General features: G+C 40.2%; 2 protein-coding genes across 2 annotated transcripts in view; both read right to left on the bottom strand.

The window, feature by feature from the left end:
• Nucleotides 1–629: 629 nt before the first annotated feature.
• alp3 (alkaline phosphatase 3) lies at nt 630–25263 on the bottom strand. The gene is made up of 11 exons (XM_088078582.1): nt 25132–25263; nt 21945–22061; nt 21531–21646; nt 20341–20515; nt 16049–16221; nt 15807–15947; nt 9369–9438; nt 8171–8305; nt 4721–4912; nt 2792–2908; nt 630–1791 (listed from the first exon to the last, which is right to left on the bottom strand). The coding sequence occupies exons 1-11, from the start codon at nt 25199–25201 to the stop codon at nt 1475–1477; spliced, it is 1623 nt and encodes a 540-aa protein (XP_087934708.1). The 5' UTR covers nt 25202–25263; the 3' UTR covers nt 630–1474.
• A 10676-nt stretch (nt 25264–35939) lies between these two features.
• The window catches only part of eif4g1b (eukaryotic translation initiation factor 4 gamma, 1b), a 48197-nt gene continuing 12047 nt past the window's right edge, over nt 35940–72089 (bottom strand). Inside the window, 28 exon segments of the mRNA XM_088078581.1 lie at nt 35940–37566; nt 38173–38313; nt 39000–39081; nt 40161–40295; nt 41180–41278; nt 41515–41596; nt 41723–41848; nt 43083–43255; nt 43593–43720; nt 43931–44193; nt 44320–44434; nt 44538–44649; nt 44828–45115; nt 46972–47076; nt 47242–47478; nt 47638–47784; nt 49313–49720; nt 49818–49943; nt 50736–50869; nt 51447–51642; nt 51806–51894; nt 51983–52984; nt 54279–54369; nt 55654–55746; nt 61305–61444; nt 69449–69551; nt 70619–70813; nt 71362–71382. Of these exon segments, the coding sequence (XP_087934707.1) occupies nt 37385–37566; nt 38173–38313; nt 39000–39081; nt 40161–40295; nt 41180–41278; nt 41515–41596; nt 41723–41848; nt 43083–43255; nt 43593–43720; nt 43931–44193; nt 44320–44434; nt 44538–44649; nt 44828–45115; nt 46972–47076; nt 47242–47478; nt 47638–47784; nt 49313–49720; nt 49818–49943; nt 50736–50869; nt 51447–51642; nt 51806–51894; nt 51983–52984; nt 54279–54369; nt 55654–55746; nt 61305–61444; nt 69449–69551; nt 70619–70813; nt 71362–71382 (5013 nt within the window). The 3' untranslated portion in view covers nt 35940–37384.

The raw sequence follows: 72089 nt of genomic DNA on the forward strand, positions 1-72089 counted from the left end.
TGCTTTCTTATGTGGTCTTCAGCTGTGTTTTGGACGTGTCATATTTTGCCATTTTTCGCCATTCTATATTATGGCATTTTCCATCGTTTTTACGACATGCTATATTACAGTGATTTTGGCCGTTTTTGCAACATTCTATGCTATGGCGTGTCAAGGCATGCTATTTTAGGAGGTTTTCAGCTGTTTTTTTTCGGACGGGTCATATTTTGACTTTTTTTGTTATTCTTAAGTCTGGCATTTTCGGTCATTTTTTCGACCTTGTATATGATGGTGTTTTTGACTGGTTTTGCAACATTCTATGCAATGGCATGTCTTGGCACACTTTTTTAGGCAGTGTTCAGCTGTTTTTGGGACATGTCATATTTTGACAGTTTTCATCGTTTTTACGACATGCTATATTATAGTGATTTTGGCCGTTTTTGCAACAGTCTATGCTATGGCGTGTCAAGGCATGCTAATTTAGGAGCTGTTTTTGGGACATGTCATATTTTGACAGTTTTTGCCATACTATAGTATGACATTTTTTCATTGTTTTGGATTACATACTATACTATATAATTTTTTTCATGGCTTTGGACAACATACTATACTATGATGTATTGCACTGATTTGGACGACATACTATACGATGACTTTATACTATGATTTTATTATGACAATTTTCATGACTTGCTATACTTTGGCTTTTTTATTATATCTTCAGTGGCACAGTTTTTATTTTTTTCCCTCCATACTATACTATACATTTTCATGAGGTAATGTACAATGTATTTTTTCCCTTTTTTATGGGCTACAATAAATTGACTTTTTATTACATTTTTAATGGCATACTACAGCATGATTTTTTTCATAACATCTTTTAGGCCAAACTATACTGCGTTTTTTATTTTAAATTTTTACTGTCGTACTACACGATGACTTTTGTTTTTTTACAATTTACATGACATAATATATCATAAATGATTGTGATTGATCTGACATACAAACACGCATGCATGCACACACACATATACATATATAAGCTGCAACACATCATACATGCATTGCTAGTATGTATTAATCAGTTGACATTGATTGATCCACAGCCCATTACATGTACATTCTCTATTCAAGGACTGATTTATTGCTCCAACAGAAGAATTCAATAAACACTAATTTACTGAAGTAAAAAGGTGAATTTACATTTAGTACTCTCCTATTAGTACAGTGCAGTGTTGAAGTCAGCTGTCCTTTATCAATAGATTTTGTATCTAGACGCAGCCCATTGCTTTTTCTTTGTCTTTGTAAGACCAGAAAAACTATATGTTTTTTGACTTCTAATAATCTAATTCTCTGTTATAACCTGGGTTCAAGGGTTCATATCCATTCTGCTGAAGCCTTGAGAAAATCCCTGCTCACTTCTCTATGACCCTGACCTTTGATCTCCCTGGTTTGTGCAAGTGGAGTAAGATCAGTAGGTTTAGGAAAAGTAACCTCACATCAGCACTGTAAGTGCCAGCAGCACACTGAGAAGGCTACTGAGCAGAGCTGCTGAGCTACGAGCTACCCCGGCTCCGTTCTTATCATCAGTAATAGTGGTCTGAACTGCAGGTGCTTCAGTTTGCCCCTGACAGTGCCTCAGATCGGTGCCCACACAGGCAGCGTAGGCCATGGCGTGGGCAATGTAGTTCTGCTCATGGACGCCCTGGAAGAGGTGGGCCATGGGTCCGCGGGCGAGCACTGCCACATCCTCTCCACTGTGGGTGGCCGACTCTGTGGGGACAGCAGCCAGCTGGACGTAATCTTTAGTTTCTGTAACAGAGATGGAAATTTTGTTTTTCCACAGCCCAGCTGCCAAAGGAAAAGTTGGTATTGTACATTTCTGCAAACCATGGAGAGGTTACATCTGTACATTTCATGATAATCATGTCAATGTTTCTAAAGTAACACAGTGGATGTCGTGGCATCTCGGTAAGACGTCTGTCAAGCTGCATACCAACAAACAACAGAAGTGGTTGTTTCTTAGTTGTCATTGCATCTGTCGATAGCTTTATAGCCACCAAATGTGATTATTGTTTAAGAACCCAACACTGTTTCAAACAACTGAGATTTTCCCAATTTTAAATTATTTACTGAGACACTGCTACATTTCCAGTTGGGCTGATTGTGTTTACAGACCACTGTTTGAGACCAACAAACAACAAAACCGGTTGTGTGTCAGCAGCCTGTTCTCATTCCAAACTCATAATATGCTCCTGCTTTGAAAGTGTTTTTAGCGTAGGATCACAATACCAAAAGCCAAGTGGCCAGAAAAATCAGTTCATGCAGCTACAGAAGAGAATATTACTTCCTGAAAAGATGAGGTGAAATTCTAATCATCTGTGTAAAAAGAGGGATACTTTCATACATGCTGCTTTCAGTATTCATTCCTTACTGGAGCAGGAACACCATTCATTTTTGTTGTCATATTACCTTAACTGAACTGTCATTTTCTCTCTTGGTTTCTAAAGAAAATGATGCAAATTAAATTCGAATAAATGTCAGAGAAGGAGAAAGTACAGCTGATTATATTATAAGGAAAGGTCATGTTGTATTATAGGACATGTGAAATGTAAAGGTCATTCTTCTCTAGAAAGTTTTCTCATTGCCGCTGTGTGTTTATAGCTTTTTTGTCCTTGAATACTCTTAAGATTTAGAGAAGTAACTATGAATTAGTGACTTTTTAACAAATGCTTTAACCAGTCAGGTATGTGATCATCCTAAGTCTGTGATATTCATGGGGGGAGGCAAAGAAACAATGAGCGTGTCTTACTTGTGTTGACATCGCGGATGTCTGGACGCTTGCCGTTGATGATTTTGTGTCCAGGTCCGTTGCCATACATCAGTGTGGTGTAAGGCAGCACGTCTGAAGCCCACAGCGGTGATTTACCTGGAAAATCCAGAAAAAGAACATCAGCATTACGTTTGACTTATCTTCTCTCTGCTTCAAAGTGCTAAGCACACACACACACTCACACACACACACAAACACAACTAAGTGATTGGGTCTCTGGATCTCCAGGGTGCTGCAGGAGGTCTAGAGCTTGTTGAGTGTTTCTCTCCAGATGAGCCATTAGCCTGGCAAGTCTCCCTGCTGATGAAGAGCTCAGAGTTTCACAAGCACATTAATCACTGCTGCACTGCTGGGAGGAGGAGGAGGACGAGGAGGAGGACGAGGAGGAGGAGGAGGAGGAGGACGAGGAGGAGGAGGAGGAGGGTAAAATAAGGACATGATTGGAAAAGAGGTGGGCACAGCATTTCATAACACAAGTTCTCAATCAATACATCCATCCATCCATTTTCTGCCGATTATCAGGGGTCAGGTCGCAGGGGCAGCAGCCTAAGCAGGAAAGCCTAGACTTCCCTCTCCCAGGCTACTTCGTCCAGCTCTTCCCGGGGGATCCCAAGGCATTCCCAGGCCAGCTGAGAGATATGGTCTCTCCAGCATGTCCTGGGTCTTCCCCGGGGCCTCCTTCCGGTGGGACGTGCCCTGAACACCTCACCAGGGAGGTGTCCGGGAGGCATCCTAATTAGATGCCCGAGCCACCTCATCTGGCTCTTCTCAATGCGGAGGAGCAGCGGCTCTACTCTGAGCCCCTCCCGGATGACCGAGCTTCTCACCCTTTCTCTAGGGGAGAGCCCAGCCACCCTATGGAGGAAGCTTATTTCGACCACTTGTGCCTGCGATCTCGTTCTTTCGGTCACTACCCAAAGCTCGTGACCATAGGTGAGGGTAGGAACGAAGATCGACCAGTAGCTCAGCTCAGCTCCCTCTTCACCACGACAGAGTCCGCATTACTGCAGACGCTGCACCGATCCGCCTGTCGATTTCCCGCTTTATCCTTCCCTCACTCGTGAACAAGACCCCGAGGTACTTAAACTCCTCCATTTGGGGCAGGATCATCTTGGCTACTTCACACTCGGCTGCGAACCGATCCAGTGAGAGCTGAAGGTCACGGCCTGAAGAGGCCAACAGGACCACATCATCTGCAAAAAGCAGCGACCCAATCCTGAGGTCACCAAACCGGACCCCCTCAATGCCCTGGCTGCGCCTTGAAATTCTGACCATAAAAGTTAGAAATTCTGTCCATATATATATATATATATATATATATATATAATATATATAAACAGAATAGTACCCCTGAATAGGAGTAAGTAAGGACGATAAAGAGACACTCTAAAGTAAGATTAACAAGTGAGAAAGACTGATGGAGTGAGGAGAATTTAGAGAGAATAATTTAAGTGACAGAGAGAGCTGTCATTGTGTATGGTCAGAGACAGTTAGGAGAAACAGAGACGCCGAGAAAGCGAGGGACTGAAATAGAAAGGCTGCCAGCTATATGTGTTCACGCGGGCTGTAATTGCAGAGGAGAGAAAGCAGAGGAAATGTCAAGCTGCTGGTGGCAGAGGCACACTGAAGCTGAGAGGAAGCAGGCATCACATACACACATAGACTCAAACACAATAAGCACAAAATGCCACTTTCAGTGTCTATTGTCATGGGGTGTAAACACACCTGGAGGGGGGAATGGATGGATGGAGCTAAAGATGGAGGGAAGAAAGGAGGAATAGGGCAGAGTTTTTTCTGCATCACAACTCTCTTGTCATGGGTAAAAATTTAATTTCTTATGCCTGCAGCACCAAAGCAATGTGGTACAAATTTTAGAGAAGAAATTGAGAACAGGATGTTTATAATTACCCAGAATGCTCTGTCCACGAAATGGGTATCCATTGAAGGAAACAGGGTGGGAATGGTCAGCCATCACTATAGTGAGAGTTTCATGCTCTTTGGTGAGTTCAAGGCCCTTGGCGATTGCATAGTCAAAAGCAACGGTCTCATGGAGTGCCATGTATGCCCGGCCGGCGTGGTGAGCTTGGTCGATTCGCCCACCTGACCACAGAGAGGGGGAGGGGTTAATGAGGGGGTATTGTGGAGTAATGGCTCCTGGTAATGCTTAGAGCTTTAACTGACAGAGAGCAATTGAACATTTCCCTCAAACTTCAGAAAAAGGACTTGGTTTTGGAAAATGTAACAGTTACAGTTTTTATTTAATTAGGCTGAGTCAGTAAGACCAAACCGTAGACCTGAGACTTGGACTTGAGCCAGATTTAAATCATAAAGATTAGAATTTGAGACTTGACGTAGACTTTATTACTTTGAAATTGTTCGAGATTTAACCACCAACAGACTTGAGATTTGAAAGAAAAACATTCAAGTCCAATATTTGGCCGTTCATAGCCACACACTGAAATACATCAAAAATGCTCCACTGTGTGCACCAGCTGGCTTGTCTTGTATAACTGAGGTCAATACTTGGTTTGGACAACTGCTTGTAAAATGCACCTGTCCTGGGTAAGGTTTTAACGAATGACCTCATAGTTTGCAAGCGAGCTAAACCTTTAGACATTTCAACTGTGTTTTCAGTTGCACTTTGGACTCTTCTCTGGGAAGCGGCCTGCAAAACTTGCCTGCCCTGGATAAGGTTCAAACTCAACATCTAGTGGCCGCTTTAAGTACTACAAAATGTGAAAGATCTTACTCCAGGGTTCAAACTCTCTGCACGCATTATTCAGTTTTCACAGTAATGAACAACAGCTTCAGCTAGAGTTCACCAGTACCCCGACATACATGGGGGTGCGAGGGCACTTTCATCGCTGCAATGGAACGTCGAAAACATACAAAGTGTCAGGTGTTTCGGCACAGTGGGAAAATCAGGTGCTTAGTGTGCCTGAGGTTGCTGATCAAGTCTTGTCTCAGACAGGTGACATTTTAGTTTTATGGCACAAAGAAAATAAAATTTCGCCTGATATTTCTGTCTGCTCTGCTGATATAAGTAAGGAACACTTCAAACTGTTAAAAAACACACATCTATCTTCTTGTCTCCTGAATTTTCATAAACTGAATGCTGAATTTTCCCTGCCATATATCCTGACTTATACTGTATATCAGTCCAGTTTTCAGATGTCACCGCCGGTACTGAAGTAAAGGGAACATCCAAGTCTGTAAATGTATTGTGAATTGTGGCATTGGGCTAAGTGGGTAGCCAAAATGACTAAGGACGCTTGTTTGGAACAAGTAAAGTTAATTTTTATGGCAACAATAAAATAAAATATCGCCTGATATTTCTGTCTGCTCTGCTGATATAAGTACTCCACGACGTACCTTGCAACAAACATTCAAATAGTTAAAAAACACGCAACTGTCTCCTTGTCTCCTGCATTTTCATAAATACTGAATTTTTCCCTGCCAGAAAAAGTCAATTAAGACTGTTCAGACATCCTGAGGCTACGTAATGAACGTGGTTACGTCATCAATTTCTGCGCATTGATTCGCCAAGGAAACCCTCTGAGCCAATCAGCAAGGTCAGTGAAGGCTTTGTCCCACCTCCTGTGCCCCGATTGGAGGAAAATCTCAACGTCCATTTGTTGTTCCCGGAAATTTGAACACATGGAGGGAAAACGACACGGAGTGCTTGTGTTTGTTTACATGAAGACATACCCAAAAATAACAGAGTAACAAGACAGAGTTCAACAAGTAGCAAGACCAAGATGGCAAAATGACAATTTTTTTTTGTACGAGCGGCCTCGCGACGCTGCAGCTGATCCTCGTCACAAACAGCTGATGCAGCAGGAGGACAGGCAGGACAGGCAGGACAGCGGCCAGTTTGGACATATTAGGTGAGTAACTTATTATTTTTACAGTGTACTTTAAGTGACTCTCTTTGCACGACTCTCTGAGTGAATCAAATGTTAAAAATTCCCGAACATAAATGTGTAATGTGCCACATTGACCATGCCATGTTGGTTTTTTGTGTGTTTTATAGGAAACTGTGCTGCGTTGCAGGCGCTATGACCCGATGCAAGGGTAAGATTTATGAAAAAAGCTGAATGCACTGGGCCGAATGAGATCAAAATGTGTATGGGTCACAATATCTATGTTGTGTTAACACCACAGAGCAGAACTAATTTTACTACTTGTGTTTTCAGCCGCTGGAAGCGAGGAGAGCTGTCTTGGCCGCAGAAGAAATGGATGTTTGGAAAGGGATCACTATAGACATGATATCAGATGAGGGAGACGGCACAGCTGACGGGGAAGCTGCGGATTGTGAGGCCATCGTGCCTTAGAAGTTAGATACTGGAAGGGAGCCCAAAATATGTAGCAACACACCACAAATGGCCACCCTCACACTCTGCTATGTTGCTTATTTTTGTTCTTTTGTTTTTTAAAATAAAGCTTTACTATTTCAATATGTTGGACCCTGGAATTTATTGATGCGACAAAAGTCTAATATTACTTGTTCCAGGCAAGACTCGAACCCGCAATCTCCGATATATGGGCCAAAATTTATACCACTTGAGCTAAACTCCATATAGTGACATATTTGTCAATATATCTAATTATCTTCATACATCTAACTTTTATGACATCAATAAAATAAAATACTGCTCCCTCATCTGATATCATGTCTATAGTGATCCCTTTCCAAACATCCATTTCTTCTGCGGCCAAGACAGCTCTCCTCGCTTCCAGCAGCTGAAAACACAAGTAGTAATATTAGACTTTTGTCGCATGGTGTACCTGATCACTGAGCTGTCAGTGATCAGGTACACCATATGCCTGCTTCTATTTATACATTTGCCTGTTATTTTAAAGTCATTGTGAAGACACTCCATAGCACCACGGAGTCCCCAGGCGGCTGCCTTAGATTAAAGGAGAGATGGATGAGGAGGCTGGTGAGGCAGCCGTGCGTAACAGAAGCACATCAGCCAACCATACTTTGCTATAGTACACAATGCAGCAAACTCACTGAGCTGTATGCAAAATTAATTTTGAGTCACCAGATCCAAGCAACCATGCACAATGCATTCTGGAGGTTGTCTCTCAACCAAACTCAATATCAGGGCTGAAGTTGCTATAATATAAATGTAAATATATATTGATTACTTAGAAAACCACAGCAATTAGCAGTGTGGTCCTTTACTTGGCACTTGGGGCCCCTTTGTGATTATAACAGGATTCAATTTATCCATGTAGACTTCCCATTTGTTTTGCCTATTTTTAGCAACTCTCTGGGGATTTCATTATCCAACATTTGACAGACAAAGTGATAGGGTGTGTGTGGAAACTGTGTGAAGCTGCTGTCCTCACCCTCCACTAGTAGGAAGAAGCCCTTAGGGTTTTTCTGGAGGATACGGATGGCCTTTTCTGTCGTCTCTACGATGGACGGGTCCATTTTTGGGTCCCTTTCCGCCTCAAAGCGCAGATCACCAGGTTCAAAAAGAGCTGGAGGAGAAAAGGACAGAGCACTTTTAGAAAAAAAATCAGCTATGTCCATTTTATCAGCCTACAGTGGAGGTGCAGCAGAAAGGAAAGTCCCATCTTCCTCCCACTACTATTATTTTCAGCACACAGGAAGCGCTAAACCACAGTGTGAGGCTGAAATCCAAAGTCTGCACAGCAGCAAGAGCACTTAGTCCAGAAAAAGCATGATGACTAAAGCTCTACAGTTCCTCCACACCATCACAAAGAACTCCACAGAACAACTTTAAAATCCATACTGGAGGAGGTGGAGGCACAGCAGAGAACGAAATTTGAAGGACACTTAAGACACACGTGGGTAATGGTTATGCTGGTTGGTTGGAGATACTACAAAAAGATAAAGTTAAAGGAATAAACATTCATGTTTCCTACCAAGAGTCAGATAATAAGACCAAAATACTCATATGATAAGCCTGCACTATAAATAAAAAGCTGAAACCAACATGCAGTTAGCTTAACAAAAAGTGTACAAAAAGTTTTTTGTTTAGCTTTATACCTCTTGCAATTGCATTTCGGCTTCAAAATTATAAAAGCAGTGCTTATTTGTGAGGATTGTCAAAATATGCAAGTATCATAAACTTTGCCACATTTTCTGCAATAATTTAAAATCCAATGGAAAAATCCCATTAGCTTTTTGACTAGGCAACCAGGGCCATGCTAACTTTCATGCTGGCCTTCAAAAAACATCATCCCTGCAGTGGTCTATAAACTGAAACAGCAATCGTTAAATATGAAAATAACAGCTAAATGATGTCTTTAAGTGTGTTATAAAAATCTGTTAAGTGGCTCATGCTGTGAATGTTTTTGCACCTTGAAAACATTATGTGGGTCAAAAGTAGTTCAAAGCAAAACATTGAAGACTGACATCACTAATACAAGATGAAATGAGTAAGCTGGTGAGTGGGCCAAGGACACTACAGGCCTATTGATGTTATGTTCTTTGAAGGCATGATAGGAAGGCTTTGTCCTCAAACACCGCAGAAATACACACAAGAGGGCAAATGGAGGTTAAAGAAAAAGGACTCACCCATGAGGTAGTCTGTGGATTCAGGGTCAACAGCAGTGAAATCTGTGTTATTCCATACATAATGGGCTACCTGTGTTAAGACACAAACATTTACACACACTGAGTTGGTGGAGGACAATAATAGCCTCTGTGTTTGTGTTCTACACTGTCCTCAAGTATAAAAATATAATGTTTTTGTTTATGTTCAATCCTTGAGTTTATGTGTAGCTTTAAAAAAAAAAAGTAATGAGGTGTATTATGCTCTGTTTGTATGGGTCTTATCTTGAGCTCAGAGGTCTAGGGATGATTACGTCTTGGAGTCAGATGAGTAGAATATTGATACTAGGCTTACATGACATGGACTGTGGCCCTTGGGGGTTATTTTTGTGATTAAATACAATAGGTGAGGAATGTTCACTGATGAATGTGTAGATGCTTGTACCTATATAAGAGACATGCATGAATTGTAAGAGAGAGATTCACATTGGTCCCGAATCTTCTCCCAGGCAGACCATGGTGCCTGGTGGATGCTGAACTTTGTTGTAATAAATTAATTCTTATGCAACCAAGTCGGTGTCAGCGGCGGTTCCTTCATCAACTACACATCATTGCTACTTAAGAAACAACGACAGTAAAAAGTAAAAAAAAAAGGGGATGTCAGGTCATCTGCAACAAACTAAGAGGAACTGTATCCTATATATCTTATATACAATAGGCAATCCTGTGTGTGTGTGTGTGTGTGTGTGTGTGTGTGTGTGTGTGTGTTACAGATATACTTACATCTTGATATCTATAAAATCTAGTAATTATTTTAGGATGCCAAAGTTGAAAGTTATAGTGATTATTTAAATAGCTCAAACCTCATTTTATTAAGTTTCTTGTGTGTAAACAAGTGTGTTCAACTATTTATGTGCATTTAAAGATGTAATTTATAAGTTTAGGGAACTGTAAATTATATTCATTGTAGACCAAAAGAGACATCTTTGCATGTAAAGCGCTTGCCACATACACACTAGCTCTGTCTCTAGAGGATTTAGAGGGTCAGTTCACGTAAAAAGAAAAACACTTAATTTCTCACGTCCCCTGGTGGAAACCAGCTACACTATACAGATATTCTTAGCATAACGCGCAAATGTATGGGGACATCAATCTGCTTCTATACTAATATAATGAAGGTAAATGGAATTTCGTGCAATTTGGTACTCAATCAGTAGTGTAGTGGTAGGGATGAGAATCAGCACCTCCAAATCTGAGGCCGTGGTTCTCAGTCGGAAAAGGGTGGCGTGCCCCCTCCGGATCGGGGATGAAGTCCTGCCCCAAGTGGAGGAGTTTAAGTACCTCGGGGTCTTGTTCACGAGTGAGGGAAGGGTGGAGCGGGAGATCGACAGGCGGATCAGTGCAGCGTCTGCAGTAATGTGGACGCTGCACCGATCTATCGTGGTGAAGAGGAAGCTGAGCAGAAAGGCAAAGCTCTCGATTTACCGGTCGATCTTCGTTCCTACCCTCACCTCTGGTCACGAGCTTTGGGGAGTGACCGAAAGAACAAGATTGCAGGCACAAGTGGCTGAAATGAGTTTCCTCCGTAGGGTGGCTGGGCTCTCCCTTAGAGATAGGGTGAGAAGCTCGGTCATCCGGGAGGAGCTCGGAGTTGAGCCGCTGCTCCTCCGCGTTGAGAAGAGCCAGATGAGGTGGCTCGGGCATCTAATTAGGATGCCTCCAGGATGCCTCCCTGGTGAGGTGTTCAGGGCACGTCCCACCAGTAGGAGGCCCCGGGGAAAACCCAGGACACGCTGGAGAGACTATGTCCAAGCTGGATGAAGTGGCCGGGGAGAGGGAAGTCTGGGCTTCCCTGCTTAGGCTGCTGCCCCCGCGACCCGACCCTGGATAAGCGGAAGAAAATGGATGGATGGATGGATAGGTGAGTATACTGTAAACGGCCAGAAAAAGAGGTGGGCATACCCTGTATACTTGTGTATACCCCCCTCTACACCACGGTACTTAATTAATGTGCAGTTTCACCCACGGCTGTTTTATGAATATGAAAAGCCAAGCACTCTGAGATAAACAACAGTTGGTAGTAATTCCTCAATCAGGTGCCAGTAAGACATCACAGAAAAGAGCACAACAACATGATATAATTAAAAGAGCTCCAGTCAAATTAATCAAAAACAAAGTGGAGTGCATGATGGAAAATGAAACCTTTTATATACTGTTTCACATATTAGTTTGGTGAACCTTACAGTCCTTTCATCGTTTTACAGATCTGTTTTGTCTGCCACTTAAATGGATGTTTAAGTCAAATGATTCATGTATGTCAAGATTTAATCTCTAAGCTTGTTTCCATCGCACTCTGTGTCATTTTGCTTTTATCAGCTGTATACCAACTTTTCTATCTGTGCCAAGTGCAAAAACATTTTTGCAATATTTTGACTTTTTTCTAGTTTCCAGAATTTCCAAACAGGGTTTTTTTTGCACATAAAAAACATGGTTGGAAACAGAATGTGTCTACACATGTGGTTTATATGATGCATGTATAAAGGGACATGGACACAGAATTCGAGGTTGGGCCCCATTAATTATTGTGAAAGTTACTCAGTGGTGCATGAACATGGATGTATTAAGATAACTTGATATAGCATTGAACATGGGGCCCTGCTTACTCCTATTAAAGTTGCTCAGTGGTGCATGAAGTCAAAATGGTTCCCCCAGCCAGCACCCTATCGGGACCATAATAGGGTTTGACGCCTACCACATTCACAGTATGTACCTTTACCTGATGAGTTAGCCACCGGACACGGTAATTGACAGGACATAATCTCTTCTCTACCTTGACAGGCCCAGACCATGAGGTGCAAACTTGGCAGAGAACCTAACTGAGGCCTTAGACAAAGGGTGTGACCTAACCCAGACCAGGTCCCAAACCGCAAAGTGTGCATCTCTGTGGCGTGCGTTATAATACCTGGCTTGTCTGGCCTTGGCCACTCCCACATGTCTTTCAACCTCCTTCAACAAACGTGTATGAGAGTGCAGGGTATGATATGAAGATGTACTGGGTGCAGGGGCTTTGTGGATGAGATGCTCTAGTGGACCCTTCAGGTTGCATCCTAAGGCTAACACAGCAGGGGTCACACCAGTGGTCTCATGCACTGCTGTGTTGACAGCCAACCGGAAAAGTTCTGATGATGGTCCCCAACAACAGAGGCAATCATCATCTTCAGGGTTTTGTTGACTCGCTCTGTCAGATTGGTCTGAGGATGGTATGCTGATGTGAGCTTGTGGGTCATGCCATAAGTGTCACACAACTTGGCCAGCAGTTGGCTGGTGAACTAGAGGCCCCTGTCAGACACCAAGTAGTTGGGGACCCCCCAGTGGGTGAAGATGTAATTTTTTAGAATCTGGAAGACTCTTAGTGTTTTGGCGTCCCTGAGAGCGAAGAGCTCCACCCATTTGATGTAATAGCCCAATACAACCATCAGAACCAAATTCCTGGCTTTGCTGAAGGGGAAAGGCCCCATGAAATCAACTCCTACCATTTCTCCTGAGGCACTGACCTCTGGTGTCTGGAGGAGTCAGTAGAACCCTTGTACTGCTGACAAGTGTGGCAAGACCGGACATGACCCCAGGTGTCCTTGTGGACACTCATTCTCATCATTCAAAGGACACTCACTCATTACTCAGAGGACTTCTTGAACCTAAATTCCTTTCCCCCGGGCATAGCATACTTTCCATGATGCGGTTTTAGGATTATTTAGCTGGCACACAAAAAGTCAAGGCCGAGTAGTAAAGACAAACACAAGTCACAAGTGGTTGTCGTCCAATACATGTACGCTGACAGTAATATGGACGCCATTGAGCGTAAGCTGAAGAGCGGTCTTCCCGATGGCTTTACTTCCTTGTCCAAAATAAACATCGGAATCTCACTGGGACCCAGGACCTCTCCTTTGTTCTTGATACCATTCCGTATTGACTTGCTCATTTGGGAATACATGCTCCCAAATCAAGGACAGCAACAGCAGGATGGGGTTAAAAAGTTCTCACACTGCTCAGTGAAGTCAGTGACATCCTTAGAGCTCCTTGACTCCTGAAACCGGGGAAACTCCATTCCAACGGACGGTTTCGCCGCAGCAGCCTGCACAGTTTGAAGTGTGGCCTCACAATTGGATGCAAGAGTGGATAAACTAGGAGGCTTCCAAAAACTCCAATTATTGCCTTGACCTTTTTTTAATTCGTCACCCCAACATTTGTCCCTCCACTGCAGATACGCCACCTCAGTCTGGCCCAAGTCCTGCAACCAAGCATTGATGTACTCTTTTGCCTCGGTGGCAACCGATTGGATCACAGCCCTGAGGCCCTCTTCCCGGTTTAACACGCTGTCAACAGCCTCCTTATTTTGCTGTTCAAAGGACTCCAATCTCAACTGTAAGTCCTGTATCTGTTCAGCCAACATGCCTACAACATCACCTTTGTCGTCATCTGACTGTTGTTTATCCTCCTCCTGCGGTTCCAAATACATGGACTCCAGCAGGCTGGTTATTTCCCTGACACTGCTTCGGTTATGTCTGGTGGTGGGGTTAAGCGACATGGATGGGGTCCTCCTCAAACTGAAGCTCACTGTCTTCTCCGATCCCAATGGCGGACCCCTGCTGGCTGTTAGTTGCGATGTGTTGTGTGTGTATGCCCTAGAACCTACACCCCTACATTCACTCACAACTCCCAATAACTGTAGAAGCAAACAAAAAACTAACAAAAAGAAAAACCCTGAGATATGCCTTACAAAAAAAAAGTCAGCCCACAAACAGCAATAACAGAAAACGAAAAGAAACAGGCCACACTCATGTATCCCAAACGCACGATGTATGAGCTTGATGATTAATCCATTGCTTGATAATCCACAGTTAATAAAAATACTTAATTAATTCAGCCCCAGTACGGGCCACCAATTGTAACCATCCACCTTGTCACAATATAACTCACAAGGTAAAAGATACATACACTACAAAACACGTTGCGGGCGGATCAGTTCTGCAGTGAATGGCGGCTGAAATTAAATCATTTATCTGGCTAGCTCTAAATGTAAGGAAAATACTCCACCATTTTAGGTACCTAAACGTGCTATGTGATTTAACATCAACGAAAGAAAATACATATCTCGTATTGCAAAAAAAACACCATTGAATTATCATCTGCATCAGGTGGAGACAACAACCGCCTAAACTTGCTTAACTCACTGTCCCCCAAATGTCCATTAAAAGTCCCTCGAAAAAGTCCAAGTCGCTTGTATACTTGGGCAGGCCAGAAACAAATGAAAACAAAAAAAAAACCAATCCTCCAAAAGTCCTCTTGATGAGGCTGGTCCACGCATGAGGAGCCGCCGCAGCCCAACAAAGCACAGAAGCCAAACAAACTCCACACAGGTCCCACTGGTAGCTCAGGTTCAGACGTGAAGCAATCCTCCAGTGGCTCATAGGATAAATCCACAGTCTGCAGATGACACTTAAAATCTTTTTGCAGAAACGAAAAAACACTTGGAGGTCCGATTCCCGACCTCCCAAACGTTGACTCTGACCCCTCGCCTAATTCTCCAACTCATTTCCTCTTATATCACCTCCGGTGAGTATATGTTAACCAAAAAAAACCCAAAAATAAACACACCCATGATATTAATAAGCAAAAATACATTACAGCATAAAATGTCATCCGTACATGTCAAGCTGTGTCCTAATCAAGAAAAAGAAATGCACAGGCAACTGAAAACACGCAAAGGTCAGGCATCTACACAACTGACAGCAGAAAAATGAATCTGAGACATTGTGATTCTTACAAACTGCTGCATCTAAAATTATTCTGGATGATCTAGGGATGACCTGCACTGTGCAGCCCATTGAGCAAAAGCACTAGAGACTTGCGGTAGCAAATGCCAAACATCCAGTTTAGCATTCTGCAAAACTGAATGAGAATAAAGTGATTTAACTGTGAGACTCTTCTAGACTTTCTAAATCCTGTTGGACATTATGGAACAAATCTTGGTAGTCAAACAAGTCATTTCGTGGAGATTGTTATGCCCAAAATAATGCATCCACTGATTTACACACATCTCTATCGCCACATAAGTCAATGGGGAAAAGTCTTTTTGGGCCGCGGTGCATCATGTAACTGTGTAATTACACTGTTTGGCCACTATGAAAACTGGCAAAGTTATTACATTAGTTGTGTTTGCGGTTTTTTAGCACTGTAGTTAGATTGCTTTGTTTGCTGTAATGTTTCTGTTTTGCCAAGATATTAGGTTCCCTAAAAGTGTCTGTACTTAAAGAGAGAAAGTGTGTTTATTGTAATTTGGCTAAACTGATCCTTTGAAAATAGAAAAGGTTTTATGATGCTTATATTGCAATATTATAGATATAGAATTAATATCAGTATCAGTAATATTGTAATTCACTGGTGCTATTATACAAGTGTTACCTTTCCAGCTTTCAATTTTTGCCACTCATCGATGAGGTTGCGTCCGTCTTTCCTTTTGCCCCTAGAGGAGTAATCCCTGGGGTATTCTGGGTCCTTGGCGCCCTTAGGGGTCATGTACTTCCTACCACCACCGATGATCACCTGAAAACACACACATAAACACACACTTTTAAATGTAATGAGTGTGTAACTGTTAAAAGCTAATGATATGAGAATGATCTGCGGCGTGAAAAGATGCTTACGTCAATGTCAGTGTTTTTGATGAGCTGGGAGGCGATATCGGTGCAGCCGTCCCTCTTGGCGGCATCAGGCATGTCGGCGTCGCTGTACCACTTCCTGCTGGCGCTGTGGGCGTAGCTGGCTGCTGGGGTGGCGTGTTGTACCCGTGTGGTTGTTACAATGCCAACAGACTTGCCTAGAAGATAGGTTTCAGGTTTAATGTCGAGTAGATGTGTGCAGACCTAGATGTACGAAATATGCACCAACCTGTATGTTTGTGTAATAAATGAGCAGCTTTCAGGCTGAATGTTTGAAAGAGGTTGAGCCATGATTCAACAACTCTCTCAGTGCCCTGCAGATACAGTATATTAGGATTATGTTGAGGTATGGGCTAGTAAATATACTTTTGTTCTTTAAACCACCTTGATGCCCAATATTGCTCTTTAAATCCCCCTTAAAGCCCCCAAGTGGCAGCATAAATAAAGACACTGAGGCAGACAGTAATGCACTCCAGGGACACTGAGATGAATGGGCTGGAAACAACATGCAGACTGCACCAATTTACACCACGGCTGTCTCCCTAGAAACATCCTCACATGTATAATCGAAAGATTTTATAATTAAATGCAAATCTAAACATAGTGGCTCTACAGCTTCAAAGTTAGGCCTTCTCTCCATACTGTGAAGGCTGACACATGTATGGTTTAATCGGTCTGTTCCCACACTTTGCAGTAAAAGCTGTGATTATACAGTGCTACAGAGTACATACTTAAACCCAATGAGTACATTTTTTTATGGCTTCACCATATGACCTAAAATTCTAGATCTTTTATGTTCCCTTTTAGAAATAGATTTGGTTTCTTTTGGAATTCTTGGTATGTTATCAAAAATTTAGGCTAAAGATTTATGTTTTTGAATAACGCCTCACCATGCAGATAATAAATAATGGACCCACTGGTGCGTCAAAGGTCTAGCTGAAAAACATAAAAAACTAACCCTTTGAAACCCGGAGCGACATCGCTTTTTTGTGTTGCCTTTAGATGCCTTTCACAAGTATTTAAACCTTCGAACCCTTATCAAATTAGTGCGATTTCTTTTAAAGACATGGGGAAGGGGCAATAAGCAACTTGGCAAAAAAATGTTCCACGAAATTAGTGTATTTAGAAAATTATTTTTAGAAAGCTAGGGTAAATTGTCTAGGGGAAAAAGAAAAAAGCTAGGAGAAAACTATGTTAATATGTTTTTGGGTCATTTCTTGTTTCAATGCTCATTGCCTCCTTCCCATGTTTTTGAAAGAAATCAAGCCAATTTTCTCAGGTTTCAAAGGGTTAACACCAGGATTACACACCGTGACCACGCCCAGCAGTGATGTCACAGGGTCCTGGCGTGCACCTGTACAACACTGAAGCAAGATGGGAAGTTAAACCGCTGGACAACCAGTGGAAACGAGATTTTCTTGCAGTGTTGAATTACTCTTTCAAACATTGGTTTTGGAGCCACAACAATTAGTTAACTTATTAATTGATTCAATTAACTACTAGAATTACCATGTCGTGGTTGTATGCCTCCACAAACAAGTTGCAGGTACAGCTTACATCCATGTCTGTCCAGACTTATATATAGTCATGACAGTGGATAATGCTTCAAATATGAATGTTACTGCAAAGAAATTATCCCAAAATATTGATGCTTCACACACATCTTCAACCCGGCAGCATAGAAGATCATACAATCAGCAGAGTTTCAAAGTGGACACCTAAGATTTGTTCACCAATTCAGTATGTGACTAAACTCTATTCCTGAGTTAAGGCATTTAATAACGGACAGAAAAGTGTTTTTGCAGAACATTATGATGTCAGTGAAGTTGACTTTTGACCTTTTGGGAATAATATTTCATGACTTCATAATTTCAATGTGATTGACTTTTTTTTGTCATAATTAGAGTGTTAATTATTGAGTAATTACCAAAGAAATCACTGAGTCCGAATGGAAAATTGTGCCAAATTTAAAGAAATCCCCTCAAGGTATTTATGAGATTTTGCATTCTTTTGCCATGGTTGTCACAAGTGTGAAGGCATAAAAACTAATCTGCAACAATTTTGATGATCTGTTGATTGCTTAAACCATTTTTCGAGAAAAAATGGCACTGATCTTTGTTTCGAGGCTCCCAAAATGTGAATATTGCTGGTTCTTTCAGTCTTCTTTGATGATAAACTAATAAAACTTTGAAATCTGGAGTGACTGAAAACCTCACTGAGGGCTCTTGGATTTCATGATGGGCAATTTTCACTATTTGTTGACAACTAATAGGCTAAACAATTATTGTTTAAGTAAATAATGGGAAAGGTTTCCAATTAAACAGTCTAATTGGTTTGCATTTAGAATTCCACAGCACTTTTTAAAAAAGTGATATTTCCTTTTCAGATTGTTTCGTTTTGATAGAGTTTGAATAATGGTTGGGGTGGTGTTGTTTTGTTTTGTTTTGTTTTGGGTTTTTTTTTTTGATGGGAACCATTGGTTTAAATGGTCATTTCCATCAACACATTGGTATATAGTAGAAACATCGGGAGACTTTGCCACAAGGGTCATTTATATAACGTATTTTTATGACATCAAATACTCAAAAACTTCCCTGTATTATGTAACACATACACACCTTCACACACCTGGATGTCAGTCTGCAGTGCTGTGCTGGGGTCAGGGCCATGGTACCCTGTGTGTGTGTGTGTGTGTGTTATAAGATATTTATGACCATTGATAACACGGGAACACGATAAGAGTCAAGGTGCTTCCCTGTGCAGCACATTACCCTGCAGTGTCACCTGCGGCCCCAGGCTGCTGTTGCTCCCGGCTCCCTGGTGGCCCCTGTAATACTGCTCTGACGGGGCGCTTCAGCTCACAGCGGAGCGCTCAGCTGTAAAATCGGGTTTTGCTGAGGCTGTATAAGACCTGGGGGATTTTCTTTTGTCAGGAGCCAGAACTAAAGTGTGACATGGCAGAGCTGTGTGACAGGTATCTGCCTGCTCTCCGAAAGAGTCACAAAATCCCATTTGTTGCTTCAATCACAACACCGTTTGAAAACATCGTACTGTATTATCTCTCTAGTAATGTCAGTTATTCCAGTATATTAGATATAATAACTCATATAAGTCCATTTACATGAGCAAGAACTGACCGCTATCATGAGTGCCATAGTTGTTTTGCTAGCTTATTTTATTTACCGTATTTCACAAGTGTTATATTTGGAATATATATGAGCTGACTTGTCAAACAATTTATTGATAAATTGTTTTTTCTCCTTTGAGTCTGATTAATAATTACAGTGACTTTGCTGCAGCAGACCGACACTCATATTCATAGGCGTAGGATACAATAAGGTGGCTTGAGCATCTGATTAGGATGCCTCCCGGACGCCTCCCTGGTTAGGTGTTCAGGGCACGTCCCACTGGTAGGAGACCCCGGGGAAGACCCAGGACACACTGGAGAGACTATGTCTCTCAGCTGGCCTGGGAACGCCTCGGGGTCCCCCGGGAAAAGCTGGACGAAGTGGTCGGGGAGAGGGAAGTCTGGGCTTCCCCGCTTAGGCTGCTGCCCCCGCGACCCGACTTCGGATCAGCGGAAGAAAATGGATGGATGGATGGATGGAGGATACAATGAAATGTGGATGGGACAATGTTATAGGGGGTCTGGGGGTCCTCTCCCAGAATTGTTTTGATAAAGTAGATCTCATTTCCCATATTTCATACAGGACTGTACTAACATGAGAAAAATTGGAAGAAGTTGGCCCCAGATCACATATTTGAAGATATTATAAAGCTAAAAGTACAGAAATTGATTCAATGATTAATTCAGAGCCATCTTTAAAAATAACCTGTCTTTGATTTTTTTTAAACTTGAAGATCTTGTTATGCTTGCATGCAACTGCAGTTTCTTTTAAATGAATTTCTTTAATGTTATCAAATCGATGAGTAAATTGGAGAAGACAACTGTAGTCTAAGTGCTCCTGTACAACATTAATCTTAATTTCTGTTACTATGGAGAATCACCTGCATCTGAGGCCTGTGTCTTAATGCTGGATTATGTTGGTAGCCAGTTATTAAGTGGTGGCTTTGTTTACACACACATTTTTACACACATAGGCCTATAGAGTGCCCTGGATGTAGGCAACATAATTTCCCCAGATAAGGATTAAAAATATTATTAATGATAGTTATATAGACTATTACTTTATTCTATTTATTTATTTGTTCCCATACATTCTTCATGTATTTAATTACTAATTTACTACATTTTTATTGTCCTGCATTAGTCTTACCAGCATCTTTGGCCCACTTCAGGATGGACGTGACCTCGTTGCCCTTCTGAGTCTTGCAGGCTCCGTTCCGCGCCGCTGCACTAACGGCAATGGTGTTCAGGTTGGTTTTCACTCCACACAGATACGCTGTGGCTGTGGCTGCACTGTCTGCAATCTGGAAGTCCACACTGTAGGTCTGCACACAAACGCACACACATACACACACAAACATGATCTTAATAAAATATAGCACTGAAAAAAATGCACTTTTGATTTTGCAGCCGAAAATAATAACAAGATACAAAAGAGAAAAAATACAGCTGAATAATTTATCAAGAAAGTAAATGGAACCTTGATAATGAACTGCAAATTAATCTTTTAAATATCTGATTACATTTTTTAAACCAATTTTCTTTCTCTAAACTACTCTGTCACTCTTAATTTGGGCATAAATGTGGTTTATTAACGGCTGGAGGATGAATTGAGACAGAAAAAATGTGTAACTATAACTACAGTTGTGTTTAGTGTATGATGTACAAAATTATAAAAGACATGCAGTATGAAAACATTGTGTTTTACATACTCCTTAGCAAAAATATACATTTCTGTTGCATAATAGCTCTTCAGGTAGCACTGCAACAGCTTGCAAAGTCTGATCAGGTCATAACTCAATTTTTATCTGAAAGGTCGTCACTGAATTTGTCTTAGTTTATTATATTGAATGTGTCAGTTGTAATCACACAGGGGTATAAACTGTAAATAAAAAGGCAAATCCAAGATACTGCATGTACACACTCGCTTGTATCTGCACATCTGTGCCTTTTTTTACGCAGTCTACAATCTGTGCACAAGCTTAAATTATCATATCCAATGCATAATTAAATGTGATTAATGTAGCATTACCAATCTCACATGGCCACAGGGCTCATCACATCCATATTCAGTTGAGCGTCTATGGACAGCTGGTGTCATGTTGTAGGTTGTACTGATAAGATAAATCTGCCCTGAGAGAACTGTGTGAATATGGGCGATATACATAATTTTTACTGGATTTGACAATATGACAAACTTGTGAAAGCACCCATGGGTGTACAATAGCCCAGTACAACTCTCCTAGATTATTTGGATGAATAGATATGAATGCATTGGGCATCTTCATAGTTTATCCGTGTGTGTGTGTGTGTGTGCGTGTGTGTGTGTGGCACACGTACCTTAGCCAGTCCCACGTTGGGGAAGGTGTCCATGGTCATTACTGTCTCCTCTCCTGTCTGGTTCTGCAGTTGTCCCTTGAGGATACGAGACGCTGTGATGGTTGTGATTCCCATACCTGGTGCACACACACACACACACACGTATTGTATTCAAGTCTCGATAAACTCAAAACTTTCTCCACTGTAATTGAATGTTTCCCTATAGTAGGTAAAGATCAAAGTCTCACTGTGCTTTATTTTCTTGCACTGAATAATGTTGAAACGGACTGGAAACAGCAGAGACAGCGTGGAAAATTATATGTGGTTTTTATGTTTTGTTTTGTTTTATTTTGTTTTGTTTTTCAGGTAGACTGGACTTCCTGGTTATGCTTGTCTTGCTTGTGTAAGTGTTATTAGTGTGTTTGTGTAACCTACCATCTCCAAGGAAAAACAGGATGTTCTTGGCCACATTGGTGTTGAGCTTCCTGTCCAGCGCCGACTGCAAAGTCTTCTGGGCCTGTGACCTCCAGAACTCTGGGTTCTCCTCCTCAACTAAAGACAAAAACACAGATCACACTGGTTTCAGGGCAGAAATAATGGTATTACAGGTCCAGTATGGATTTAATAATAAAACACTTTATTAATTAATTTCTTAAATTTATCGGGATATATTGGCAGAAATGGAATAAAATATAAAAAGTATGTTTTCTTTAGTGTATAATCACATGAAAATAAGAATTATTGTTTTACTTTAGAATGACAAGTTTATATCTACAAAGGGATGAGGTCCTTGTGCACAGAGATCGCCATGTTGCACTGCCATGTTTCTACAGTAGCCCAGAATGGACAAACCAGACAATGGCTCTATTTAGGGCCTTGTATGTTTTTTAAATGTGAAACTGCTTTATTTGATGTTTTTACTGGTTTAAAACACAAGATCTGTTTGTCTTGGAGAAGAGAGAACCTATGTGATTAATTCTGCTCCTGGTAAAACCCTCCTGAACATCTGCTGCACTGTCTAAAACTATAAGAAAAAAAAGGTGTGCACACATTAGCAGGTGCTGGACTAGCAGGCAATCTCTGGCATGTCGAACAGTATCAGAGAAACACTAATTTTTAATTTGAAACACCTTTATGTCGTGTTTTTAGTGGACTAAATCACGTTGCTCGGTCTTTTTTGGAGTGGAAGAGATCTCTGTGGATAAATCCTCTTTTAGTAAATTGACTACTGAAGGAATTCTAACTCTGGAGAAGTTTCAGCTCATTGCAATCAGCAATCGGCACCACTAGATGCTGGTAAATCACCTGAAATCACACTGAACCTGTTATGTCGTTAACTGTGTAAATGCTGTTATCTTTGAAAAGGCAGATCATGTAAACCCGACGCTGGGGGACAGTTTGTAGTTATATAAAAAAAAGGTGAGCGAATAAAGAACAAAAGCTACAGCTACAGAGGTAATCACATATCTCACTACAGGTGTATCTTTTCTTTGAACAGACTTCAGATTTATGTGTGCCAGATACAGAAAGTCAAAGAGCTGTTCTGTACTTGTGTGCATCCTGCAGAGATCAATGTGAGCAGGAATTTTAAAAATCCCAGTCGACAGCTCTTTGTTCACGTCCTGTGGGACTCGAATGTGTGTGCATTCGCATGTTTGTTTGTAGCTGTCAGTCTCACCTCATATGCTCTCTCATCGAGTACAGTGCATCCCTCTGTGCTGTAACTGATAGTTGATACAGTGGTCCACTAACAAGCGGTAAATGCTGATAGCAGCCAGTTGCACTACTGCACAAGCACTGAGTGTGCTGATTTGAAAAGTTTGGAAGCCCCTCACAAAACAAGGAGGGTAGTAAAGTGTACTGAAAGAGTAAGTGATTGTTAAGGATGAAAAGAGAGGTGGAAACTGAGGAATCCTTTGGGCGGAAAAAGGGAGAGTGGAGTGAAAAGAGAACACAAAGAAAGAGGAGAAAGTACACCCCGAAGGTGTGGTGATTAAGTTTTCAAACACCATACCGAAAGTAGAAAAGAAATCTGACTGCAGGGTAGAAACGTGAGGATCAATGCCTCAGCCGCTGTGATCTGAGGGGAAAATCTGCTTGTTTGTGCGTAAGCACAACAAGGAGGGAAAATTAGAAAAATATCAGCAATTTTTTTGCCTTCACCGCTGAAAATCTGAAACCCTTGAAATATTGAAATGGTTAGAGTCGTAGTTGAAGTGGCAATACAAATAATGAAAGGAATCGAAAAAGCTGCTCAAGTAGAAGTTCTGAAAGAAAGTGTCGGCTGAAGTTTACTGTGCAACAGTGAAAAGTGTGTATGAACAATAGAAGTTTTGGGATGGAAGAGCTGAAAAAGGTTTTGTTATTCTTTTTGTTCAAAGGTGAGGATCCAAGATCTGAAAGAGTCTGAAGTGTCCATCAAAGTGTAAAGATTCAAAGGTGTTCAAATGTCAGTTGAAGAGAAAGAGATAAATGCAGCCGCGATGTCACTGATTTGTAAATGGCTAAAACTGTTGATTTGTCAATTGAAGAGTTAATTATGAAAGCAGTGGAAATGTCAGTTGATGTGCAACCACTAAAAGCAGCTGAACTGTCAGATGAAAGAGTAATAGCCTGAATGAAAGGAATGAAAAGGAGTGTGTGCACTGTAAGCAGTTGATATGGTGGACTGAGTGTAAGACTTAAAGGAAGATTTTTTATTATTATTTGGCAATACAGGACGCCATGTCAGTTTACACCTGTTAAATGCATTGTGACTTTTCAAAATACACTTCCATTTTCACAGGAACTGTACAGTTTCTGCTCGAAAGATGCACAGTCTTGCTCAAAATAAAGTTACAATGTTGGTAAAAGATCTCAGATTTAGGTTTTTTTTTCCTTGTGCAACACAAGCGTGTGGTTAGGTTTAGAAATCATCACATCGTTACCTGCAGCATTTAAAATTGTTGCCGTCCTTGAATGTATAATATCACCCTGACATGTACTGTCCACTGGCCACGTTAAAAACTTATACTGCACAGCGGCATCTCATACCACTGCCAAAGGTCGCTTTTGGTGTCTGACACTGAAATCACTCACCAAGCAGCTGTATTTTACAAATTCAGAATGAGAAAGGGCTGTCGGTTGACTTATAACAAGTGAAAGCAACTGAAGTATCAGTGAAAGTGTAAGCTAATGAGACATACAGCAATGCAGCATAAAACGTGACCTGAGATCACAGAAAAACCGAGAGGTTTAAAAAAGCTGAACTAACACGAAAGGAAAAAAACTGGATAATGGTTTTAAGTGTGAATGTGTTTTTAGTAGAACATAAGAGCTGAAGAGCAACTGACAAGGTTCAAAGATGGTTGGAATTTTTGAGCATTTGAAGAAGCAACGAAGGCTGAAAAAAGTAGCATAGCTATTTTATTTGTTTTTAAAAAGCTGAATAGAAGTGAAGATGCTAAGTGAGATGAATTTCATTAATTTCCAGAAGAAAATGTATGGATGTTGGACCCTCACGAAAATGTTTTGTAAATTGAGAAGCTGAAGAATAAAAACGAAGAAAAGTTAAGAGTGTGTAACGTTAACCTAAGCTTACTGATTGGTTCACAAAACAAATCAGCTCTTCTTGTTTTCCTACCTTTGGCACTGGATGATCCAAATGCCACCAGCAGAAAAAGAGCCGAGATGACAACTCTTGTCCACTCCATGACCGTGTTTAACTTGTACAGGTCCTCCTCTAACCTTCCCCGAGATCACCTCCTCGACTGAAATCTTACCTGTCTCAGATGACAGTAGTTGCCAATCGTCTTTAACAGCATGTCATAAATCCATAATGACACATATGCCATTGGCATGTTTATGGCCTCTGACTGAGGAGACTGTGTTTTGGTTGGTTCAGAGCCAAAGATAGGGACAAAAAAAAGGTAAAAACACAAATAGCATATTCACTAAATAGTAAATACTAAATGGATAGTCGTGATTATGTGTAGGATGTGTCAGTTTGATAAACAGTATTTGACAAACAGGTTGAATCTAAGGAGTTAATCATTGACAGTAGTTAAAGCTCTAATGACAGTCTTTAATGATAAGAGGTTATTAAGGGCATTATTTATGACTCGATGATCAAAGGAATGGCAGTGGATGTACCAATCAGCCATGGAAAGAACATGCGTGTGTGGTGTGTGTGTGTGTGTGAGTGTGTGTGTGTGTGTGTTTGTGTGTGTGATTTCTAATCACAAATGGACTGTAGAGCAGATAATGCAGCGGGGGACACTGTTATGTAAGTGAGAAAGGCAGAGTCCGCTGGGACTGAGCTGAATGGCACAAACACTCCGCCATCACCTATTTTCCAATGAATACATTAGCAAGTGAAGAATTTTTTCATCACCAGTCGTGCTTTGTTTGATTGCATGTCCAACATTTCTCCATCATCGCTGACACTGATGAAACGAGAGGTAACATGGCAACTGATGCGAAAGAGTGTTTTACTTCTTATTCAATAGGTACCAATGCGTCACACTGATAATGGGACATTTATTAGAGCTCATTGAACCACTAATGTTCCCAATGAGTTCACTGATTAGCCTTGCAAATGTGACTGGGCCACTGATGACGAAGACCGTGGTAATTTGTTAAAATGCAAAATGGGTCTCACTTACACACCATAAATTAACTGGGGATTATGTGGGCTATTTTTTCATAATGGAGAGTTAGTGAAGTGAAAACACTTGATACTGTTGACAAACCCAGACATGAGGATAAGGGCATTTGTTTTATTTTATTACTATTAATAATGTTTTGAATTTTTGTTTTGGAGAAATAACCTTTTTTTTCAATCTAAAATCAGTCCCTGCCATATACAGGTGTATATAATATGTATATATGTGTATATATATATATATATATATATATATATATATATATATATATATATATATATATGCTAATTATTGCAGATTTTTTCCTATGTAAAATCAAATTAATTGCAAGACTTTTGCTTGTAACTGAGTATTTTACAATGTGAGATTGCTACTTTTACTTCTAAGTAACAGCACCGAGAACTGGCTGATTTTCTGTCAATAATACTGTTGAAGAGACAAGACCAAACTGAGTCCTCCTCACTGATGTTGGTCTCAGCAGCCAGCAGGACGGCAGACTGTTGCACACACCCGCTGCCATCTGCTACGCAGTTATGATTCATGATGGTGTGATGTTAGCTCATTACTTTACTGTACACACACCGGCGTGTGTTTGTGTGCAACCGCAATGATCCCAGTGGGAAATAAAGGGGTCATGACAGCAGTTATTCAGGTAGAGCAGAGAAAAACAGTAACAAAATGGACAATTGTAGTTATACAAGGATGTAGTTAGTGGAAAAAATAAGTGAGAAAATCTTCAGGCAACCATTTAGAGAAAATAAATGCTGTTATATTTTTATTCTTTACTAAAAAAATGTCAATTTTGCTTGTTCCAAAAGTACTAAATAAGATAAAAGATGGGTCTAAATACTACTATATGCCTGAAAGCTTGTTGTGATGTTAAGGATTGTCAAAGTGTATGGAACTGCAAGGTCAAAGCAATCAAGTGATCATTTAAACCCTCCACATGTGGCTGATTGGTGTAGCACGAAGCTGCCACGCTCAGTCCAATTTGAGTGGATGCTGCAGCCTTGTATCTTATAGTAAAAAGTGTTTGCTTCCACCATGTTCATCCAAAATGCCAACATATTGACCTGTGCGTGCTGTTGATAAAATGCATCTCACAATTATCTTAAATTTAACATTGCATGGGTCAGAAGCTAGCTTTTCCGTGAGGTCAAAAAAATTCACCTGTGGAGGCAGCAGAAGGGCAAAAGGGCAGACGGGCGAGTTGTGCAGAGCCAGAGAACGCACTGGGGACATCTGACAGACAGGTGAGGAGTTCCTGATGGAAACACGTATACACACATTAGTGACAGAATGAATAAGCACAAATAAAATTGTATTATTATATTTTACTTAGAAATTGCCAGGCAGAGACTGGGGTGCTGTTCAAGCAGTTAAATCAACTCTGATGAGAGCGAAACAAATGACTCAGCTTTTAATTTAATTTCTCAAACTCAAATGAACACACTCGGAATATAACGGACACCTCTGAGTTTGGTTTTAGTTGTTTTTTTTAGTCCCAGATATCAGTTTTAGAAAAGAGAAAAAAATGCTTTCACATAAATTGAAGAGAATTAGACCACAAAGAATTTAGATTATGAAAAGCTAATAATGGCTATTTTACATATTTTTTGAAGGGTTTCTTCGTCTGCTTTTTTGGGGAGAATCATTTCAGAAGACATGTACAAGCTGTCATGAAAACCTACTGTGGGGAGTATACACAGTGCAATGGCCCCCTCTAGTGTATTTAGGATGCAGAATACTGAAGCTCAACTCAGCTGAGTCTGAAGAAGAGGCAGACGCTGTTTCCCATCCATACTAACCAGGGTCGTAGCCGTCAGCCAGGAGGTCAGCTTCTCTGCACTTTTTCCTGGGATTTCCGGGTTTTAGCAGCTTGGAGGGTGTTTGCATTCTGCAACTGAAAATGTATAGTTAGTATTTTAAATGCTGATTCCAAACATTTTATTCCCTATATATATATATATATATATATATCTATATATATATATATATATATATATATATATATATATATATATATATATATATATATATATCTATATATATATATATATATATATATATATATATATATATATATATATATAAACAAAATAAATACACAAATAACAGATTCAGTGTTGCTCTACTAGAATAGTATCCTTGGCATTGTGTAGAGGGCACAGTTTTAGCTTTAGGTTTGGAAATAAAATTTAGAAAATATAGCTAAATTAGGGACTTGGACTCAAGATGAGATGAAATAACATCTGATTGATCCCAAAAGGAAAATTCACGTGTTATAGCAGCACAGGGACAGAGCAAGAGGAAAGAGAAAACAGATAGAAAACAATCTGAGTGGAATAAAATAAAATAAGAAATTGGTGAGAATACATTTAAAAAATACATAGACAACAATCCATGCACTAGAATATCTCAGACTACAGTATAAAGGGAAATTTCCCCAAGAAATAAATATAAAGTCTATCATAAAATATAGCCCATAAAATATATGCAGTACATGTAATATACAAATACTATTTAGTATTTATACAATGTCAGTAAATATATCTAATAGAAACAAAAAAGAATATATTATATAGCATATAATATAATGATATATAATTCATATCTTTCTTTTGTACATTGCATCACATCACACTCAAAAATCAGACATTTCTCAGTATGCAATGGTGACTTTTTGTGATATTTCTTATTTTATCAAATGTCTACTGTAAACACCCTGCGGACTTAAAGATTTAGTAGATCTATGTCGTATAGAATTGGGACACAGTAAGAGAGAATTCCTTTAGTTACAAACAGATTAAATCTGGAAAACACGTCTAATAATCAACAGATGTGCACAGAAGGATGTTCTACAGGCCACTTTAAACTCATTAACATGCAGCAGATGCAGATAAATACTACTGAAGAAAATGTATTTAAAAACTCTTTGCAGATGACTTTAAATGGCATCCCAGAAATATCCACAAACCATCTGCAGATGTGTGATCTTAAGTAAATGCCAAAACCAAGAACCAGAAACTCCTCTCAATACTAACCTCGTGCCTCACGCTGAATCACGTCCAGCCAGGCTCATTTCGGTTTGTCGATGGACTTGCTGAAGGTTATGTTGATTCGTCTCTCAGGTAATGGCCTGGAAATGAAAAAAATTAATACATTTAGTACAAATATTATTAGTTTTTGTCAGAAGACATTAGCTTTTGAATTTGAAATTTTGATCACATCAAATCAGAATTTGCAAATATGTACAATGACAACTTTGTTCTGTTGATAGAAAACACAATCAGCAGTCATTAGCAGTGAGGTTACTTTTGAAATGTAATGGATTATAGATTACTAGTTACCCTATTAAAATGTAATGTAACTATTTTGATTACCTTTTTGATTACCTTACTGAAGTAATGTAACTTATTACATTTGATTACTTTTCAGACATGTTTTAAACTTGTCAATAAAGCTGTAAAATGTCCAGAAATAGGTTAAAACAAAAAAAGGCATTACTGTGTGCAAAACATGAACAGAATGACAATTATTTTCTCCATCCAATCCCCATCAATCCATCCAATAATAGTTGAGAAATTTTACTCAAAGGCAAAAATGGTAAACCCCATGGTGGTGCCAGATGAAAACTCAAAGGATCACCAAACCCAATAGGATACATCCTCTGGGAACCATGAATGAAAAGTTTGCGCCTATCCATCTCATAGATGTTTACATGCTTGTCTCAAAGATGTCTACAAGCTAGCTTAGAAGTTATACCTACTATGAAATTTTGGTGGTGCTAGTTGACCATCACAGATAGGATTCATCTTCAAGGGAACCTGAATATCTGATGAAAATTTTAAGACCATCCATCCGATAGTTGTTGAGAAATTTTACTCAAAAGCAAAAATGGTTAACCCCAGAGTGGTGCTAGAACTCAAAGGATCATCAAACCTGATAGGATACATCCTCTGGGAACCATGAATGTAGAAGACGCTATAATGACGGTCTTAAATTTTGGTGGTGCTGGGAGAGCATCACCAAAGGCAGTATAATTTATCCTCTAGGGACCTTGAATATTTGTAGAAAATGTTACAGCATCACATCCATTACTTCAGGAAGGGATCTCTGCAGAAATGGCCACCACTTTAAAAAAAAAAAAAGAAGTGTTTCCAGCTCCGAACACACTTAAACCTGTGCATTCGTCACCAGATTAATAGCATACAATTGCTCCAAACATGCTGATGCAGATGGAAAAAAAGAATATCTGCCAGTAGGAATGCATTGTCAGTAAGCTCTTTTAGGATCTTCCCTCTGTAGAATATGAGCTCTGACAAACTGTACAGCACCCGCCTGGCTGCTTACCTACTCACAATACCCGGCACAAATATACTTTGGAAGGATTACATGGGAAGGAATGATAGGTCCACCGGTGACGCAACAGTGTGAAAATGTCATCTGAAAAGTGAGGCCAGCTCACTGCGATACTGCAGCCGAGTGAAAGCGGGTTAGAGATAAGGCCCAGCATGTCAGCTGGGAGGGAGCAGGTCTCGTAACAAGCGAGATAAGCTGATAAGGGCAGTTTGAAATGATGGCCTGACTCTGGGTAAGGTTACGCAGAGGTTGAATTACAGCCGACAAAGGTTTCTGCTCTAGATCTTTTGTGTGACGTGCTGCCTGAGAGAGAACATCTGAGTTGGGGTGTTTGGTTGAAAGGGAAACAGTTAAGAGGTAGGTGACTCCAAAAGCCTGTGGGCTGTGCAGCCGAGCTCGGAAGTGATCAAACATCATCGACTGCCTGCAAATGTTGAAAGTGGAAAAGTGGGAACACTGGGGTTGTTTTTTTATTATTTGCTGAGGCAAAGCTTGCTGAGCATACAGACTTTTGGGCAAAGATGCATTGAGGAGCTGCCCAGGACAACCACACTTTCTATTTCTGGCTGGTGTTGAGGGCTGAGAGCCAGAGAGTGAAGCCCACTCCCCGCTCCCCCAGCACTGATATTTCTGTACTGCCTGGAGACTTCAACTTTCTCACAGTATGTTTACCCCTCTAACACAAGGAAAGTATACAGCAAAAAGCTTATTCACAGATGTGGATTACATGAAGTCCCTCTGACAAAAAAGGTGGTGATGTTAGAGCAGCTTTTTTGACAAAACTCTGTTGGGCAACAGTCCAAGCACAGTGGTTTCTGCGTAAGAATGCAATTTTATTATCCAGGAGAGGCTCAAGCTAATTTGACCTGCATGTCTTTGGACGGAGAGGGAACTAGAGCATCTACAGGGAACTCACATGAACACAAGGCGAACACTGAACACTTGATACCTAAAATCTTTCCCTTTTCTTTTGTTTTACATGTAGTGTGTGCATGGAATTTAGCATTGCACCCTTTGACTCGGACTGACATTATTTTTAACACATTACAGGGCATCGAATATACGTCCCATTGCATATTGACTATTCTGGTGCAGATGCACAATCACAATATACTCTGGAATCCTTAATGCACCTTATTATTATCAGCAGGTTTTACCAAAAGTGAAATAAATAAAAAAAAAAAACATGGGAAGAAGGCAATGGGCAATTTGAGAAGAAATGACCCATAATTTACCAGAAAATTAGCAAAGAAAAAAGGAGGAGGAGAAAATGATAAATAAAATGACATGAAGAACAAAAACAAACAAGGAAATTACTAAAAAATAATAATACTTGTTTAACATAATTTTCAATTTGTAATTATAATAATTATAGTTTTTTGTACTGGCTTATTTTTAGTAATTTTCTAAATCTACAAATTTCTTGCCGAGTTGCTCAATGCCTTTTCCTGATGCTTTTGAAAGAAATCAAAGCAGTATGCTCCGGGTCCAAAGGTTTAAATACTAAAAGGCATCTGAGCACAGCACAAGAAAAGTGATGTTGATCCAGGTTTTAGAGGGATAATATCTGGACACACATGCGTCATTTTGGATGGCTGATTGTCAAAAAATACCCCAGATAAGCCATTCATAGGTTGGCAGAAATCGAGCATTAAATATTTCATTGATCTGTACTCACACGGTGTATTATTCCTCATTTGAACATCTCTGCAGTAAATTCAATCTCTCTGGAAAAATTTCCAAAACAATGCCCCAGTTTCCTGCCCTACCTTCATGCAACCCATGTGACGCGCTCCTCAGAGGCAGTCACCACATTGTATAGAAGGATCACACAGGCAGGTCAATAATAGCTCCCTCACAATAAGGCCGACTGGGAATTAGATCTGGGCGAAGATATTACAGAAAATGATGGGAGTCTATGTTAAAAAAGAGTTCATGATGCAATCTGGGCCAGGCTGGAACGGCATAATGCAGTGCAAAATTCTGCATCGCACCCACTGGACAGAACAAAATAAAAGAAAATTTTTAAAAAATGAGTCCATCATATACTTGTTACAACATATCTCCCACTACTCATGTCCATATGCTCTGGTCTTGTGCAAATCTTCTTTGTTCTTTAAACTTTAAAGCATTCTCATAATGCTTGAGCAAAACTTCTGACCCGTGCCTATTTATGGCGTCTTTGGTTGAAGTGGTGCCCCTCCAGACTCCTGCGAAGCTTCCTATGTACGACTGAAGTCGACTTCTGCTCCCTGACTTGCCTAATTTTACTTAAATGGAAGTCAAAGTGAACCATCAGGAGAGGCAAACCAGGCAAAGGCCTAGAGCACCCTCCAAAAGCATCCTCCCGTTTTCCAATAACAACCCTAAAGCCACTCAAGCCCCCATAAAGGTACTGTACAATCCACCGCCGCAGCCCCTAAAACTCACTAAGAGGGTTCTTTGCCACTGCAGAGTCTACGATTGCATCTGACAGAAAGATACACATCCATGAATCTTCACTCGCTGGTTCAAAGACGCACTGTGCTATCTTAAGTTCAATAAATAAATCTAGCCATTAAAGGGGCTCCTCAGAGAGCCTCTATAAAGTATGAAATCCTGCTGTTTCATAAAAAGGTAAAAGTCATAATAGGCCATGCTCATTTCATACAACTCTCTCTGATCTTTTTTTTAAAATTATTTTCACGAATATAAATCTGACAGCCTACTATTTTTTAAATTGCCTTTTTATTTAAATATATATTATATATTTATATATTTTGGATTAGCAGTTTCCCTTTTTTTAATTATTGCTTTTTTTTTGGCTTTTTTGTTAGTGTTCTGTTTTCCTTGTCTTTTCTGTGTACATTATGTCACTGAGTATCTCAAACGGTATTTCACTATTTTCCAAAACTCACAAAAGACAGTAAAACAAAATTTAATTAACATTTTGACAGTATTTAGTATCTATACAGCATGTGGACACTTCTGTATATATCTAACCTATCTTTGTTTTGTAAAGATTTTAAAAGTACAACACGTTTTCTACCTTCTGTGCACGTTATATTTTTTTTGTGTGATTTTGTAACATTTCATTAAAATTCTTGAAAGAAATGCAACTTTGGCAAATATTTGTATTTTCACTTGTTCTGTTTTGCTAATAATTTGTCCTCTACATTTTGAAGTCGTGACAAAATAGTACAACATAGTTCAGTGTGAGGAATAACTTAAATGTTTATCTCTGACAGCTACTATGCTTGATGCTAGTTATAAGTCAACATCGATTTTATGTGTTTGGGGGGACAGGATTAACTAGAGACAGCTCCATATCTCAGCTCAAGTTGAACTATCTTCATGTAAACCCTCATATTACAGTGTAATAAGAAAAACCTGCAGTGCTGCATACCGTAAGTATACTAGTAAATCTGTTCAAAATGTAACACTATAAAATGTATTTAATTGCAGCATTTGGAGCTAAATAAAAATTTAAACATCACTACATCTGAATAAACAATGATGGATTTCCCCTGCGAACAGAGTCAGATCAACCGTTACTGTTTGTCTATCTGAAACGTAGCCAACTACTCATGTAACCAAAAACTTCTGGAGTTCCCCAAAAAGTCCAGCACTGTGTGTTTAGTCAGCGTGAAGCCCTGTCTGTCAGCAACAATGATTTTTTTAGTCCGTAGTCCGAGCTACCAGTTACGTCATTTCTCCCAGCAGCCACAGCCCTCTTGGCCAGACGAAGAGCTTTGGTCAGCAGACTATTTGTCACGAGACACCGCCTCAGGGACTTGGAGTACTATCAGCGTTCAGTCTCATATATCACTAAACAACAGACACATGTTAGCAACTACAGGTCTCCAAAAACTTGTTAAATTCTCATTAGCACTACGTGTTCTCATTAGCACTGGCATCTGCTCAACACAATCAATAATCAATAACATTATTCCTTTCAGAAAAATGACACCGTCTTCAAATTTGACAGCTGGTGCTCGCAATAAATGCTGAGAGAAGAGATCACGGTTTGAGCCCAAAAAACCTGAAATCCGTCTGATTACTACACTGTGAAAATACAGCCACATTCTAACAGTAATGTACTTTTTTTCAAAATACAGTAAAAGACTGTAAATCTTGATGCTTTTTGGAGGCAAATTCAAACAGTAATATAAAGTAGGTGTTTGTTTTTTCAAAATATAATAAAACTGTAAATGCTGATCATTTTTGGAGCCAACATCATTGCCGTAAAAATCAATCCAATTATAACGTATGTTTCTTGTTTTGTTTTTCTCAAAATACAATAAAAGTGTGTCGATGCTGATGATTTTTGGAGCCAATATTACACTGTAAATGTCATATTCTACTGTAAAATACTGTGAGAAATGTAACAATTTACGGTGTTGACATTGTAAAATAACAGATGCTGGCGACTACAGCTGCCAGAAGTTTACTATAATTTTACAGGACAATTTGTCGCAGTGTTGCTTTTTCCAAGTAAACTCCATCCACAGATGAAAGCCATGAGATGTAGCTGAAAGTTCAAGAAAAAGCTGGTAAACTGACCTTCCTTTTCTCAAACTAAAAAGGCCTTAAAAAAAAGACAAAAAGTTATTTTATTTTTGTCAAACGGTCACTATATCCACAAAGTATGAGACAGAAATCATGTCCCTCCTCCTCTGTGTGCACTAAAAACAACCAATCAGAGCCAGAGCCTCTGAAGCATTTGTTAGTCATGTCAGTCACTTCATGTGTAACCTGGCAACGAATTTAAATCTATATGGATTAAATATAGATTTTAGTGTAGTTTGGTGATGCACTGCCCAAAGGCCAGAAAAAAATCATATTTTGCAGCTTAACATTACTTCAAAACATGTTTCTGATGCAAAAAGCGCAGCTGACATGACTCACAGCTGCATGAGAGACTCCTCAGCTCAGGATGGTTGTTTTTATTCACACATGAAGGCAGAGGAATGATTTTTTTCCCACAGACTTTCTGTCTCATTTACTGCTGTGTGAATATAGTGACAGTGTCAGCAAATATGATGAGGAGTTATTTTAATAAAAGCTAGCAACAATGTTTAACGTTAGGTGCATGTTTGGCGGCCCAGGTGACTGCAAGGAAAAAGTTATTTTTTTAAGATGATTAAAAAAAAAAGAAAAAAGAATGTTCATCAAAAATAAATACAAAATAAAACAAAAAAAAAAGATTAAAAAAATAAAAAAATAAGTTCATTAAAAATAAATACAAAATAAAAAATAAAAAATAAAAAAAAATTGCTAAACTCTGACAAACTCCGAGTGTGCTGCTGACAGATGAACAGTAAACATGATCAGCACTGCTGTGGGGCAGAAGAGAGCAAAAATATAAGTAATATTTAGGATCACAGAGGCCGGTCCTACATTAGCAGGATAATCAGCCTCCAGTCCTCACAAAAAGCACAAAAAGTATGGGAGTTTTTCTTTTATTGGCAACGATCTCTATTATCTCTTCCAGTTTTTGATGTGAAAAGAGGCATTAATTTTACTTTAATTAAATATCTTTTTAATAAAGTAAAGCAAAAAAGTATTTACAAATTTTCAATTAAATTGTAATCAATGACTGGGTTGGATAATTACAAGCACCTTCTGCCAGCTGAGGAGAGAAAAATATAAATACAGGGAAAAGACTGCCACTTTGTTTCAGAGGAAGGGAAAATTACATGGCATTACCTTAGCATCTTTTCTTTGAAAAAAAAAAAACAAAAACAAAAAAAAAAAAACATTTATATATTTACAGAACTCTCCTGAAATGCATTTCCACTCATGGAAGCAGAAAAGGCCTTAGGATTCGTACTGTTAAACTTTTTTTTATAGTCCTTTTTCATTAAAGTGGATTTTTGTCTGTATACTCTTTTCAAGTTTCCATAACGTTATTTTATCTTTTTAAAATCCGACAACAGGTTTTGTAGGAGGGTGCAGACGTGAGCCCTCGCTCTTGCACTCCCTTTCTCAGTCCACCGTTTCTTTGTTTTTAAGCGCAGGAAACAAGTAAAACAGACACATGGGAGGGTTTGTGGGGTTTAGGGTGTGGTTGAGGGGCGTCAGGGAAGCGTTGTGGCCCCCCAGCAGCAAAATGGTCAATGTTCGTCCCCCCTCTCCTTAGTGACACCGTCCTCGTAAAGTCTGCGTGAAATCCTCGGGAGTCCACAACCGTTATCCTGTCTTAAATGTCCGTTAGACAGCTCTCGCCACTCTTCTTTGTAGTTTTCTATTTTTTTATAAAACACACTCCAACCATCCAACACTGGAAAAAAAAACGAGAAACAAAAAAGCTAGCCGCCTACATAAGCGCCTCATGTAGATCAAACACCGTACATGTGACATGACAATGTTGCCGTGTCGTGTTCACATGATAAAGGATGAAGTCATCAAAAATATAGATGTGAATAGCCTTTTTTTAATATCTGTCATTAAGCAAAGTGTCTTGAATAGTGTTGCCGTGGCGAGGAAAAGCCATCTGAAAACAGGAGATAAACTTCAAAAAAAAAAAAAAAAATACTGAAGGAAACAGCATTATCTCCCACGGCTTGTAACGCTTCTCAGCATTCACTCTCTCTCATATCTATTCTCTTTATTTAATCTTGTATTTTCATTTATTTAATTCAAAAAAGACATTCAGTTGCGCAAGGAAAAAAAAGAAACCCCAAAAATAATAATAACACGATCGAATGTTCGATCCATAATACAATCTCTCCCAGTTGAAGAATTTTTTTTCTTGCTTTTTTCTGTTTATGCAGAAGGATTTTGCTGATTCAGGATTTTCTGAATCATCCACAGCACGTTCGCTACCCCCCCTCCCCCCAAAGATCATCTCCGAACTCCCACCACTTCCCCCAGCGGTCCGAGGGGGCCCTAGCTGTTGTCCGACTCGTCCTCGGCCTCGCGGAGCCAAGTGAAGAAGGCGGTGACGGACTTGAGGGCCACGCCCTTGCCCTGCTGCTCGGCGGGGTCTTTGCTAGACTCCCACTTGTAGAAGGCCTCCTCTTTGATCACGTCCTCATCGTAAAGAGTGTCGAAAAACATCCGCAGGAGATCTGATGGAGGACAGAGACAGTAATAATGTTCACAAGATGTTTCATGACCATTTAAACTGAATTTTAACGGGGTTCCCACAGATTTTCATGGAAAAATTTCATAACTTTTCCATGACTTTTCAAGGACCTAACATTTTATGTTCTTGCCCCACTTGCCAGCATTTTTCATAAATATCAGATCGAAACTCAAAGAGTGAAACTGAGGGTGGGAAAATACGTGATGCAAAGAAAATCCACACAATACGAAAGCTACAGAAATTAAATTTGTCTTAATGTTATATTTGATCGAAGGTTAAAACAATTCCATCACACAACAAACTTCCAAGACTTTCCCAAAACTTTCAATGACTTTTACTAATTCCATGACTTATCCAGGTCTGGAAAACGTGACTGTGATATTCCATGACTTTTCCAGATTTTCCATAATTGTGGGAACCCTGTTTAAACCAGTTTCACATTGAAATAAAAGCTTTCCTATTAGAATTGACATCTGAAAAGTAATTCAACAGAACAATAACACAGAAATAATGCACACTATAAAAAGCTTCAGAGTCTGTTAAAGTTAAGGATAACAGGGATAACGTGAGCTTTTCGGCGGCCACTCACTGGCAGGTTGCTCCATTTGAACCATCAGAGCCTGCAGGGCGTACAGCGCCTGCAGCTCCTTCTGTTCGTCCTTCAGGTATTTCTGCAGCACTTTGGCCCTCTGTTTGATCTGCTCACCGTCCACCTTGTAGGGGTTCTCACCTGCAGGTCGTCATTTTAGAAAAACGTCTTTTAAAAGGACTTGAAAAGCATATTTTGTGAATTAGGACTGACTTGACATTCTACAAGTTACACTTGACTATATCTATTAACCCTTTGGATGCTAGGCAAAGTGGTTTGACTTCTTTCAGAAACATAAGGGGAAGGCCAAAAACAACAAGACAAAGCCCTGAAAATAGCAAAGAAAAAAAAGTAATATTACCTGAGAAATAAGAAAAAAAGAAAGTGACCTTGAAAATGCTGAAAAAATGTATATATATTTCTTTTTTCCTATTTTGTTTCTGTAAATACAAAATCCTTATAATAATAAATATCATTTTCTGGACATTTTCCCCATTTTTTAAAATGATTTTCCTTTCTTTTTTTGAAAACTAAATTTTAGGTAAAAATGTCTTGCAATTTGGGGGACATTTATTTTGCCAGGTTGGTCTCTTTGTCCCATGTTTTCAAAATAAATCAAACCAACGTTCTCAGTTTTCAAATAGCTTGTGAAAGGCATCGAATGCAGCACAAGAAAACTGATGTCGATCCAGGGTTTCAAGGGTTAACTCAACGTATTTCCATTTATACATTTCGCTCGGCATCATTAACGTTCCCATGATATCATCCTTGTGAGTCCACTTTTAGCGGGCTGTAATGAGGGATGTAAAGGGCACATGCTGACTCACAGATGACTGCTGACTGGCAGATGCAGGTCATCAGCGCTCTGACAAACATGTTGGACGAGGTCTGCTGCTCGTCTAGGTTGGCCTGCACAGAGACACATTCATTTATGCACATGCACAAAATGGCAATAAAAAAAATAAAGAAATATATAACCTGTAAACACCCACAACATAATTTCATCACTCAAAGTTATTATAATTGACTAAAACTAATCTAAACACTAAAATTAGTTTTGTGTTATGTGTAACAAAACATACAAAAATACAACAAAAATAAACAAATAAAAACAATCAGAAAATGTCTTTAGTTTTTATTTTATGTCATTTTCTGTGTATTTGCTGACTCACATGGATATAACTTTTTTTTCTTTGTCAATTAGGCTAAAATCTGTCAAAAAAAGCACGAGGAGGCATTGGTGCAAATGTTCATCGAGACTGTGATGTCAACATGATGTCAATATTACTGATAATTATTATTTATATTATTAAAAAATAAATAATAAGTAATAAATACATAACTAAATAGATACATAAAATAAAAAAAATAAAAAAATCTAATCAATGAAAACTACACTGAAATAAGCAAACTCGCTCTGGAAACAAACTGAAACTAAACTGAATTGAAACAAAAGTTAACAAAAAAAAAAGTACTGAAAATTATAAAACTATAACAGCTCTTCATCACATTAGTAATACCAGTAAAAGGTGAGACAGTGTGATTTTATTTTAAATTTGGTGTCTCTCAGGATCAGGGTCGTGAATTCAATGACTTACAGTTCAGGTTTTTGAATTCCCCTAATTCTCTTCCAGCTTTTAAATTCTGGAAGTCTCAAAACAAAAACAACTGACATGCTGTCATGGAGACCTGCACTCTGTTGAAACAAGCTGTTATCCTAAAAAATGGAGCCTTTAAGTGAGATTTGGTCTCATGTTTTTATCTGAGTCACAGTCACGAATAGTCCTCACTTTTAAAAAACTCTCTGAAATTGGGGCATTAATATGTGATTCATACTATGAAGTAATGTAATTTCCACAGACCCAATTAAAGCCTCATTTTAAGCCAGAAAAAAACAAAAACAAAATAAAGACAGTAAATGTAATCAAAAGGGAAAGAGGATAGAGGAAAAATAAGATTATAAATTACACACAAGCATGAAAACAAACCTCAATCCAGTCAAAGATCCTCTGGTTGTCGGCCTTGTCCTGGATGAGTCGGTCCAGCTGTTTGGTCAGCTCTGCAGAGCTCAGCTCCTTCTTTTTGCTCTCCTCCGACTCGTCACCCAGCGTGAACTCCACATTCTAGTTAAAATCGTGGAGAAACAAATAGGCGTTATGCTCAACATAATCCTCATGTTACATCTACTCACTCCACCTCTCATTCAGCGCACGAAAACAACCTCACTGCCAAACTATAAAACACTCCATAAATAAACAACACAAACTTCCTTTTGCATTTTATGGTTTCTATAGGAATCTATTCCTGTCGGCAAATCTAGAAAAGGTTTTCATACTTCTTCTTTTCTGTAAATAACAATGTTAATATGTTCAAATATGGTTTATATAGCTTGCACTTTATATATTAAATATATAGTTTATACAGCTTGAGAAGATTCAATTCATATAAAAATTAAAGTGGGTCAATTATTTTTTAATAACTGATAGAGAATTTAATAAGTTTGCATCTCTTCCCACTCCTTTTCGGATATGTCTGTATATTTGTGTATGTTTATATGTTCATTCTGTCCTTTCCTTTTTTTTTACATATTCAAAATGGATTTCAATGAATTCTTTCATCATTCTTTCATTTATTTATTTATACTTAAGCATCATAACTATACTATCGGCCATCAATATAACACATTATGTTATGTTATATCCATTCTGAACTGCCTTAATCTTGCCCTGAAAAAATTATTATTTAAAATAATAATAATAAAAATAATAATAAAAAAATCTTTACATATTTAAACAATGAAAACTATACTGAAATGAGGAAACCCACTCTGGATCTCAAACTGAAACTATAAAAAAAAATCAATTCTTTCATATAGTTATTTATAGTTAGGTATCATAACTTTACAATCAGCCGCCAATATGATACACGTCTAACAATTGTTTCATATTGTGAGAATATTGTGGTAAACTTTCTCCGTTTATAATGAAGCTCGTGGGCGACCTCTCACCTTTTCTGTCACGAACTTGTTGACATCTACGTCCTCTGGGAGGAAGTCTTTCCACCGGAGGCCGGCCTCCCTCCACATCACGCCCACCTTTTTATGGCTCTAATGAGGCGACACAGATTGGTTGTAGACTGATGGACACATTGACTGATTGAACTGGCGAGCATTCATCACGACCACATGAACTGATTCAAATTCACATATTCTTAGTGTGATTGGCATGAAATATGAGCAAATGGAGCCGAGTTAAAAAATGAGTCCGATTTTTAAAGAAAAGAAAAATAAACGATTAGATAAAACATATTAAAGATAAGGGATTATACTTGATTAGTTCTCACCATTCCTTTGCAGAGTAAAGTGAGGATTTGGACCAGCAGGACTCCAGCTTGTCCCAGAGGGATTAAAGGCTTTGAAATCTCCCTGGAGGCATAAAAAGGGTCAAACACAAGTTAGACATCAAACTAACTAAATTAAAAACAGCCAAAAAAGCGATTTTCATTTTCCCTTTCCAAAATGCTGAGGGGCCAAGTGTGGCCTGGGACTGACCTGAAAAGCTCTCCCATGGGGATGCCTCCCTCATGGAGCATGGGAGTGATCAGCTCTGCCAGGTACAGCCAGATGTGGGGGATGTCTATCGCCATGTCTTCAGCCACCTCCAGGATTTCCTGAAGCCTGAGGAAACACACACACAGAGTGCACATATTTCAAAGTGTATTCAAGGTTTAACGATGTTCAAAATTACCCAACAGATGGGTAAACTAAGTAATATGGTACCGAACTGACACAAACATATGGAAACTGACTTTTTTTTGGCACAGCATAGTGGTTTAAAGACTCCTCCATTTCAGCCACTGCTACAAAATATAACTTTCACAAACTAATTCACTAACTAAAGCCAAAATTTCCCCCGTGGGCTTCGGTTCATCTTGAATAAATAATTGAATTCGGCTGATACAAACTTTATTTCAGTCAACGCTTGAAGCTCTGCTATAACACACATCACAGAGGAGCTTAGTCACACTTGCTCTTGGATTTATATATTTTTCTATTTATTTACTACATGTACTTTATCTATGGTGATTCATATATTTTCTGGGAGACTCAAAGACACTGTATGCACACAATATAATTAGGTTACTTCTCCTGCTGAACCTCCTCTCTATGGCTACCCAAAAATTACTCTCCCACCTCCAGCTGGTCCAGACCAAAGCAGCCAGGCTTCTTACTGGTTTTAACAGATGATATCACATCACTGCTTTCCTACTGCTCCTTCAGTGGCCCAATGTCTGTTTTAGAATTGATTTTAGGGTGATTTATGGATCTTGGCCCAAATTACATTTCTAAAATGCTGATCCCTTGTGAGCCATCGCACAGCTTAAGGAGATCGAGCCTTTTCCAGCCAGTTAGTGGCATCTTTTAATTTGCTTCTTAAAACTCACTTTTACAGACCAGACTAACTTTTATGTGATTTCACTTTTATTTATTTGTTTTTTACTTCTCTTCCTCTTTATTTTGCTGCTTTCACTCTATTTATCCATTCCTTAGCCTTCTGATGTCCCGTTCTCACCATCTTTTAATTTATTTACTGGTTCGTCTTTATTTTATCCCCGCTGATGTGATGCCGTCTTCTTCTATTAATTTTTTATCATCTTTTATTGCATTTATTCTTATATTTTCTCAAACTTTATTAATTAGTGCTTTAACCGCCTTTCGAGATCTGCCTGTTTTATTCCTTTTATTTACTTTATTCTTGTTGACCTTTTGTGTTCACATATTTTTCTTGTTTGATGATGTTTATTTATTATTCCAAAAGTTTCCACTTTTGCTTTGTTTGTCATAGCACTTTGTAAACAACTGTTTTTTAAAGGTGCTATATAAAGAAAGTTATTTTTATTATAATACTGACCCCATGTAGTACTGCTGTGTTGGGAGGAGGTTGTTCTTGATGAGCTGTTGCAGAAGCATGCCCATGTGCTCCCTGGCGATGGTGCTGCGCTCCAGCGTCGACTCCAGCCCGTTTCGTACAAACACAAAGAGCAGCTGAGTGCTGTTCAGCTCCTGCACACACTGCACAGCCTCCTGATGGGACAGAGAAGAACATACAGCACGTGTTTTATGGGGTTTTCTTCTGTTGTGTTGTTATGCATTTTTTCACTAGTTGCAGATTTGTGTGTTGTTAATCTTTTATTTGTATTCATTTGTAACTTTTGACAGACTTTATTGAATTTATGTTATATATCCCTTTAGCCCACTGAATGTGAATCATTGCTGTAAAAGAGTTTAATGCTCAGTCAATTTTCACTGAATAAACAGTGATGATGAATTTTTAAAAGGGAGTAGTGGAAAAAGAGAAATCAATTTTCACTGCTGCATAAGAGATATTTCTTTTGATTTTCATAAGCTTATAAGTGTGTACCTTCATGTCGTTGATATGGAGGTACTCCTCGATGATGGCTGTGGACTTCTTGGTCAGCTCCTCCTCGGTCAAGGCAGGCTTGGTGGGGGTCTGGGGAGGTGGAGGGGTGGCAGCTGTCTCCCGCTTGACTGCTTAAACACAACACAACATTTTTTTTTGAGAATATGAATTTAAACAAACTTTTCTAAAAGACAGAAAAAGTAAAAGTACACAGATTTCCTGTTGTAGAACCTTTATGTTTAGAGGTCATAGAGGGCAGATAAAAATGGGTGGAATTAAATTCTCAGCATCGAAAAAAAATCTTTTAATCTACACCTCTGCTACGTCATGACACCTACCATTCTCTTTACTCCTGGCTCTCTCTCTGCTGCCTCTGTCATCCGTCATGCTCGCTACCCGGCGAACAGGATCAGCCGACCCGCGCTGCTCTCTCTCCCGGCTCCTCTCTTCGTTCTCCCGACTGAAGCTGCGCTTGGTGACCTGCAGCCGGTTTCTGTCACGGTCGTCCCGCCGCTCATCCCGTCTGTCAAATCGATCGCTGCCACGATCGGAGCGGTCTGAGCGGTCAAAGCGATCGCTGCGCTCTCGACTCGAGCTGTTTCTGTAGGAGTCAGGGAAAAACAACAGAAACTGAGTCCCCAGAAAATCATCTTTCAACTCTGTGGGGTCCCACTGTGCATTTGCAGGTGGGAGCTTCAGGCTTTGAGAGTTGTGTCCTGTTCCTCACCTCTGAGGAACTCGTCTGTCTGAGTCCAGGGAGGGGCCTGAGGAGGACGACGGCTGCTGTAAGGCTGAGAACCTGTTCAGAGTGCTGGTGGCTGGACGGCCGCCTGGCTCTGCACCTGAGGATGAAAATGTACAACAGAACATGTGTTGAGTCTCGGCTTTAAGGTGCTCAACTACATATTTATTTGATGTATTATCAAATCAGTTTGGGAAACCTACCAGAATCTGCAGGTTTGGCACTGGTGCCACCGCTGCTGCCCTTACCCCAGCTCCCCCATGTGCCTTTACCTCCTGGAGCGAGCAACTGATTGTTGAAGTCGAGAACAGGAGTCTGAAAGAAGAAACCGTTGGTTAAAAACACACTATCTGCTAACAAATTGGACACATTAATGGAATTTTAACAGATCTCTCTGATATGTCTTCTGTGACTAAAATGTGTTCTGACAAGTGATGGAGTGAGACAGACAAGTTTACTGCGAGCACCAGGTGAAAAGCAGCCTCTCTCCTACCTTAGTGATTTTGCTAAGGCGAGAGGTATCGATAGGTCGGTTCTTGGAGATGGGCACTGTATTCCAGCCCTCGTCCTGGGGAGGAGCGCCACGGCCTGGTGTGTGAGGGCCCCCGCGACCCCCGGGACCTCCGCCCATCCTGCCTCCGGGGCCACCACCAGAATCCTTCTTGGAGATGAGGGCTTGCTGCACCTTCATCTGCTCCCTGTGCTCCTCCAGCTCAGCGTCTTTGTGGATCTGGTCGATGGTCTTTGGGCCCTGGTCGCCTCGCCGGGGCACCCAGTTGTTCTGGGATGGGATGGAGGGAGAGATTGTGAGCACATGGTGGAGGCAAGTCATGACATGGACAATTTTTTTTTTTTAAAGATTATCATTATTCATTATGCTTTTTGCCTTTATTAAGGTAAGACAACTTAAGCGTGAAAGGGGGAGAGAGATGGGATGACATGCAGCAAAGGGCCGTGTCCGGAATTGAACCCGCGGCCACGCTGTGCTGAGGATGTAGCCTCCGTACACGGAGCGCGTGCTCGACCAACTGAGCTACTGGGCACCCCACAGTTCATTTTTTGACATGATTTGCCATCTCTAGAACTTTTGGATGGTAAAATTAAATGTCAATCAAAAGTTTATAAATTTGAAAATACTTATATTATATACTTATATTATACTTATATACCATAGCAACAATTCACGTCATTGAGAAAACATGCACCCACTGCCCGGTTCCCCCATTTTTCTTTTTTTAGCATTGTTTACACTGCCACCGCCGTTAGCTTCCAGCCACTGACTCCTCCGTATTGAGAACCCGGTGGAGACAACCTCTGAATCACAGTTAAGCTCTAAAAATTGTATATAAAGCTCCTTTAACTCTTCTCGTCAGCCTTTTCCTCTAAATAAAAGAACAAAGTGTGTGTGTGTGTGTGTGCGTGTGTTTCACAGTTAAATTGGGCCAATGTGCTGACTGGGAGCAGCTGATTTCTGGCTTTTAAAAACACTGACGACAGCAGGTTTTGTAACAGTGTGTAGGCGGGACTGGGAGCCTAAGTACAGGACTGCAGCATTCCTTAAGAGAAATAAACCTCAGAAACACTAGAATAAAGTGGCTTTATAACAACTATAAAAAGTTCAGGAAATTACCATGAGACACAAACAAATAAAAATACTAGATACTCTTTTTCATCAGCTACTTAAAGTTGCATGTTAACTGAGCCAGGAGAAGAAGTGAATTAATATGATACAAGAGGAGATGGTGGAGTTTGTGTTTGACAGTCTGTTGTCTCAGCATATGGCTCTGTGTTTTGGGGACGTCCTGCACTGAAGAGCTAAGGAAGACATTTCTTATGTAAGACTTACGCTGTGTGGGGCTGTGTGTGTGTATAACATCATGCACAGGTACACACTAGAATCCAACAATAAGGCTTATGACATGAAAAAACTCTGTTTTAAAGGGACACTTCACCCCAAATTCAAAATGCAATCTTCTTACCCGTAGTGCTGTTTATCAAATTGAACTAGATGGGACTCTGCTTGTGGTGCTCAAAATCTTGCATGTAGGCCATATTTAACATGTTACACATTGTTTATAGTCTTATTGCTATTCTTGCTTTTATATATATATATATATATATATATATATATCTTAGTGTTCATTGTTGCAGCTTTGCACGTATTTTTATATTTGCATATTTTTAACCTACATTTCAGTTTCATACATTGCAATGTAGCATAAGGCAGTTTTATATTTTACACACTTTACACACTCAGTATATTATCCATATTATATTTTAAATATTTACAGATTAGTGCTAATTTTCTATTACTGTATTTTTTTACATTTATATTTTTACACACTTACATACTCAGCATATTTACATACTTTATTTAAAATATTTAAATGTATCATTTATTTAAATTTCATTTATCATTTATGTTGTGCTAACTGTTTACTCTTACTGTATTTCTATTTTCTATTTTAAGAAATATAGTTTTACCTTTGATAGTACTAAACAGTCTGGTTGCTGCTTGAATCAATGTCAATCATTTCCTTTGGTGTAAGTTTGCGTAATCAGACAAAGCTAAAATTTCTCCATGAATGCAAAGTAGCATGTGTGTTCTCTACATGTGTGTGTTTTTTGTGTGGTTACCCGTCGAAGGTCCAGCACATCCTGCAACATGAAGCGGATCCTGGATGAGGTCTTCCTCTCCTTTATTATTTTCTCCATTTGATTGAAGTACTGGTCCATACGAGGCTGCGGATGACCACAACAGTTTGGTGAGTCTTTCTCTAACACTACAGCTGCAACATCAAAATTAAAACACAATCTAACAACACATTTATTAGCATGTTTTATGCATGTGATGTGTGCACTGTGCTTGTTATTTCATCTTCATTACATTATTATCTAAACGTGTACCTTGGCCTTCTCAAAGTCTAGGTCCTTGCCAATGGTGGACAACAGTCTACACAGGCACTCCAGAGACTCCTCATCATGGTTTTTGAGCAGCTTTACAATGCAGTCATGCATGATGACCTCTGTGAGCATTTTAAGCTTGAACAGCTCGCCGATGAACTTGATGTTGCCCAGTGAGCGCCTCCTGGCCTTGTCTTTGGCCTCTTGTAGCTCATCAATGAGCCGCTGCTTCTCCTCCGCCTGCCAGAGACACAGTGTCACAGAAAAGGTTGATGACGAAAATGAAGAATGAAGAAATTGTTGAGGAGGGATGGCTGTGGATGATTTCACTACCATTATGACTTCTTTTTTGTGCATAAGTGAAGACCCCAACCCATACTTAATGAGGTTGCACTATACCACTGAGGCAGCCTCCAGCTCTTTCTGCTTCTTCTCAAAGATCTCGTCGTCATCTTTGTCCTTTTCAAACTCCTTCTGGCATCGGTTTAGCAGCAGCTTGCGGAAATTCACAGTGGCTCCCGGCTTGTCTGTGGTTTGGACTTTAAGCTGAAAACAAAAAATTAAAAACAAATTATGTAGTCTAAGTCACTGCTCACTTCCTCAATCCAAGCACTGAGATCAGTGGTGCAGACATGAGGCAAAAACTTAAGTCCACCACTGGACACCAGAAGGGATGTCTTATTATTTCTGCCTTGACTTTTTAATGCCGCTAAGAATTTTGAGATAATATTTTATAATTTTAATAATAACAATAATAATGATAATAATATAATTTTAGTAATAATAATAGTGATAATAATATCTCGCCCAATGACAGCTGGGATAGGCTACAGCCTTCCTGCAACCCTTAACAGGATAATGAATGAATAAATGAATAAATCAATTCATTCATTAAAAATTACTAATAATCATGATAAATAAAATGTCACCAGTAAATTTTACAATGCAACCTTAGAAAAAAATCATAAAGTCCCCTTTTCCATGTCTAAGCATTTTTAGAAATATTTATTTAAGACATTTCATATTAAGGCCTTAATTAATTCAATGCCTTTTAATACTTTTTAAGGATCGGTGGGAATCCTGGATATTACACTTGAAAAAGAGGGATTTGAATCAAAGTCGAGGACAGTTAGAGATTTTCATAACAACAAACTTCCCATCTTTACCACAGAGACAAATAAGGGACCAGATTATCTGTAAACCAGTGAAGAATTACCGGTGTCACTGAAGGTCTTGATGACGAGCTAAAACAAATATTCTGAAAACAGAAAATCACTCTGAGCGCTTTCAAAAGCTTGATAGAAGAGTGCCGGTGTGTAAACAAGCTGTAGTGCAATGTGGGATTTAAATTATGCACTAATAGAGGCATTTTATGCTTTACTTTGACAGGACACATAAAAGTAAGTTAGTTAGTTAGTTAGTTAGTTAGTTTCTCAATTTACTAATAGTATTTTAGGGGACTTTTTCTAGCCAAACAAATAAAGTGTTTCTTTTAGGGGTTGACAGATTATCCGCCTGGCTGATTTTTAGTGCTGATATTTGGCATTTTGCCAATCATCTGTATCAGCATTTTATTTTAATGATTGCTGATAAAAGTAATTAAGAAGTGCAAAGAAAGAGTCAGAATGGGAGGAACTTTCACTTTGTAAAACCTCAGGACGCTACTTTTATTCATTCATTTCTATTTTAATTTTCACTTGACTTTATTAGAAAAGTTGCTGGAAACTTTCTGTATTTCTGTAAACATTTGCTAAAGGCATTTCAACAAAGTTTTGTGTTGGAGTTTGATATATTTGGTTATCGGTCTCATTAACTACTAATAATTGGTATCAGCATTGAAAAACAAATATTGGTCGATCCCTAGTTTCTTATCTCTTTGTCCACAAACAGGTGCAATTCTAACAAAGGTGAAAAAAAATCTCGACTTGATGTGAATTTAGTTTGTTTAGCCCAGAAAAAGCACTGTAGTCAATAAGTATTAAAAACATCATCATGCTTTTGCTTTACATGTGATAAATCAAATTTTCTAAATATATTATTTACAAATTTCCACATTGTGTGCGGCAGCACTTACCCCCATAAGGCAGCGGCACATGTTGGCGTAGGCCACCGAAAAGTCTGGCTCGGAGATGGCCTTTTCGAAGGTAAGATCTATGACTCCTTTCAACCTCTCCTCGGTGTCAATAGTCAGTTCTGTAACCTGTTTCATCAGCTGTTGAAACTTTTGGGGGGTCAGTTTGTTAAGGATGCTGCGAACCCGTTTAAACAGCTCCTGGGTCTTAATGTTCTCTACATCACTCTCTTCGTTTTCCTCTCCTGCGCGAGAGCGACCCTTTTTCAGCGAAGGTTTCCAAGCCTTCTCTGCTTTGTTCAGCTGCACGTCGTCGCTAAGTGACATGCTGGTGATGATTTTCCTTGGCTCTTTCCTCTGCATCTGCTGTGAGCGACGTGGACCGCCGACTCCGATGCCCATACCTGGAGGCTGAGAAGAGAGAGCGGAGGAACAAAGACATTTCATTCACGGGCTATGAACTTCCAATGCACTGCTCTTGGATGACATTAAGAAAATGTAAACTTACTGGTCCTCTGCCTCCTCCTCCCATGCCGGGCCGGCCAAGGTTAGCGAAGGAGGGTGTGAAATCAGGACCACAGTTCATGCCTGTTAGACGACTGGGGTCCAGTTGACGCAGAGGTGTCTTATTAGCCTGTAAAGACAGAAAAAAAAATACAAACTAAAACTTTCATTCAGATATTCTCTCTGATTTAATGCTGTCATCTTTATGTCTGTTTTTGTTTCCAGTCACAGACACATTAATTGCATCCCATCAGTGCTTCTGTGGTGATAAAACACCAAGCAAAAATAACTTGCACTGACTCGTAGGATGTCTTTTTCTCCCCCAGGGGACAGACTATCTACAGCAAGGGAAGGTAAGTGTATTTTTAACGCATGATTTAAAAAGCACTGAGCCAATTTCAAAGTGCTTTACAAACAACAAAGAAACATTGTTTAAAAAAAATGGAAGAAAAATGTATATAATATAAAAATAAGAGAAACTATTCTCAGGGCTCCAACAGCTTCTGACAGCTTAGTTTAAAGACCTTGAAATACTTTTTTAATGCCACTTATTATTAAATTTAAAAACTGTTTTACAATAAAAATGAACCAACATCAATTACTTACAGTCAGAGATAGTTTTGTTCAAATGTTTGAGTAACATAAAACATGACTTTTTTGGGAAACGCCTGGCATTCCCACTATCCTGATCTGCAGGATGTTAATGGTTTGGTAATTTATTCAACGTCAGAAAAAGAAAAAAAAATCTTCCCATGTTTTAGTATATTCAAGACTTTTGACAGATTAATTTAAGGCATTTTAATACAGATTAAAGCCTTGTTTTTAGATAAATAGATCAAATGCCTTTCTATACTGTTTAAGGATTTGTGGGAACTGCACATTCACGTATGTATAGCCATGTCTTTAGTGTGAGAGGCTGCACCTTGTCTAAGACAACATCACTGATGGCTGGCAGACCCTCAGGCTTGTTCATGCTGGCTGAGATGAACTGGAAGCCCAGAAGAAACTCTCTGTCATATTGCTTCTTCTCCTCTCGGTTGATTGGCTTCCATTGTTCTGAAAGATAAACCGAAACATAAGATGACCACAACGTTCAACAACATACAACATCTTAACTGTAGATGCTGAAATGCCTTGTAAAGTCCACAAGGTGGCAGAGAGGACAGTAAATCACTGAATTAATAAATGAAAAAATAAGTACAATGCATTGTATGTGATCTGTGATTTGTGTAAGATGAAGTCTATCTGTAAGTCCATTGAGGAGTTAGTATTCGATGAGTGACAATGTTAAAAAAGCTTGAAGAACTTTATTAGGCTTTGATTTTGAAGGAAGATGGCCATTAGCTACTTACAACGTACAAATGTTTATGACCTACAATTCACCTACAATTTAAAAATCTTCTGTTTTATCTTCTTACGCTCACTGTTCAAATATTATGCGCTGCCATCAAATAACTATCGTTTTCCGCTGAACAATCAGAAGCACAATCAGGTAAACTGCCACTCCCTCATTTTCACAAAGCAAACATAAACGTAGTCCACTGACACATAGCAAACTTGTGAATGTGAGTGAGATAAGATCTTTGTGCACACTGAATTGCGCACTGAAAGGTATCAAGGTTCAGAGACCCACCCTCTTTGTACTGGTACTTCTTGTCAGTGTCAGTCGACTTGGGATCTGGCTGAATGTTCTCAGCGTCCAGCTTGTCCTCTTTGTCCTCCCAGGTCAGGTCAGCCTCCTCTGGGGCAGGAGGAGAAGCAGCGGGAGGCTGGGTCTCTGGTGCTGGGGCAGGGGCTGGCTCGGGCTCTGGAGGAGCCACTACCTGCTCCTGGTGCAAAGATGGAAGAGGGGTTAGGATACTCAGACTGCAATCTCAAAATTTACAGGTAAAATAAAAACCTTTTGGGAGGCTACATTGAAATTGAGAAATAGTAAAGCCTTTTTTCTTTGTAAAAGCATTTTTGGTTGTTAAAGCGTTACTGCACACTCACCTCTTTAAAGGCATCCAAGAGGTCTCCCACTGCCTCCTTTTTGTTCAAATCCTTCATCTTCCTCTTTTTCTTTGGCACAGACACAGCAGCTAAAAGAAGAAAGTTAAACACAATCAGCTTCACATCAACAACTGTACTATGAACTATTAAATATTTTAGTACGTTGTAACCACTGACCTTGCATAGTAGTTTCGACGAGGGCAGGGGTGACCGTCTGGGGAGGAGGGGTGTCCTCCCTTTCCTCTGCTGTGGGAGGGGGAGGAGTGGGCACTGTTTCTGGGGCGCTGTCAGCTACAGAAACTGTCTCCGCAGGAGATGGCTTCTCCTCCTCTGCGGTGGACTGGGGCACTGGGGTATCTTCTTTGATGTCCACTGGAGGGACCGTGTCTTGTTCCTCGGGCTGGGCAGGTGCTTCCTGGACGACCGGATCAGGAGGAATATCGTGGACAGCGGGTGCAGGTGCAGGCTGATCAACAGGTGCAGGTGTGGCTTCAACAATGGGTGTAGGTGCTGTCTGAGTGATGGCTGTGGCGGTCTGTATGACCGGCTGCTCGCTGATGTCAGGCTCAGCGATGGGGCTGTCGTCACGCTCGCTCATGCAGGCGATGGGCACCTCGGGGTCTTGAGGGGCTGGCAGCGGCAGGCCGTTGGGGAGGCGGAGCTCTTCCGGCTGTGCGATGGGAGACTCCAGAGGGGCCTCCAGGTGACTGGGGGGCAACATGACCGACAGCCTTTCTGACTCCACCTCTGCGACACCGTTAGTGGTGGAGGGAGGTGCAAGAGGTGTGTCCAGAGAGGCAGCTACCTCTTCTACTTCAGCCTCCTCCTCTTTCACCTCCTCCTCTGCCTCTGTGGATTTTTTGTCTGTTTTGTCTTGAGCAGAAGAGGTGGGGACAGGGTCAGGGAGGGGTGCAGGGTAGGCGGGCACCTCAGGCGCTGACTGGGGAGGCGGGGTGGGTTCCCTGGGAGGTGGAGGGGCATCCATCACATCTGCAACAGGAGCACTGGGTGCGGGAGTGGGAATAGTGTTGGGAGGGACGTCCTCTGCTTCTGATAGTAGCGGGGGTGCAGGGGGTTTAGTGTCCGTGTCAGAGGAGGAAGCCTCTGTGGGGATGTGGTCGCCCTTAGCAAGTTCGGGGGTCTTTGACAGAGGAGGGGGCGTAGGCTTCCCTCTGTCATCTGAAGGTCATAAAAAATGATGTTAGACTTCTGAAAAATATTATTTCTTTGTTGTTCAGTTCATCAGATCAGTTATGTTTTCACAATCCACACTTGTCCTGCCCTCAATAAATATACAACCACTATAACATCAGAGGCATTCATAATGAATAATAATACATTTTATTTATAGAGCGCTTTGCAAGAAACTCAGACACTTTACAGAAGTCAAAAAAAGATCATAAAATAGAATACATCAAAATACATAATAAAATACACACAAGTCATGAAGATTTGGATCATTTTCACCAAACATGCAAGAGTACTATAGCTTCACACGTTTATTACTCGAAAGATTTACTAGAAAGAAAATATTTGTAATATTTCTTACACCCCCAAGTAGTTGTTAAACATAAACAACTTATCAGTGAACCACCACTGAAAAAATCCAATAATGATGAAAAAAAGTGCAATGGCATAAGCGCCTTCTGCCATTCCACTTATCCATATTTTGTAGTAATTTACAACATTTTAATACAACCACTGTAGGACACGTTCAAGTGGAGTATGCGCGGCTGCATATTAACGGGAATATTAGTGGAATATTAATTTTCATTCAGGGGAAAAAGTGAAATATTTTGTGCATGTTAACATAGTCAATGTCTGAAAATTAATTTTTCTCAACACGCTGTCTTCATGGCTATCACGGGACTACATGGCAAAGCTGCTTATGATGAAAAAACACCTCCAAGTAACTGCACAGTCGAAAGAGATAGAAAAAGATAATATAACTTGCTCGATAACTAATATAATATAAAACTAATAAACTAATATAACAAAGCTGATTCATGAAACATGAGGTCATACATAGCAACAGGGTCTGGCCTAAACTTTCTCTTAGCTTAAAGCTCCATACCTCAATAAAATGTGTTTTTAACAGGAGATCGATCTTAGGGGAAACCATTAGCTGGAAACATTAAAGTGTCATTTCATGCAGTGGGCAAAATGCTTTAAGAACACTGCTGCTCGAGTTGAATTTAAGACCTATTAAAAGGCTAGATGAACGTTAATGGGAGTCTTAAAAATGCAAATGGAAACTTTTTTTTGACTAAAAATGAGATCAATAAAATAACAATTGCACTAAGTGTATCAGAAGTCTGAATACACATGCTTTGGTTCTGAACAGCTACGCAAACATCAATTTAAAAAAAAAAAGCATCTCACAGGAAAATTTAAACAAATTTGCAGTTATAATTGAAAAATTATACTTATATCTGTGCGACTGTGCTCCATGAGTTGTACGTGTGGCACTCACCTGGTCTAACCAGTGCTGGTGTGGCAGCAGCTGTGACGCTCTCACCGTTGGCCTGGACCACTGCTGTACTTTCTGATCCCGATATGGCTGTCTGTTGGGTGACACACACACACACACACCCGAAAGTAAGCCAGGTATGACCTTAGTGGTCAGGACAGCAGTTTTTTTCCACTTGACTGGGGGGAAAAAACTGGTTTCACATGTCCCTAATTGAACACATGAACCGCACGTCAGAAGTCTAAGAGCAAATCATAGATCAGTTTGATTTTAACAGGTTGTGGTGTAACACGTGTATGAGACCTGGTGTAGCATTCCCTAGAAAGTGGTAACGTGAGCAGCGCAGTCAAGTAAATTTGTGTTTAAATTTATTTCAATTGCTGAAATAGAGCTGACATTTACACGGCATGAAGTTTAAAGAATATATGACTACATGTATGTTTAATATGAACCCCTGAGAAGAGGGGTTGTTGCTGGTTAACAACCATAAACTGTAAAAGCAGTATCTAGTACAGTGTTTCCCACAGAATTAGAATCTACATGTGATAGTAGCTGATTATAGGCGATGGGGGCGACATCAAACTTTCCATTTTCTTTGATTTTGTGTTTGAATGTCTCCCTTTTTTAGCATTCTGTGTCCCCTCTCTAAATACAGCTATAATTGCAGGTCCGTTAATGCAGCACAGGTGGAACTCTTGAGGTCTTTTCCCCTCGGCAGCTGTTTGAGGAGTTTGAGTCGCGGAGTGAAAAATTGAACTATCGATTCCATAAGAGCTGATCAGATCAATGGATGACAGAAGGAGCTGCTGCAGACTTTAAGAAGCAGCACAATAAACGGTTAAGTTTCACTTTCACTGCACCTGGTGTTCTGCTGCTTTGTCTGTGCCCAGAGTACTTTCTGCTGCTTTGAGAGATCAAATCAGTGACAAAACGTATACTATAATAGCGCTCCTAATAAACCGTCCAGCTCCAAAAATATGAAATCAATTTATGCCAGCAGATGTTTTAATTTTGGCCACAAATAAATGAATGGGTAGCAAACCCTGAAGTACCAAGAAAGTATAGATTAACTGTATAGTAACATTTATTTAGGAATCCAAATAAGCATCAAACAATAACCTTGATGACGACATGTACTAACAGCATCTTGATGAACTACACTAACCCAAATTCATTGCATCTGTGAGTGTCTGAACTGAATCTATGAGTGTTAGTTAACCTGATCTGTAGGTTTTTGTCGTGGGTACCCAGTCAGTTGTTTCACAAACTGACCAACTTGCCTAAAAAATGTAATAGCTGTCTAACATTCAAAGTGAAACTGTAACAGTGTGCTAGCATGTGTGCTGTTTTCGGTCCAGATCATGACATTGTAGCTTACCTGTGGTGGGGTTGGGGTAGAGCCACTGCGGCCCCCTGACATAATCTCCTCTGTAATGTCTCGACCTCCTTGGTTAGGGTCTCTTATTCTGATCTATGGTGGAGAGGGGAGACATTCTCAAATGGTTAAAGAAAGGAAAGGATAGAAAAAAAGACTGTATGTGCTGGTGAGCACTTAATGATTGCTTTTTTACAGTTACCATAAACTGAGAGGAGTATGGAGAAAGGCAAAGGGTTAAAAAAAATTCAGGGTGAGGACAGCAGCGTGTAAGAGTTGCCTTCCCATAATGCAACGCCTACAGTCGTCAGCCCTTTCTAGCTGCCTCTGATTCAATGAAAGCTACATTTCTCACATTGTAACCCTGAGGCACACAAAATCCAAACACTAACCGCCATGCAAATTCCTCTGCTGCACAACTGAATGTGCCTCCGCTAGTTAGTCACCACTAACTCCGCTCGACTGGTCAAGAATCAAGTTGACCAACTTTCAGACAAATCTCTTTGACAATTTCCACTGCTGTTTTAAGTTATTGTGAACAATTCTGACTCTCATGAAGGCAAAGCACAATCAGGCAAAGAGCAGAAGACTTTCCTGTGTGTACACACACAACAATGAGGCAGAGGGGGAAAAACAGAGTGAAAATCTGATCACTCGCTCACAAGGAGTGCCCATACATTACAAACACATGCTTTCTATTTAGTTCTCTCTTTTCCCCTCTCACTCGTACTCTAAATACTTAATCTGGGATGTGAGAGCTGTCATGAAGCTGGTATGAGCCACAGCGCTGCTGAACAAAGTGACGTACACATTCCCTGAACAAGGATTAAACTGAAAAAGTTAACAGTGAGTTGCTATAGTACTGCTGCTCACTACTTTGGACTTTAAGAACAGTATTTGCTAGATGCCACTGACCTTTTGCTGGTTCAACTCCTCTGTTGGAGCACTACAAACCCCAGCGGGCCTTTTTCATCCTGGGGCTAGAGTAGCAGTTCCAGCAGACTCAGAGCTGGACTTTCAACCCCACAAAGCAGGAGGGTGGGTGGACGTAGCCAGTGGAGTTTTATCCCAGCTTAACTCACACAGATCCAGGATAGAGCGCTACACGCCGGCAGGACAGAAAGCAGGGCTGGGCCTGACTGTCACTAAGCTAGCTAGCAACTTGAATAACTCTCTCTCTCTCTCATACGCTGAACAGAACAGGGAGGGGGGAAAAAAGGATAAAGCGAATGGCCTTGTAAAGCTATGGTATTGGAATGTGCAACCCCTCCCACAGAGACTAACAGACAGTTAAAGGGGCCGAAGAGTGAAGGAGGGGCAGAGTAGGGGGGGAATGGGAGGGTTTCCAGGAAAAAAAATGTTAGCGTTATCAAATGAGCTGCAGCTAGCAGAAGAAACTCCCCCTTTTCCCCATGCTCTCTGTCTGCTCTGTCATCCTGCGCACTCAAGGCGCTCCTCAGATTTTTTTCTCTAGGCTCACCCCTTCTGAGGGCAGAGGAAACCAGCAGAGGAAGAGGAGGAGGAGGAGGAGGAGGAGGAGGAGGAGGAGGAGGAGGAGGAGGAGGAGGAGGAGGAGGAGGAGGAGGAGTGGGGTGCCACAGCAGCAGAGGAAGGCTGGTTGGTTAGCCCTTCCGGCTCAGAAGGGGGAGGAGACCGGTGGCCACGTGGAGCTGAGCTATGTGCTGACATGTCCTTCACCCCCCTCCCCTCTGAGTTCTCTTTGACACACAGTTAGAGGGAGAGCAAAAAGAGGAGGAACTGAGTAAAAAAGGCCTTTGCAAAGCGACAACTCCTGCATGTAAAACCAGGTACCAAAAGTGGCAATAAATAAACAAAAAAATCCAAAAAGTTTAAACACACGCTCCCTCTCATTCTCTATTTGACTTACACAAACTAACTTGAGTACCTTTTTCCGGCAAAATTATTTCGGTTCAAGGCACACTGTCCTGTAAACAGAAGGTCACAGACTGCCAACATGAGAGCCTTGTGTCCTGTTGACGTGTCCTTTACAAGACACCAAATCTCGACCTACTTTCTCAAAAGAGCATCACTCCCAAAAACCAAGAATGCAAAGCTTGTGGTGTGTTGTGCACACACAAATGCAACCACGTAGCCTTATTGCTGGACACACTCAAGCAGATTTGTGCTCCAGTCCCTCCAGTCACGACCTGTCTGACATCTTGAGTTTACTTTGGAGTTTGACATTTTGTGTGCATGTGTGTGTGACAGAGACAGTGATTGTGCACAGAGCCTTAAAGCCAGTGTTATAACATCAGCCGGGGGCCCATGGGAACAGGCCAAAGTCCACCCAGGGGACCACAGTCGCTGATAAGCTGCCAAGTCCCCCAGCATGAGGGACATCATGTAAGTCTTGCGGCAAAAGAAAAAAGAGTCCCTGGACTGAATGCTGACGGCATTTTCCTGGTAGTATTGACAATAGATAAAGGGATTGGCATTTAGTAAGACTTAATATATGAAGAATTCTACGTAGAAGCTACAAACTGGGTTATATTATTTCGTTCAACAGAGGATACATTGGATTTCAGCTTAAGACAAAAGGAAAGGTTACATTCGAGCCTCCATGGAGTAAAAAAAACAAAAAACAACCTTTGATCAATCAGGCAAAAACTTAACAACAGACCCATACAAACTGAAGCAAACGCCCAGAGATAGCCAAAATTAGTGTCAAGACACACTGACAAAGTCGATAAACAGGGTAACGAGGAAAACCCAAGCAAATAGAGCCATCTGAGACTTCTGTAGAGATGATTAGAGTATAAAAGCACCTCTGAGAGGCGCAAAACTTGAAAATTGACTGCAATCTTTGGTTGAATGAAAACGACTGGAAAACAGCTCAATAGTACATGAGACAGAATATTTTTTATTTCTACTTGGTTAGTAGAGTCTGAGGAATCTGGAGACGTCTAAAAATAATCTCTTAAATGCAACCAGCATCACAGAAGTGCCAAATGTAAAAACGATGATTATATGAGAGGCACAAACTGGGGCTACAGTTCACACAGAGCTACCACATACCAGGCGAGGGCCATCTTAGAGAGCAAAGGAAACACTAGACATACTGTGGAACTGGGGAATATGCCGTACAGCGGCTTACTCTTACAGCACACCAAGTTAAGGTCAAGTTCACCACTATCTGTTTCAATCAGTAAACTGAACTCTATGTGCAGAGCCAGCAATTACTCTTGAATCACATTCAGAGGGGGTTGCAAAACCACCGATGAGCTGCATTTTCTCAAAACCATCAGGCCATTGGATTACTGTGAAAAAAAATGTATTATTCCGGTCATATATTACTGCAAGGAAATTGTTAAATCAAAATATATATATATGTATTTGCACTGAAAAGTCCAAAACAGAAAGTGTCTACAGTGACTCATGTCAAGTTACAGCATTCAGAAGCCAGAGCTACTTGGTAATGTGTTAACTACAGATAGTTTTAAGAAGAAAGCTACAGTATAACACTGTTATGAAATCATTTTTAACCAATCAAACACTGTTATGAAATCATTTTTAACCAATCAAACAATCCAGGCTTCTTCAATAAAGATCAATAATGCATTCTGGCTAGTTTATTAACACTTAATATTAAAAGAGCACTCCCACTGTTGGAGACGATATTGAAAGATGTGGACATTTTTATTCCATGCGCTCTTTTTCCTAGTCAAAACCAGGCACCTAAATTACCCACAACGCAACTCATCTACTGAAAATTCAGCCATAAATTCAAGTATGGTATACGAGTATCGGCTAATGTAGCCTGGCGTTTCTAGCCTCTAGCAGATATGAGGAGCAGTCTAGAGCTCTAGTAAGGCTTCACTGCAGCTCCACCCACCTTGAGATCTTTTTTATTTTCAAAATTTGAAATCTTTAGCCTCAAGAAACGCTCCTCAGACTTCACTGAGCTCCCCAGAGAGCCACAAAAGGCTTTATACAACTTTTTTTTAAACATATGCAGAACTTCCTGAGACCTGCAAACAGACTTTAATGTATACAATCAGTGGAGTTCCCCTTTAATGGCAAAACACATTCTTTCCAGGGGGACTTCTTAGTTTTCCTGAGCTACTGTGAACACTGAGTGTTGTGAAAAAAAAACACACGGCAGAGAAAATGTCTTAAACTATCTACAGTGGAGCCCCGGCAGGGGTTTGCACCCAAAACTACCTTTTCAAATCAGAGTGCAGCACACCAGCTTGTTGCATGATCATGCAAATCAAAAAAGTCTGAACCGATGAGATTTTTAGCATTTGAGTGCAGCGTATGGTTAGTTAACTAGCTGAATATTGTGCCAGCCTAAACTAAAGCAACACAAGTGAACAGACTTGTATTGCACAAAGCTCGTATTACCTAAAAATGCACATAAAAAGTAAATCAAACAGCATGTAGAGCTTAATATATACAGGATCTGAACCTAAACTATCACATTGTGCAACTGGAAGTCCAATTATTTACCTTAGAGAGATTTCCCCCCACACACAAAACTGTGCTTGTCCCTCAGTGATCTTGTAGAAGAGACTAGATGCATTTGTGTGCTTCCTCTACATCTTTTGTGGAAACTCAAAGATACGTCCCTTATCAAAGTACATTTTACTATAAAATAAAGGAACTACCTGACAGTGCTTTTTGTTCTCTAACAGCAGAATGTAAATGTCACTATACTCACAGTCTACTAAAGCTTCCTGTTTGGACTCAAGAGGCACCAGAGAAAAAATTAAATGTTTTGATTAATACGAAGGGGATTTGGCAAAACTGTATTTAGAAAAAATAGTCCACTTTATGACACACCTTGCATTAATGGAAAGAATGTCCTTTTCTCCTCATGGACTTCACTCAGTGTGACGTTTAGAGATGAGATTGATTGATATAAGTGCCTGGATTTAAAAGTCTCTTGCTTGCGATTGTGGATGCAGAAAACAGATAAGGCTGTTGCCTTAACACAAAATACAGTCCACACATAGCAGCAATCATACCACCATCTATCATTCAAGAACCAAAAATATTATTTGGCCCTTAGTCTTCTTCATCATCAAGATGTATATGCTGATTTCTGACATGGTCAACCTTGAGTTTATCACACTGAGGCTGTGAGGGGCTGGAATTTTATCAAAAGCAAAAAAGCTATGGTGCATTGAGATGGAATCAACATAACATAAGAGTTAAAGTTCCTGACCTACACTGATAAACAGATCTTGTCTAAACAAGGCTGATAACAAAAGTTTCCATTTCAGGCGAACAGGTCTTTCAAGTCTGTGTGACTTTCCAATGAACATTTCCATCATCTCTAAAGAAAACAAAAAAACCCTATTCTAAGTTGACTAGTGTTTCATTTTGCTGTCAAAATGTTACTACCCCGAACTGTGGTGAGACTTTAGGTTATAAGTAGTAGGGGTCGACAGATCATCGGCCTGGCTGATTATCGGGGGCCAATTTTTGGCATTTTGCCGATTATCTGTATGTGTGTTTTATTTAAATGATTGGCAATAAAATTAATTAATTGGGAGGAACTTTTACTATGTAAAACCTCAGGGAGCTACTTTAATTTATTCATTTTTCTGAAAAAACGATATCGGTCGACCTCTAATAAGCAGGTAATGTGGCTATTCTGAATGTCTTGTGCAGCAGAACAGTGAATGTACCTGTTTCCGTTCCCGTTTGGTGGGGATGTGCTGTGGAGGCTGAGGTGGTGGTTGCTGCTGTTGAGGGGCTGGGTTCATAATGACGGGTGCCGCCTGCACCGAGGGGGTGAACTGAGGCTGTGCGGGGTAGTAGGCCCCTGCTGTGGAGCAGACAGAGAGAAGAATGTAAACCAACACATACTGACTTAATCCTATAGCCATAACTTGACACAAACACATCAGCGTGTTGCACACAGAACATAAACACACAGAGTTTAAACAATGACATTACAATCTATATCACACATGTTCTCAAAATCCCGTGAGGCTATTTTGAAGCAGTTCGAAAAGCTGCCTCTTAAATTTGATGGTTAGATTTCTTGATGATTTGCAGGGCAACAGCTGTAGTTTTAATGTCATTACAGTGAGGTAACTGCATTTTTTTTAAGCACTTAAGTCTTCTCACTACCAACTAAGGACGTGTTGCATTTAAGGGATCTGACAAATACTCTAATACGGAGCAATCTATAATCTATGTGAACACACTTCAATTAATGTTAAATTCCTAGATTACAAAATAAATAATGTTCACGTTTGGGCTGGCCGATATGGAGAGAATCAAATATCTAGATCTAGATCAAATACCTCAATATCGATATCGTGACGATATCGTAGGGCTGACTTTTGGTGCTTTGAGAAAATATTTATTCAGTGAGATATCAGACATGACTGTAGTGACTAGGTGGGTAAAGACAGCTGGAACTGTCTGTTACAATTACATCACTTCACTGTAATGCAGCCTTTAAAATCAGGAAAAGACAACACTTGCAATATCTAGTCAACGTCAAGATATTGATATAATATCAATTTTATTGTCTAGCCGTAATTTATGTTATGGCTTTAGTGTCTGACCACAGCAGCATTTCTGTAATAAATCTGACCACATGTGAAGGGCTGCAACTATGGTTTAGTGTTGTCAATGATATTGATTTATTGATGCATAACTGAAATGGTTTTAATATTTGTTTTCTGCAGTAGCAACATGCCGGTATCAGCTGCACTCTTTTGCTCGCTAATGTTCATTAGAGTCATTCTGCTGTTTTCTGTAACAAACAAAAAGAGTAAAAGAAGTCAGTTTTGTTAAACCATTGTTACATTTATCTTTCAATAAAAAGAATGATAAAAATTTTAAGTCCTCAATGTCAGTTTTTTTTTCCTGTTGTATAAGAAAATGGCATCAAATATCAATGTTTATTAAGGTATTATGCTAATCTGCAGACTTTCATCCAGTTTCGTCTATATGCCAAATAACAGAAATAATTCTGAACACAATTTCTCAGAGATAAACGTGACTTTGTCAACTTGCTTGTTTTGTCAAAACAACAGTCTAGTACCCAAAGGTATTGGGTACTAGACTGATTTACTATACATGACAAAAAAATCAAATCCTTTCTTTTCAGGCCCTAAAAACAGCAAATGTGTCTTTTTGCCTGAAAGTTTATAAAAATGAATCACAGATATTTAGAATAATTGCAGGTTACTTTTACTGGCCAATCGTCTCAGCTCTATACTTGTGTGCTTTTGCAGCTCATGTTCCCATGCAGTCTGAGAAGCAGGTGACTGAAATCAAGTATCAGGTGACTGAAATCAAGTATCAGGTGACTGAAATCAATATCAGGTGACTGAAATGAAAATTTTCACAAAAATACCACAAACTCAGATTGCTTCCAACACGGCTGCAGTGCAGAAATACTTCTTAAGATTCCTGCAAGCTGTACCTATCAACATGTCCTCACTCATGATAAATCCAGCAACTTTTGAACAGACGTCATCGCCTCAGATCTGTCTCTTTCCACTGACTTCTATGTCATCTCAACATGTCTTTCCATGTCTTTTTTTAAATCAGCAGTTAACAGAAGCAGACATGGCACCTGGACGGCGCCACAGGTAGGCCCTCTGACCATGACACAGCAGCTTCTCTCTCTGCTCAGCCCTGCATTCATATCCCTTATTTCTTAAGGCAGTGGATAATTCCCATGTTCACAAACTTGCCAAAAAAGCAGCTGCCAACATGACTAAGAAAAAGACCAAAGTTTCCACACATTCAAATAATCTCTATTAGCCTACCCGGTCAATAATGTCAACAAGACATCCACCCACTCAGTGATATTACCTGGCCTTGTAACTGCTCTCAGCTACACTTCAGAACCAGTTGTAGCCCACTTTCAAAGGACTGGGGTAAAAAAAAAAAGTCCTCAGATGGCAGAGGCCTCTCCTGCAGTCTGACGGTAGCTCACTCCTGCTCTGCCTCTCTCCCCCTCTGCATGCATTTCAGTCTAACTCACATTACTGAGTCTGCATTGTTGACCAGGAGCAGCGCAGCCTAAATATAGTCAAAACCCCACACCGGCTGGGGGAAGAGAGAGGGAAAGGGAGGGAAGACGGACAGAGAGAGCGAGAAGGACACAGAGAGGGAGAATAGGAGCATGCTCGAAACCAGCCAGAATGAGACTTTTCTTGGACAGTGTCCCAATACTGTAAGTAAGAGGCTTGAGATATGATAGAGCAACAGAGCAATGGGAGAGGGGGGCTGCAAAGAGACGCACTGTCTACAAGACACCTACCCTCTGAGTCCTGCTGCTCTTGAGACCCACGATTTCCCATGCTGAATGTCTGCTGAATGTAAGACTGGGCAGAAAAAGGAGAGGGGGTTTCTCTTCAAACCCCCTCTCTAACTTTTTCCCGTCCTCTCTACAGGTGCCCTCTCAGAATGACTTCTTTTAATGCTCAGCCCTCCCTCTTCCAGCGTGTCTCCGCTTCGCTCCTCCTTCTGACCTTCCTGATTCCTCCCTCCCTTTCACTTTTTTTTCCACCATCCCTCCCTCCCTTTTACCCCCCTCTGCAGAGTAAAGGCAGGCGAGCTAAACTATTCAGTTGTGGCTATGATTTGCCTGAAGACTCCCCTATCTCTCTCCACCCTCATCTGATCCACGCTGGCACCACAACCTACTACAAAGGGGGCGGGCTGTGAGTATGTACATGTATGTGGAATGAGTTAAGCAAATCACTGGGGGGTGGGAGTCTTAAAAATAGTCACCACACTCCGTCAGCACAGTGTATGTGTGCGTGTGTTTACCTGACTGCTAGAAAAGGACTCAATGGTCAGACAGACTGCACCACTTAGAGGTGGGGGGCTCAAATGATATTCTGGGGTTGTTACTATGCCATTAGTACAAGTTTAGGGTGGGCAGTGTAGGTCCTAAAGCCAAAAAAGCCCGACCATATCCACATATACAAGACAGCTCTATCATCTCCTCATCTCTGTGGCTCCGTGGAAACCCGAAACAGCCCACAACACCTCTGCACTTTCAAAGCAAATATAGTGGTTGAGCCCATAAGAGTTTGAGAGCTGTTTCTCACTGTCACATGACCAGTTATTTAAAGTCATGTGCCAACCTCATGTAGTGACAGGCCATGTGATAGGCAGAATGACAGATGTGACACTCCAATACAAACACATGGGACATAATGTCGTATACAGTCAAACAGATATCAGGCATAAATAGCAACACAGCTCTCTCATACTGCGATGGCACAGTATTGTGAAGAGGGTAACTTTTCTGGACAACAAATATAAATCCACTAAATAAACACCAAACCTGGCAGAGTCACACCAATAAACATGACAGACATAAGAGATTAATTGCATATCGTTGATGTGCTACTATAAGACAAAGCAACAGAGTATTTCAGAAACTGTTCATTTTTATGAAATTAACATTTAATGCTAACGAGAAGCCTTTCTAATTTTTGTCAGAAGTGCAGAACCAGAGGTGTCCACAAATAAAATACTGAAAAAGATGGATAGGGTTTAGGCTAGGTTATGTTTGTAACAAAGAGTGGGTGGTCCACTATCAGTGGTTCGATCCCCAGCTAATCCCATCGGCATGTCAAAGTATCCTTGGGCGAGATACTGAAGCACCAAGTTACTATCGATGTGATTGTGTGTTAATATTTGACTGATGAGCAGGTGGTGCCTTGTATGAAAGCCATCAGTTTAAGAATGAATGGATGAAAGCAGCATGCCTTTATTTTGAAATACCCAAGGCATGTCTGTATCAACATTTCTGTCCAAGCGTACTTCCTTCCTAAATATTCAAACAGTGCCATCAGCCAGGCACCAGGCAGTGGCAAGCAGCCCAAAAAAAAGACAATATGGATAATAAGTGATATTTTCTCATATTGATTGCAGTCCCCTGAAGTGAAATACACTATAACCAAATTGTGACAGATTTTGTGATATCAGAAAACCTTGTATTGTTGTCCAAAGAATCAATATAATATCGTATTGTGATGACACTTGTCATTTACACCCATAATTTATTTATTTCTGATTGTTTAGGCAAATGAGAATGATATTGATAAACTCCGGTGAGCACTAAACGTTTCAGTCCGGAGAACATGGACCCTGTTGTGCGGCAATGGTGAGAATAGATCAAAGAACAACAATACCAAGGCCAGTATAAAGGACTCTCAGAGGACTGGATTCAGAACTCAGCAGAAATATTGGGGGCGTGGAATCAAATTTCAAATCAATTATAAGTTAGTCTCAAGTTTTGGTTAAGATTTTATAGACCAACACCCCTTATTACATCACATTACTGCACATTTATTTAGCTGACACTTTTATCCATAGCATCCTTTGAGTGTATTCAACCATGTGGATAAAACTTAAAAATTGCAAGAATCATGCAAGCTCTTCACGTTGTACAAAAAAAAACAAACTGAATCCTTTAAGTTACACTAGAAGTATTTCTCTTGTATATCATCTAAATATGCTATAATGTATTGCACCCACTAAAACTGCTTCAAAATGTATCAGGGTAAAACCTAAAATCTGAATGCGCTGTTACACTGTGACTGATACACATATTAAAACTCCCTTACAGAGAATAGCTTGTACTTGAAAATCTTTGCAAAACTGATCTAGGATTAATCTTGGCTAATTCACAGTGAGTTTGATATTATGGTTTCTACATTATCTTTTCTTCACTGACAGGGAGCATTGGATTAAGCAAGTTGCAATAAAAAACAGGTTTAAATTTTTTTGGAAACATGCATACGTAGGTGCAGAGTGTGCAGAGGTATTGTTCAAGTACTGTGCACATACACTGATGTGCAAATAGCATGACATGGAAAGCCTAATAGGTAGAATTGTGTTTTTACAGTCCTGTATTCAGGCCAGCGCATTCTATTGCTGATGAGCTACAGTTTTAACAAAGACAACACATAGCTCAGATGCCTGCCCGTGGGGGGGTCAGCAAGTTTGTTTTCAGGGCATCCTCACTTCCTCTCATGTAATGACACTCAGCCACCTCTAGAGGGTGTGACAGCACATGGGACAAACATCTGTGGTTATGCTGTGTTATATGGGAGATGTGAGACATTATGGTAACAGAGAATGTTTGATATGAATAAAAACAAAAAACAAACTAAATGTTTATGTACATAACCTATGGCAGCCACATTATTTTGAGCGTTTTATAGAAACATACTCTCATACAGTTGCACACTGACAATCTGTAATGCTCAATGCAGATGTTATTTATGCTGACACGCTTTAATCTATCTTAAGTTCTGAGTTGTCTAAATGTACAGTGAAAAACAAAAGTGACATAATTTGTAAAAAACCTGGGTGTTGCAGCTATTAAAGATGAATCTTTTAATGGATCAACATCAGTTTTCTTGTGCTGAATTCAGATGCCTTTCAGAAGATATTCTACCCATTTCACATGAATGCTTTATCTATGACAGTCAGCATCTTTTAATACTTTCCAGCACGCAGCCACACCCCTCAGTAAAGTCATCTCTGCTGATTTCTCACAGTGTGGTTGCTGAATTTCATTACACATCCAAAACGTCGAAGAAATTTTGAGGCTTTTTGGTTCTGAATTTACATTAACATACAATTTACATTAAAAAACCACATACACATCCTGCTACTTAACCTTCTTTAAATCACATACACACACACACACACACACAGTTTTGATTGACACACAGCATGATTACAAGCAGATTCAGGCAGAATAAGTTCAATCACCTGGTCTATTACTTCCTTTTTCATATTAACATGTCCTAGGAAACAAAAAGTGTCGGAAACACTAATGAGACTTCTTGGGTTGACTTGAGATAAAAATAGCCACAGTGAAGAGCAACATAATAAGTCTGATTTATTAAAGGAAGAAAGGTGCTCTTATGTAAACACTGCCGTAAGGAGAAATCCAAAATAAACAGGAAGGCCCCGTATCAAAAGCCAGGTGTAGGTCAAAATTGGGCAGCAGATAAACAAAGCCAAAATCTCCACAGCAAATGAGAGTGTCACAAAAAAAGAAAAATATTAATATTACAGCAACTGCAAAAAGGTAGAGCTGAGAGGTAAAATAATTTGCCTTTATAGACTTGATGTGCAAGACATTAGCAACCACTAATTATGATTTTGGTAGATTTTTTATATTTGCATACCTTTCTTAACTTGCTATAATGTACTCTGTTAAATGCTTTTCTTGTGTTATTTAAAGTGTTATGGTGAGTGTGTTGTTTGGATCCTACTGCTTTTTGGCGCTCTAACTGACGAACACCACATCCACACTAATACTTTTGTTTTAAAATGGTGTTTAAACCAAAAATGATCTCTGTACCCACAAGCATTTAAGCACTATTTCAGAAAATATCTCTGTCCATATTACCACACCTGAAAATTAATTTCACATGACCATTCATTTATACTGGGCATGCAAATATCAGCATAAACGGGAAGAGGATTGTCTACTTTAAAGTCAGCTGCGTAATTACAGAAAATAACGTAGAGAAGATGAAAAGTGAAGGCCAGACGTGTCTTTGTCTGGAGTATTTTGTCTAGGTATTGTACTTTGTCTAGGTATTGCTGTCAAGGTGGTTGAAGAAAGACTGGCGCTGCATTTCATTAGTAATTCCACTTGCCCTACTTCACGTCCCTCAACCCTCGGTATTACATAAAAGTTGACGTTGCACGGAGGCTACTTGGGAGAGCGGAGGGAAAGCGAGTGGGGGATTGCAATGAAACATACCTGCCCTCGTTCACTTTCAACCCAACTGTCACGGATCGACCGCCAATTGCAGGATTAGTGCTGTACTGCATTTTACAAATCATCACAAATACACAGGCTATAAGAAAATAAATACCTGCAGACGCCTGTCTGTGGGCTGAAGGCGTCTTCTGCAGATAATTGCAATACACCGACAGTCACTTAGTAATCAGCTACATCAGTTTCTGATTTAGAAATGTCTGGATGCAATCTGTATCATGATTATCACAACTAGTATTTTAAATAGGTTTATGATATCTTGCAAAACAGGTATTATTGCCATGCATTTATAGATGTTGGGAGTACAGAAATCACGAGCTGAACAGAACAACAACATATGTAAATAGTAACTGCAATATTATTATCAGTTTTGGAGTGGATCTTTAAATGTGTAAACCTATACAGACCTATGAGATATAATAAAAAAAAGCGAAGCTAAAAAGCATGACATAGTGCATGCATATCATTTCATTTTCTATTTATTTACTGGTTTATTCATCTTCAGACCAGAAGGGTGAAAACATAAATGGTATGTAGAGCTACCTAAAAAGCTTCAGCTTGACACGACTGAAAAGACCCGACTGGGAAGCAATAATGGATGTTGGCATCACGATTTCTAAAAAGTTTCTGCAAGTTAGACAGTGTGTGGGAATTTTTCACTACGTTGTGTTCTGCTTGCCCCTCTCCTGTACACCTGCTGGAAAATTGATGTGTGGAGTTTTCTTTTCTACGGCTGAGGTGTCCAATTTTCCCCCATCTAAACAAAAACCCAGCCCCAGAGTTTTCAAACTAAAATCAAGGTCAGTAGAGTTGTCAAAAGTCTCTGTTTTAGGGGTCCAAATGCACTGGAGTAGTGTAGATGCTTGGTGTAAACCTACAAATAATTACGCATTTTGAAACAAAAACGTATTAGCATGGATGTAGCAGGAAGTTTGAAATTTCTAGGGCCAGCCCTTGCTCCTGTGTCAGTTAAAAACCCTGCTAAGTGTCTCTCTGAGTGTGAGTGGCTCAGGTGAGGCCCCAGGTAGAGCCTCTTACCATAAGTACCATATTCAGCGGGGCTGGTGCCTGGGTAGAAGCCTGGTGTGCCTCCCGGGACTTGGTATTGCTGGGGTGTGGCCACGTAGGTTGCTGACCGGTACTATGGAAACAGAGAAGAGAGAGCACGGAAGAAAGGACAATATTATTAGATACAGTTATGAGAGCAATATAAATCATGGCAGCAAATATGGGCCTGCACAACAACACTTTTCATTCTCTTTACAATAAACAGCATTAGGCAATCTGAAGGGACTAATCAATATTGTGCAAGTTTATATAATTTATATAAACAAGAAAATTACAACAAAATCTTTATATTACAGATTTGATACGTGGAAAAATTTGGAGGGCTGTGCACTATTAGCTGTCCACATTAAAGCTCTGATGGGGCCTGTAAAAGCCAGGCGTGACCCCATATGAACCTGCAGAGTCCGTCCAAGCCCAACCCAAGCCCAACCCACAGCAGCAGTTTTGAGCCCTGTAAAAATAGGCTTATATTATATTACATTCTATAAATTATAAAACAAATACTTTAACATTACAACCTGTATTACAAACTAAGGGCTGGCATGTTTCCTTGCACCACTTTTCCTTCTTCTCTTCCTTCTGTTAGTCTGTCATCTCGTGCATGACAGGTTCAGCTTCGCTCCCCGGTGCGTCTAGTGCGCACGGCGACCCATGGCGATGCAGCGCCCAGATGATGATTACCACTCTATGTTGCATGTTACGCACATCTCTCCCACTGCTGGGGAGGCAGAGGCGAACACTGCCATTTTCCATCCCTCTCTCACATGCATGCTCTCTCCCCCGGTTCTCCACATGCTCCATTGTTCACTTTCCCTCTCTCTCCTCCCTCTTTCCCTGTTGATTCAGACCATTAAAGCTCCTGCTAAAGTGATATTTAAACGTGAGACAGTTCCCAACATTTTCATTTAAAAATAACAAATAAATAATGTTAAATCAGCAGGAACCCAACCTGATTGAAGCCTGAGGGAAAAGTGAGAAAATGCAGCCTGGCCTGGCCCGACCTGAACCCGGCAGGTTGGGTCGGGCCCATTTGAGTTTAGGCAGAGAATCAGAGCTCTAGGCCATAAACCATATGGCTCCGATAAAAAAACTAATTTGACAACATCACTACTTGAACATTCCTTAGTTTGTGCCCCCTACCTGTCCAGGTATGAAGTAAGCAGGTCCCTGTGGTGAGCTGGGGAAGGGCAGTTGTTGTCCTGGGATCACCATCATTTGGGAGCCAGGGCCCGGCTGGTAGACATGGGTGGGTGTCACAGGCCGAGGGCCACTGCTGGGAGGGACACCCCGAGGCCCACTGCTGGGAGGCAGGCTGGCCCTGTTGGTGTAATAGGGCTAGAGAGGAGAGAGGGGAGCAAGAAATGTGGTGACAGACCAAAGAAATGTGAGGATGAAGACAATATGTTTGGCGGTGGGAAAGACAGAGAGACGCCACAGGACCAAGACGAATGGGATGGAAATAGGGGTAAGAGAGCGGGAGAGACAAATGAAGAAATTATTAGTTACCTTTTTGAAACCTCTGACATAAAAACCATCCCCCATGCCCGTATATGATTTTATCTCCTGGACCAAGTGGAGCTAGCCAGTCCGGCCTAATAGCTAGGCTCATAGTTTGTCCATGAATCTATGGCTTGACTCCAACTGGAAACATATTGGCCCTGCCTGCCAGAAGAGATAAAGCAGCTAATGCTGGTTCATTCAGAGCCTCCTCATTGACATTCTGCTGCTGGCCTGGGAGAGAACCGACGTAGCCAGCAAAATGACACCAAGCCAACAAAGCACAACACTGCCAAATATTAGACACACACACATATGCACTCCTCAAGATGGTGAGAAAAAAACAAGGGGAGGGAAAAACTAGAAGAAAGAGGAAACTGAGTTACCTGTAGCGACCTGAAGCTTCCCTTCAGCAGCGCAAACACACATCACACAGAGACACATCAAATGGAAGCAAGAGGAGGGTGGGAAGAGATGGATTGAGAGAGAGAGAGCACCACAATCAGTTAGAGCAAAGCACCCAGGAACTGTCCGTTCTGAGCCAAGCCGTGAATTAACAAGCAGCATGCAGAGAATAGGCAAAGCTTTGAATCCAAATAAACTAAGTTTGGTTACTCTGGAATAAAATGCAGACTGAAACTATCACTGAGAGATTAATAACTTCGATGTTTTCATCATCATTTTACATCAAATTCATCACTTTCTTACAACATTTATGAAGGGTGGTGAAACACCTGTACATCTTTACATAGGACATTCTTGCACACATATTTAGCTACAGCTGTAATTCACTGCAGTACTTACATGCATTCCCACACGTACAGTAGTTAAAATATTTAATGAAAATACCTTTTCTGAAAAAGTATGTTATATTGGTAAATATTTATTACCAGTAATTAATATTCTGTGACATTTAGATCTTTTTATAGTCTTAGGGTTTATCAGAACTTTTGGCATATCATTTGATGAAATAAAGTATTTCCCTATTAATTTCTTAATTGCGGGACACTAAGGTCCTTTCTACATGTATACAGATGTTTCTGAATATTTTCCTTCACATTTAGGCCTGTCGCCCAGACGGAGATGGAGTTTTAGCTCACTAAAACTGAGGTGC

The sequence above is a fragment of the Plectropomus leopardus genome, chromosome 6 (assembly GCF_026936395.1).
Source record: "Plectropomus leopardus strain MGB_pleo_1.0 chromosome 6, ASM2693639v1, whole genome shotgun sequence".
NCBI lineage: Eukaryota > Metazoa > Chordata > Actinopteri > Perciformes > Serranidae > Plectropomus > Plectropomus leopardus.

Excerpts from the sequence above, each read along its gene's own strand:
- alp3 (XM_088078582.1), bottom strand. The coding sequence starts at position 25,201 with ATGGAGTGGACAAGAGTTGTCATCTCGGCTCTTTTTCTGCTGGTGGCA. Across the intron at positions 16,222-20,340 it reads GAAGTGGGCCAAAGATGCTG|GCAAGTCTGTTGGCATTGTA; the intron begins GTAAGACTAATG and ends CCTATCTTCTAG. Across the intron at positions 1,792-2,791 it reads CATCCGCGATGTCAACACAA|AAACTAAAGATTACGTCCAG; the intron begins GTAAGACACGCT and ends TCTCTGTTACAG.